Source organism: Pyrus communis, chromosome 8 (genome assembly GCF_963583255.1).
Source record: "Pyrus communis chromosome 8, drPyrComm1.1, whole genome shotgun sequence".
Taxonomy (NCBI): domain Eukaryota; kingdom Viridiplantae; phylum Streptophyta; class Magnoliopsida; order Rosales; family Rosaceae; genus Pyrus; species Pyrus communis.
In genome coordinates, this window is record NC_084810.1 from 27,389,366 (window position 1) to 27,448,002 (window position 58,637).

The window sequence follows — 58,637 nt, forward strand, 5'->3', positions numbered from 1 at the left end:
ATTTGTTAATTGTGTTCGTTTATCGTATATTGTACGATCAGAAATCATTTTAAATATTTTTATTTAAAATTAAATAAAAACAGTACCTAATAAAAACTGATTACATAATGTATGATGAACATACATGATACACGGATCCCAAAATCCTCATCAAAATAATCTAAAGAGGATCTTGTTAATGAGAGAATAACTTGCGTGCACCTTTGTTGTGATACCGTGACGTGAAAAACAAATAATGTTATGTCGTGTGTTCTCATGCGTAACATTGCCTTATTGTTTTAGAGTTGTAAGATAAATAGCAGTATCACAAAGTATAGAGATGCCGAAGTATATGATTTTTCAGTCTTATTTTATATTTGAAATATGTTATTCTGTAGACGGAACAAAGCTGAGTGGATGGTTTAGTTGGTTTGGTTTCACCATGCAATAGGATAAGTTTTTAATTAAGTTTGATTTAATTATCGAGAAAATAGGAAACGAATGAGTCGAACTGCTTCAGTTCAATTCTTGAGGTCTATATCATTCCTTATCAACGATCAAATCAAATCATTAACTGGTTTGGATGAACCTTGCATCATATCGGCACACATAGTGCCCCATATCAATCGATATGAACCACGAACAAAATTGTTAGAAAGCTCTATGCGGCAATAAACTCACAAGTCACAAAAGATTGGTACATCCAGCATTTGGACCCCATCTGATATTTCATAAAGACGGACCAACAATCACTGTTAATTAGTCCGATGACAATATCATCTCCTACTTGAACTTGGTCACATGCTAGCGCGACAAGTGTTATAAAAAGAGATCTTTATGTTACCAATGATATAACTACTCAGTTATATATCGATTTTATCAAATTTCTGATACACATTTAATTACATTCTTCAACAGAAAACCATATGCATAAACATGCAAAGTTGAGCACTATTGTTCGTGCTTGGTACCGACCCTAACTGCTTGGTATTTCAATTGAAAAGTGTTTTTTTATGGACTCGGTCAAATTGGACCAATAAAAACTAAAAATTTTGATGGTCCAAAAAGTTAAAGGTGGATGATGGATTTGATGGAAAGAGATCCCTTCCACCTCAGCTTCATGATCTATAAATTCGAGCATTTGAAATTTGATTTAACGGTTATAAATAAAGAATCTCTTCAAAAGTTATAATAAATTTAGTTGTTTGATCAAATTTTAAGGGTTCAAATTTATGGATCATGAAAATTAGGTGGAAGGGCCCGTAAATGACCTCTTTCCGAAATTGATCATCTAAGTGGTATAACCGTACCTGTAGAAAATCATCACCAATATATATAGGAAATCCAGGGGCAGCAACAAAAGAGAGAGAGATCATGATGATTCATTGGCTCAATGAACAACAACAAAGAAATGATGCCAAGGGGATTTTGTAACACCCCGTGTGGTTGCATCAGCCACCATACACGTGTACATACACTTACCAGTCCCCGCCCGTGAGCACCCACCAACCTGTTGGCGCGAATCACGAGCAACGGTAAAAAAACAGTAGAAAAGTAAAAAAGAATTGAGTGAGCAAGGAAAGAGAACCCGAAGGCAAGTGGTGGTGGAGTGGACTCAGTGGAGTCACCGGAGTGGGGTTAAAAAATCATAATTCGAGATTCAAATTGGTGCCAACTGGGACCCACTCACTGGGATCTCTGTCAGACTGTCAAAGGTGACATGGTAAAGTGTACGGTGTACGTATAAGGTAGGCGTATGGTATGGTATGGTACAGAGTAGTGTATATAGTACTGATAGTGGTATAGGGAGGGAGGTGGGTGTGGTCATGTGTGTCTGCGTCTGGCTGTGTCACCAGCACAGCACATGGGTTCATGTTGGGGGTGTGAATTATGAGAAAATACCTTGTTATGTGCTGGGGGAGTGGGCTCCTTGGTCCCCTGATTGGCGCATGTCAATGGTGTTTTCAAGCACATGTAGCTGCAGTATAGTTATTTTTAAGGAATATTAATAAAAGACATTCGGTGCTGTTCATTTTAACGAAAAATTATATTTTTACATTAAAAAATCAATTCTGATACTATTTATTTTACCCTTTATTTTATCTTTATTGTAAAGAATTGTGAAGTTTACAGCAAACCCTTTATTTTCAACTGTACTTGCTCGAATCAATGTAGCGAGATTTCACGCATCAGGGAGGTCTGGGTTTGGCTGCGAGATCGGTACCAGAGTCTGGAGTGCCAGGCACCGGAACCTTGATCAAGTCTTACGGTCAAGATCTTAGGTCGATTCTTGGGTTTGGCTTTCTAGGGTACCAGATTGGGTCGAGTCTCAAACGTTGAGGTCCATGCCTTATCTCGGGCACCATGGTTCCTTCAAGCTACTAGGACTCCAAGCTAACAAATAAACTTAAAACCCTTCCCGTGTTACAATCTCTTAACCGAAAAAAAAAAAAAAAAAAGAAAGGAAAAGAAAGATAATACATAAAGATTTTCTTTCCTTCCCCGTTTCAACTTTGAAATAATTGAAGAAAACAAATGCATGCATCACAACTTGCTCTTTCTATCCTTTTTGAAAATCCAAGCATGTGATTGACATAGTTTTTGGTGGTATTTCAAGATCAACAACTTTCCACCATCTTTTCCCGAGGATTCGTATCTGAAATGTACTGTTGCTTAAAATCCTCTTTGCTTTCAACTTTTCTTATCAATAAACTAAACTAAATTATGGAACGAGTAACTAATTCTAATCGAAAACGATAAATCTGTATGCTTTATTCCGTTAACTGTTAAGCTCATGACTACTAACCATATAAAAAGGCTTCAATCGAGAAAGGGGCATTTTCTTTTTCTTTCTTTTGGCTTTTGGCTGCGCGATTCGTAGCAAATTGCGGCATACACTTATCAATCTATTCAAAATTTCAAAGGCATGCCAACTTTTATTTTTGGGACAACAACTTTAAGCTTGTTTTATATTGAAAGTTTAAAAAGTTATATCCCGATTTAGTTTTGTATACTTAAAAAAGAAAAATAGTTACTTATGTTATTTTCTTAGTTCTTATAAAAGATATGAACTAAAAACCTAACATTTTATTTTGGATATCTAGGTACACATCGAGAATTATAGGTATATAAATCACGAACAGTCAATTTTGAAAAATTATGAACTTCAAAAATTTGAGAAAAGCTTTGGATTTTCAATTGAATAATATGATACGATGATAAAATACAACCCTAAATATTGTTTAAATAATCTTAGCAAACCCTAACTCCAAGTAGAAAACAAATTAAACAAATAACAAAATATAAAAAAGATCATAAAATATTAAAATCCGAATTGAACACATTAAATGATATAATTTGCTCGAGTCTTGTGGATCTCGTCATTTTCTTCGAATTCATATATTATGAGACAAAAAATAAGACGTCAAACGAAAGTAGCATTAATCTGGACATCATGAAAAGTCCAAAACATCTACTTTCGAGATATGATAGTAACAAATAATCTTTTAATTTGTGAATTGCCAATCTTCTAATCATTTTTCGTAATTAAATGACCATTCATTCTTTTAACTTTTTCGCATTTAAAATAACATTAATTTCGTGTTCCATCATCATCATTCATCTGGTAGATTGTAATTAGATGCAACGAAAAAGGAATATGCAATGTGTGAGGTGTCTTGTTGCAAACGGACGCCTTTATCGACGTCAAGGAGCCATGCATGCATAATTAATGGTTGGCTTCGCTGCTTCAGGACCGTAGAAAATTCAAATTATTAACATATAATAATAATAATTTAAAAGTAATTGAAAAACAAATACTGGAAAACAATATATATATATATATATATATATATTTTTCTTTTTCTGGTGGAAAACTGGCAAATAATGTGGGACTGGATGAGACACAAAAGTCCATGAACATGTGAACCATGGTTTGTCCTTGTATGCGAGTTGGTTGAAATTCTTTATTTTATTTTTATTAATAAGAGCATAGTTTAATTAGTAATAATGTGAAAAATACATCTGGTATTGAATTTGAGTGGCCCTTGAAACTTCAAGGATTTTTAATTGTTGATGGCATATGAATGCAGCACTTGAACATGCAATGATGCAAGAAGTGAGTTAAATTGTGAAACTAGGAGAGGAGAATGTGAAGGATTCTTAATTTGCTCTGACGGAATACAAATCTTTTTGGAAGATTTGTCTTCAAACCAGCATGCACCGACACACACACACATATGTATACGATGATGCTTATTGATTGTGATGAGCAAACCACCAAGTGATGAGAAAAAGAAAAAGAATACAAAAAACTAGAGTTGTTCATCAATCCTGGTAACTTCATATATTCTTTCTGATGTATTAATTCAATTCAAAGTTTTGTAATTATTTATAGATTACTAAAAGAAAACAATTGTTCCAACTTCAAATGCTGATATATATCAAATGCAAAATAATTTTAATTTTTTGTTTAATCCGATTCCTTCCCAAAACATGGATGAACGTCTCCTTCTTCATTTTAAATTAAGAAAAGGACATTAATTCTAATCCGTTCAAAACAAAAGACAATTAGAGAGTTGAGAAGAATTAATTAGAAAGTATAAACTAAACAAGACGACCATTATTTCATTTTCAGGCCAGCAAAATATCTCAAAATCCTCACCAACTGGAAAAGTTGGAAAGTTGGAAAGTTGGGAGGAGAAATAGAAAGGCCATCAATTCAGAAGTCACGGGTCTATCAGTTCAATACTCACTAGTCAAATACTCAAATGTGTAGAAACAAAGAAAAAGAAGATGTATATGTGTATATATATACATGCATAATTTGATAAGAGTCTCTTGAGATTGGGAGAGGGGGCCATAACTCTCATAAGCCATTGGATGATTGGGGTATACCAAGGCCTGGCTTTTCCTTTCCTTTTTCCACTTCATGATTCATGATTTTGTGCTATGAAAATGTAGCACTTGCTGACAATGCGCGCCAAACCTGCCTTAATAATAGACGGGAGAAAGAAAAATGGAAGGTCCAGACCCCACATGCATTGGAAACAAATACACCGGCATTGGTGAGTACGATGCCGATGCCGATCCCACCTATATTATTTCCTTTATTTCTTTTACCATAAAACTTGGCATTCTAAACTATTATATAATTTATATCACTTAGGATTACGATTTTCACTTGTAAATGAAAAGTTTTAAGATTGATTTTCACCAAATGTAAATTTTCACCAAATTATTATGATTAGCCAATTATGAGACTTATCTCATTCATCCACCCTTACTATAGACAATATATATAGTCTGTATTAAAATAAAGCTACTATAATCTATGGAACGAGGATCAAATTTCAAAATAAAGGGGTAAGCACATTGTTTTGGCTAATTAGCCTAGGAGGGTTAGCAACCTTTTTGAAACTTTTTCTCTTTCTATTTTCTCTTTTCTTTCTTATAATAGCCTTGTTACTTAATGATCGAAACCATAAGTTATCTAGGTCACTTTTTAAATAGCAACTTTGCAACAAAAGAACCAAACAAGATATCGTCAAAACTGTTTAGACTAATATTGTCATAATTTCAATGTTTAAGATAATTATTGAATAATAGTTAGATGAGCAAAAACTTTTGGATACATTTTAACTTTTTGTAGAGATGATTTTTAGATGACGACTTGGAAATAAACGGTTTAAATTGTCGTGCAGAATTGCAGAATGAGAATGAAAATAATATGATTTCCAAATAAGAATGTTGTTAGCATTCTTCTTTGACCTAAACCACCTCTCTCTTATTTCACTTTCTCGCTTTGTGTTTTTACCTCTGCTGCTAGAAGAATAGTAATAATCTACAACCATCACGATCCACCCAGACCCCCTAACGAATAATATGAATGGATTCTCGTCACCGCATCACACGTGATAAAGATGAACAGCCTCCTCTACCTAACGCCGCGGAGAAACTGGACAACATATTGCAATACAACTGCAATGTATCCATGTTTGACTTGTATATGCATGTCATGTGCCATATTTGACCACGAGAAGTGGAATTCAAAGTGGAGCAGAGACACGGCACATTGTTCCAGCCAACTTGGCTGTGCCCATATCTGCAAAATTCCAGAAGATTAGAAAACACGAACCGCATAAGGCAGTAATCACCAATCTTCAACCTAACATGCCGAGTTAATGCTTTCAAATCACTCGAAAAAACCAACTCCTAATAATAACCAACATGCATTTAGGATTTAGCAACTAATACTTTCCCTGCAGCGACCATCATCCCTACACTAACAGATTACCAAAACAGAGACCATGTACCAACTAATTCACAACCATTACTACCGGACCTTGAACCAGAAGCTGCCTAATTGAGACATCATATCGAAAATGTCTCAAACACCACACGAGACATCACACACTACTCTCTTTCTTTAGTGTTGCAGGTCTTTGTACATTTTCCTGTGCAGAATTCCAGTGTGGAAGTCCGCAATTCTTGACGGGAACACGATTAATAGAGCAAATAAGACTTGCAACATAGGGCATTCCTTGTCTCTCTAGTATCGTAAATCATTAGACTGGTGAGAACATTTCGTTAGTCTCACACTCTTAATTCCACCAACAATGTCAGAGACATAACCCTTCCATGAAGAATTCATCATGCTTAAGTTTCCATTTCTAAAAACCGGCGCCATGGTGATGTACTTGCCTAATAATTCTGAGCTTGAATCTACCCATTTTTCGGTCTCATTAGCTTATTAGTTAGCGCTCCAACTGAGTACATCATATTAAATCCAAATAATCAAATACAAATTACATCAAATGCAAGAACATGACTGCAGAAAGTGAGATGCTGTACGAGGTTGAGTGTTACTAATTATTAACTATATCATCCAATATTTTTGTACAATTTGTATATACAATATCACTAGCATATGATCCAGTATCGATGCTTCCACATATAATAAGACCCAAAGAAATCAGCAACTCAAAGAATCTAAGACTGTTTGAAGCTTTCATACAAAGAAAGAAAACAAACACAGGACTGGGATCTCAACTTAAATGTATTCAGAAAGTAGTTTTCCTTTCCTTCCACCAGCGACCAGAAATCTAACACGAAGTTAAGCCTGCTCTTCAATGATATCATGTCCCCTCCCAGGCAAACCTACAATGTATAGCAACGAAAGAGTTTATCGAAGAATCTATCTTCCATCCTGCATCTTCCTACAATAAGTGCTGAAATGCTTTAGCCAGTATCTGAAGAATTTAAAAGTTAGATTTCACAAAAGCAATCTGTGCATCAAATGCTCAACAAATCAGCAAATCCAACACTGAATAATTTGTGTATTATTCCTAACTTCCAACAAGCACACAGTTCTTCGAAAAAAAAGCATAACTCTGAAGGGGTTGCATGGACCCCATCAAGTTTGTGAAAATCTGGAACTTCTGTTTATAAATAAAAGCAAAAAAAAATTGAAAGTGTTTAAAAACTATGTTCTCAATTTAAAGTTACCGAGAAACATGAAAATGGGATATTTTTCCAAGGCCACTCAATTAAAAACCAAGGGTTTCTTAATTGAATTACAGACTACGTGGAAAACACTGCATGAAGAATATGGGTTGATGTCGCTTACATTGACAATTTGACATAGCAAGTCTATAATACGGCAATGTGCACAGAACATCATCTCCAAAATATTAGTAGGTTTCAACCTCCAAGAGGAAGGAGTCATTTTCTAGAAAAGGCCATGTTTGATGTTCAAGATCTTTTCTCTACGAGAGGTCTTTACAGCCCATCAAACGAGTGCCAACCTAAGAGCATACTTCATAACTCGACATTCAGTAAACACATGTTCCTATCCTCTAATTTTCAATTTAAAGTATGAAAGACTACCGCGAATGCTAACTTAGCAACTTGCTCCCAGGCGTTTCTTGGACTACTCAAAGTCTAGAGTGCATTAACCTGCTGAAGATCAGTACAGCAATGGTCTGAACTCCACATCATGCCAAATTTCCAATGGATTTCAACTATTTCCCTCAAATTGAAGGTGCTCAATAAATTCATTAAATGTGACTATTTGTTTATTATCTTAAACTCACCACACCTTCATCCCTCCTGCCTCAGACTCGACAAATGAATCTGTGCAACCCAAATCGTAGGAAATCAAGTTTGACTTAATGTTTAGTTCTTACTCCATACTTAATCGGTTAATCCACCTTCCTAAAAAAGAATATTATGATTCCAGCCAAACCAAAATAGAATAAACAACGATTAATATGAGCCGCTGGTGCAGCTTCTGTTGGATACTTCCTAACGATAAATTTTGAGAGCTATATTGGCCCTCTAGAAATTATATGCTGCACTCCTCTCTATACAAAATTTCCCTTGTACTTTTATAACATGAGGGCAGGAAGACCTTTAGGAGTGCCAATAATATCTCCCTAATTTTTTCACACCATCGTCCCAACTCTGTTTCATGATCATCATTCATCACTATCAACAATAAATTTTTCTTTGAAAGCATTACAATGTTACCAAAACATCAACCGTCATGCCTACAAATTTGATATATCTAAATTTTAGACTCGACACCCCTAATGCGTCATGCCTACAAATTTGAGTGCACTCACTTGATAGCCTCCGAGACCGGACCGCATATCAGACCTAGGAGTTTCCAACCTTGTATAACTAGTGAAACGAGTAACTAGCAAGACATACATTGCCATACATACATACATAACAAGTCAATGCCACAAGCACTAACAAAGTTTTATTTTTTCATGGCAATCAACTCTTAGAACACTTGATTCTCAACATTTGTTCGAAGAGCGAAGCGCTTTTGTCACAGTATGTATCTTCACACTATGTATCTAGCTTCTCGAGCCTCATGCTGATCACCCGTTAAATTCTAATAATCAGAAGAAAAAAGAGCAATCTTGAACAACCCAATTCATCAATGCAAAGAAATCACGCACTCAACCCATCATTCTACAAGAAGATTAAAAGTCAATGATCAAGCAAATCGGCACAAACCCAACATTCCAGAAACGAAAACAAAGCAATTGAGATAAAAGAAAACGCAAAAAGGATAGTAGAAAATTACCGTACAGGGGGCGCCGGCGAAGGAGAAGACAGTTGAAGAAGCAGAAGGAAATCAATCAGAGTGGGGATCGTAGTAATAGTCATCGTAATCGACGGTGGTGGATGAGTCATCGGAGTCGGAGTAAGAGTAGGAGTAGTAGGAGTCCAGCGGAGGGACGCAGAGGAAGGTCCAGAGGCAGAAAGCCAGGCGACCCAACTGCTGCAGAGGGAGGCAGAAGATGAGATCCAACAGCTGGTGGCTGCTCAAGCGCTCCGGTAAGCATGTCAAGTACTGCCACGTCTCGGCCGACAGGTGCGCCACCGACTCCACCATCAGGCAGTTGAACACCATTTTCGTGCCTCCTCTGTGGACTTGGCGTGCGTATGGTAACGGGCCTCTGTTCTGTTCTGTTCTGTTCGTTTCGTCTTATTTTTGTTGAAAGTTGGGCAATTGGGACTCAAAAATTGAATTCAGCAAAACAAATGACGGAGTTTGACTGAGTGGATCTCAATTTTGACCGCTCTGTCTTACTTTTACTGTTGAAGTCGTAGATATACTCAAGAAGTTATAGTTATATTTTGTTATTAACACGTTATCTATTAGCAGTTACTGAAAATCTGCTTTGACACGTTATCTATTGGCAGATGGCGTCCTTGATGTTTATAACATCAATCATTTAATCTTGTTGAATGTCAGATAATTCATAAATAGTGACAACGACCCGTCCTGCATTTTGCTCAACAAGTGTATGTAGAGCTGCTGTTTCCTAACCCTTCTTACCAAACTACTATTTTAGGAACCAACTGTTGCTGTCTTTAAACATTGCCAGAATACTGAAATCACAATAAAAGAAAAGTAAATTGAGTTGGGGGTAACTGTCTTGGAAATTCAAAGGCATGGCATGGTATCCTATGATCCGATCTCATCTACAAGAACCCAAGTTGCATTGATTTGGAGAGACTTACAAATAACTCTCTTTCATTTGTATTATGATGTATCGACTCGTTTTCTAAAAATTCTATAAATATCTCTGTATCCCCCTATTAGTAAGAACTTCAATGCAAAACAAAGATGACATTGCAATATTTTTTTAAGTCAATCTCATATTGCCCTATAATAAAATTAAAGGGTATGTTTATTCACATATCATTTTTTACTTTTCACATACCTTATTAATTTTCGACCATCGAATCTGATGAATTAAAGAAAATTAAATGAAGAAATTAATAAGAAGTGTGTGAGATACCCCAAGAATTAAAACACATCACATTATGTAATTGGCTTTCGACTATAACGCAGGACGGCACCAAAATTGGATCGCAACTTCAATGGGTCATCACATAAATATGGGCCAGATTTAGCCCATTCCACAAAGCCCCTCCGGCCATTGGAGTTGTTCTTGGTAAAAGTTGGAAAAAAAAAAAAAAAAAGTTGGAAGTAGTGAAGTGAGAAGTAGACACTTTGGCTGTGAAACCAAAAACAAGGGGATGGATGCGGTGAAGCTATGGAGCCTATCCTCGCAGCCACTGAAGCACCTCTTCCGCGTTGCTTCCACCACCACCACCACCACTCTCAGACGACCATTTTCTCATTCTTCTTCGTATTCTAGAGTTGTCCTCCGTTGTTGCTCTTCCACCTCCACCACCACCACCACTCCGGCCAACGCCGCCAGAGCTGGCGGCCGCGACCGGCGCGCATCGACATCTTCCTCCACCTCCGATAAAGACGCTGTTCGAGCCATTCGTTTGAAGAAGGTAAGTTCTATCCAATGAAGCTCTGACTGATACTCTGAAACTTTAATGGCAGAATTCTGGGACATGAAGGATTTCAAATTCTGGACTTCAAATTTGCTTCTCGCTTTGAATTTCCATATGGGTTTCGTAGGTAGAAGAACTGAGGGGTAAAGGTTTGGAGCCATATGCTTATGGGTGGGAAAGGACTCACTCTGCTAATCAGCTGCAAGATATATACAAGGATTTAGCGGACGGTGAAGAGGCAAAAGGCGAGAAGGATGCTGTGTCCATTGCAGGAAGAATCGTGGCTCGCAGAGCGTTTGGAAAGCTTGCATTTTTGACACTGAGGGACGATTCCGGCACAATTCAGGTTAGGAAAGCTTGCATTGTTATAATATTCATGTCTTAACATGTTTGCAAATATTGATTGGCTGTATCTCATTCCTCGTTTCTTTTGAAAAAACGCACTTTTAATTACCGTTTAAGTGAAACGAAACGAGCACTTCGATAAGCTGTGAGTGAAGTTATGGACATTTGGTTTCAGCTTTATTGTGAAAAGGAACGGCTTGCAGACGAACAATTTGATCAGCTAAAGGCACTTGTTGATATTGGTGATATAGTTGGTGCTAGTGGATCCATCAAACGGACAGAGAAAGGTAACTTATTTCATGTTTCTTGTTTATAAGTAGTTGCTATGCTTCACTGATAGGAGAAATGGCTTCCATAATAAAACGAACAAATATTCTACCTGAGTTATGGATTAGTTGCTAGGTAAAAGTAAAAACCTTTTACTATTTGCGAATTTCCATTGGTTAATTATGTTAAATCTACCAACAAGTTTCATGCTTGTCTATAAAGAAGTTATATTTGCTTCAAGGTCCTGCAAAGAAAGCTAACAAAAATTCTTGGTTAATTCCTCAGGGGAGCTTTCGATTTATGTGAATTCTTTTGCAATTCTTACAAAATCTCTACTCCCGCTGCCAGACAAGTATCATGGTCTAACAGATGTGGACAAGCGCTACCGTCAACGGTGAGTTGATATTTTCTTTTTGAGTATTACCTTTTTTATGTCTAGACATTATACAGAAATCTTTCTTTCCTCCTGTATTTGATAAATAGATGTGAAAATTTTGGTTTACTTACAGGTTTATAATTCTCTTTGTTTATTGTATCTTATTTTCCTATTAACATTTAGGTATGTAGATATGATTGCTAATCCTGAGGTAGCTGATGTATTCCGGAAAAGAGCAAAGGTAAATCATTCCTCTTCTCTCCTTACCAGAAAACAATTAAAACCTACTAGATTTTTTAGATGTTCCTTTGTATGTTTGATAATTTTAGAACTTATACTTCCGTTATTGAAAATAATTTAATTTTTTGTTTTACTGATTAGATTATATCGGAGATACGAAAGGCAGTGGAGTCTGGTGGTTTCGTTGAGGTTGAAACTCCAGTTCTGCAGGTTTGACAATTTCTCCCAGTCTCATATTTGTTTGGCGCTTTAGATGTTTGATTTGGTAGGCTCTGTTTCTGTGGTTATTTTAGATAGTATATGCTCATATCATACACGTATTCAATTAAAAGCCTGGCTGAAAGTTTTTCCTTGTAAATTGGAACTGAACAACTTGAAGTGGAGTTCATCTTGTGACCATAAAACTTTATATTTTAACAGTATTTTTTAGATGACAATTGACCGCTGGCTGTTTAGTCGTTGACTTATTTGTACAGTTAAGAGAGAAATTGCGACTGCACGTAGAGAAATAAATAATTAGTGCAAATCCAAAATGGTCACTGATTAACTTGTTTACATATTCATATCAGTTGGTGATGGTTATGCAAGAAATTGTTACCTGGAGTGATTTTTACAAGTTAAAGAAATACTATTCAATTCCTGGAATATATAATTTCTGATTATTTATATGAATTTATTTTAATATCATATACCTGGAACTTGGTTTTTAATTGATTTGATAAACTAGGGAGCAGCTGGTGGAGCGGAAGCTAGGCCATTTGTAACACACCATAATTCACTTGGAAGGGACCTGTATTTGAGAATAGCAACTGAGCTCCACTTAAAGAGAATGCTGGTGAGGACTTTGCTTTTGTTAAGAATGCGAATTATTACTGGTTCACAGAAACACTGTAAAAGCTTGGTTTAAGTTTCGTACAGTAGCAAATGATTCACAGCATATTTCATTTCTCTATACTTCTGGGCATATATTACACTTGGATTAAATATTGAAAAGGATCTTTCTATGGATGACAGGTTGGTGGGTTTGAAAAAGTGTATGAGATAGGTCGAATATTCAGGAATGAAGGCATTTCAACTCGTCATAATCCTGAATTTACCACAATAGAGGTAAATTAATTATTACTGTCTATTTCAACTCGTCTGAATATACTTTACCAAATTAGCATGGCTGGGTATAGGCTATTATGTATTTAACTTTCTTAGTTTAATCAAGTGAAGCTCTGATCATTATTGGTATTAGTCTAATCTTAGATGTATGAGGCATATTCAGACTATGAAAGCATGATGAACATGGCGGAGGAAATTGTTACACGATGTGCGCTTGCAGTTCATGGGACTCTCACTGTTGATTATCAGGTAAATGCGACTTCACCCAACTTGTGACGGGATTTCTCTGCAGTTCACATTTCTGTGAAAAGCAAGTTGGAAATTACGTGTGCTTGTTAGTTAATATATGATATTGAGTTGCTTTTAGTACGTTGTAACTGGTATCATATTCTATTCAGGGGGCTGAGATACATCTTGAGCGTCCTTGGAGGAGGGAAACCATGCACAATCTTGTAAAAGAATCCACTGGGATTGATTTTGGTGAGTTGGGCAATGATCTTAAAGTGGCTAAAGAAGTTACTTTGAAAACACTTGGAGTTGACCTTGATCACAAAGACAAAGTTTCTATTGAAGCATGCACATCTACGGGCCACCTTCTTAATGAGGTTGATTTCAATCTACAGTCCATAATTCTTGATCTTGGTTTTATATGTGGATAGACTTATTAGTTTGCTGAGTTATCAATCTGATGGGAGGCTGTTGGTATGAACAGAACAGATTTCAGTGATGAAAATCAGACACTCTTTTAAGTGTGGATTTATTATTGTTATTTGCTTGGTTATAGGTTGTCTCCTTTTTTTTCTGGTCCTAATAATTCAAATCTCCAGGTTTTTGAGATTGTTGTAGAATCAAAGCTTTTGCAACCCACATTTGTTTTAGACTATCCTATTGAGATATCTCCTCTGGCCAAGCCACACCGAAGGTATGATACGAACCATGTTGGTTTACATACTACTAGCAATTTGACATTTTTACATGTCACCTTACTCCTGAGTACTTCCAAATTAGAAATGCAGGGTTGACTGAGAGATTTGAGCTTTTCATCTGTGGTCGTGAGCTTGCTAATGCTTTCTCTGAACTGACTGATCCTATGGATCAGGTAATCATGAACCACTGATTGTCTATTTTCACTGCCAATTGTTGTATAGTTCACTAAGTTGGTTTCTATTACAAAGCATAGAGAATTTATGATTGGTGATAAATTTTGGCAGAGAGGACGGTTGGAAGAGCAAGTGAGGCAGCACAATGAGAAGAAAGCGGCAGGTAATTCCAAAACAGATGGTGCAGATGATAAAGGAAAGGAAAAGGATGACTCGTATGAGGTGACTGTTGATGATGATTTCATTACAGCTTTGGAATACGGGATGCCTCCAGCTTCAGGAATGGTACGGTCATTATCCTTCCTTCTGCATCTTTGTAATTTGGGAGAAAATCATAGGAAAACTAATGGGTAGAAGTTGTATATATTTTCAGGGACTTGGAATTGACAGGCTAGTCATGCTTTTAACAAACTCGGCGAGCATTAGAGATGTAATTGCTTTCCCGGTTCTTAAAGTTCATCAATAAGAAGGTCTGAGGCAGCAAGAGGCCCTAGGATGAGTTATAATATTTGAGTTCAAACTGCAACCGGCTTTATTTTTCATTCATCTATTTCAACCGATGCCCAGTTTAACGGGCAACGGATCGCTTGGTTTGTTACTTGTGGTTCCGCCATTTGATGCTGGAGTTTAGCAGAAGAAGATTAAGGGCTCGTTTGGTTGTGATTTTTAAATGATTGAAAACGTTTTTAGAGAAAATATTTTTGGATTCTAAAAGTGTTTTTACAGGATTTACTAGTATTTTTACTAAAGATTGTTTCCAAAAATATTTTCACCAAAAACGCTTTCAGTCATTTTAAAAGTACGTCCAAATGAGCTCGTACTTCTTGGAAAATTACTGATAACGAAGGTGTAGTTATTAACTTCGAAATATATTTTAGGTGGTCTTGTTTTGTTCAGATGATGTACGGATCCGACCATATGAGGGTGTGTCGGTACAATCTCTCTCTCTCTTTCTCTTAAAAAAAGAAAAGAAAAGGGCAGAGATTTCTTTCTTAATTAATTTATGAGAAAAAGAGAGCCAAATTCGTAAAAAAAGAATGACTAGCGAGCAGTGATATGAGAATACAACTACACGATACGAATAATTTCGATTTGAATCTGACGGCATGATTTCAAAGTTCAATCCTGGGCTGGTCTGATGTCCCCAAATATTAAATTCCATATATTATATTATGGGTTTGCATGCATGGACCATATGTCTACGAATTATTAATTTAATCATGTGCATGCATGTTACCAATATTCCTTCATTAATCAATCACATCTAACCACCAAAAAAAAAAAAGGGATTAAGGACGACATTCAAGTACATGTTTAAGTTATATCTAAGCATGCCCGATGACTAACGAATCTGAACCTATCAATTGTTCTTTTTCTTCTTTTATTTATTTATTAATAACGAAAAAAAATTACATCTAATGAGTGAAGATAAAGTTTTCTTTGCTATTGTAAACAATTCAAACATATCTAATATCATAATTAGTGATTATTCTTTCAAATATTATAAATAATTATATCTATATTGGATTTGTTGTTACCATTTTGTTATGTAACCCTGATATTATATATAAAGAAGAATTGATTGTAGCCTAGCCTTTTATTTGAGATTACGAGACTCGGGTGGTTGATTATTTGTATTCATAAAATTAACAATGGCAGGCATGAATCCTAACAACACACATAAATAAATAAATAAATACATTAATTTTCTATAGAACGATAAGCTTGCCTAATTAAAAAAATAAAATACAATTTGGCATGCCATTTCCACTTGAGAGCATATATTATAAGAGAGAATGATACAAAATATAAGACTAGTATTTGCCTGCCTGACTGATGGTTGGTACTTGCTAATTGGTAATCAAGGGAAAGAAAAGAAGCTTTTGGATTTGGATTTGGATTTGAGATAGGGTTGTCGTCATGGGTGCTTTCCTTTCCAGCTAATTAAAATTCCATTATTCAAAGCTTTCCCTTTCCCTTTCCTTCGTTTTTGTTCTTTCTTTCTTTCTTTCTAAACTTGTAGACTTTGCTCTCTCATTACCTTTTCTGTTTCTTCTCAACATTGTCCATGATGTTCATCATGTTCATGACGGAGGAGGTGGAAGTGAAACCCTGAAAGAACAGGGTATCATCGTAATTTCAGTCTCCATAGACATAATTGCTGCTTTCTTTCTGTTCCCTCCCTCTACTTTATAATTTATAAAAGGGCATCCCATTCCCACAAGCATAGGCAGTAGGCTGTAGGCAGTAGGCAATAAGCAAGCCTCATTTTTTATGCTTTACTTTTTAGGTTGGTTTGTTGAGAGTCTTCTCCTTCTGGTGGGAGGAGTTGGAATCCAACTGCACCGGCCTTCAGTTGTAACAGATAGTGCGCGTACGGACATTGCCAAATTCATACTTTGTCGCATTTTTTGAGAATTGAGATTGGAACTGCAAAATGAGATAATTTGGAACGCAGGCAGGCAGGCACATAGATAGATAGATAATATATATATATATATATATATATATATATATTTATATTTGATGAGGTTTGCGTCTTGCAAGATTCATTGTCCTCCCTTGATTTGCTTTTGCAAGCCTAATTCCCCTCACATATACACTCCTGGACCACTCGAATTACAGAATTCCCCAACTCCACCTCCACCTCCACCTTTGCCTAATTCAAAACTTGCATCAGTTCCTGAGACATCTGATCACTTGGCTGATGAAGAAATCATCAAGGGGGAAAAGTTATTAGGTAATGCGAATCCACAACCATCTACTGCTCAGCCTTGTCTCAAAAGTAGTCTCCGAAAACCCAATTCGGACTCCAGTGCTCCAAAACAGGAGGAGCTAAAGAAGACAGTGCAGTGGATAGACATTTTAGGGAAGCAGCTTGTTGACATCAGGGAATTTCAGTGCAGGTACGTGGTCTTTACTCTCTCTCTCTCTTTCTCTCTCTACCATGCTACTTCATTATTGTACTCAAATTATTTTGCGTTTAGTTTTTCTTTGGGTGGAATTCTTTGATTAATTCTCCAAGATTGACAGCTTCCAATTTCTGAAAATATGTAGAAAATCCTACATCAGAATTCAAAATTCAGAATTCACACAAGATGCTCGATCTTGATTTTCTTTCTGAATGTTAAGTAGGTCAGAAAACATCATAAACTACTGTATCTGAAAAGAGAGAAATTTCTACGAGTTCTGGTTGGAAAATTTGGATCGTTTCTCCTTTTTGGTCCAAGTGTAGCATTCATGTGAAAGTTGAAACCAAACATTTGCATTCAGTGATGTTTTATCTATAATACAACACAGTATGGATTACCACGCTCAATATGCAATGCGCAATTGTGCATGCCTCAGTTTCTACATCCCCTTGAAATACCGATTCTTTTCTGCTTTTCATCTTATTATGCTTACTAATGCCTTTCAAATTTGGTTTTGGTTTCTCACCTAATCACTGCGTGATTTGTGCTTCTTCAATAGTGAACTAGAAGATACAGACAATGAAAACGAGAACAGAAGAGGCTGTGTTTGCGTTATTTTATGAAACTTCTCGATCAGCGTCCGCTCTGCAAATTCCCAAGAAAATCACAGCAATTCCAGGAGGGAAAGAAAGGAAAATTCATGTTCTTCATGCGATGAGTCTAAAATTGAATGGCACTCAGGTGTTTGAAATTCAGTTTTAGTCCATTTCACGTTACCAAATTACAGCGTAGCTGCAGCTCTCACAGGACTGTTTTATGCACTCAAGATAGTCACTTTTCGTTTATGAGAACGTTAACAACATTGCATTCTTTTGATTATGAAACTTCTCACAAGTTCAGACACAGGATCGGCGACGGACCAATCATCCATTCATGCGCAGCCGTTACTTTGTAATCTCCGGGGCTACATAGATCCAGGGGCGAGGAACACCGTATTTATACTTGATAAAGTTGTTTTTTCATTTAGATGCTTAATGCTTCGGCGGAGGTGCCCTGAAAAATGATTAAGATGCAATAACATTTGTAAACACAAAAGCAATTGACACTCCTGTCATTAGATGAAATTTATGTATACGAAACTTTTTGTTACCCCTTTAAGTTTCTTTCTATCTTCAATTCTTGCAAATTACAAACAGAAGATTCTCATCGGAGAAAAAGATTGAAGTAAGCAAGAATACAGAAAAAATATCTTCCAAACTCATCCAAATCTAATGCCATGAACAAATTGATACTAGCGAAACTGATCTGTCTGAAGCACGAGATGGCTGATGGCTCAATCAATGCCTTCGTTGACTTGCCGTTAATCTCAAATGCAGACCAGCTCAAGTCCTTTTAACTTTTGAAGTAGCTCATTGCTCTATTTCTTGTCGAAAATGCCAAATATAGATTTTATGGCGTTGATGGCATTTTCGTTGATGAATGATTCGTCAAATCTTTTCAATAGAGGATCAAAAGCCTCAGCTTTTCTTACATTCTCCAGGTCAGGATCAGTCCGAATTCTCTGTTGACAGTAATAGTAATAAATTCCATAAGAAGCTCTATGAAATAAACCATGGTATTCTCAAATATAGGTACGTTACCTTGAAGTCTTCAAATCCAGCTTTCAGGGCATCCTCAAGTGCAGAGATCCCAGCTTGTATCTATATAAAGAATTACAATATAAACAAATCAGTTAGTTGATCACAACATTGATTACAAAAGAGAGAATCCTTCACAATTTATTTAACCTGACAACAACGTCAACTGTAGAAGGATAAATCAAAATCTAGTTAAAATGGCCAAACCTTTGAACGCCAAAACCAAGGGAAATGTTGAAACCGAAGCACAAATTAATCGTAATGATAGTATTCTTATTGGAAATACCTGATTAAGCTTAGAATAACAACAAGCAACATTGTAACTTGCCACTGAAGCTTCATCTAACTCAGGTTTTGATCCTAGCACAGATTCAAATTTCTCCAATGCTTCCTCATATTTCCCGCCCCTTTTTCAACCAATAAAAGGACAACGGAAAAGAATGTTGTAAGTGAGATCAACCTCCGGTTATCTGAAGTTTAGACTTCATCCGAGGTCATAATGAAGAAAAACCTTAAAGAATGGAAGCAAACTGAACCTTTTAACTTTCCTTATCAAAGAAAGATGAAGAAGGAGAGAACATGCAATAAATATAAGATCAAGCTGCATACTTATAAAGCTGGAGGCCTTGTCGAAGGTCACTTTCTCTCTGCGCCTTTTGTTCCTTTTTCCTCAGGTAGTTTTGCATCTGAAGTCATTTTACATACAAACATATAGAGACTACATTGGAGGCCATTTCTAGAAATATCTTCTTAAACAAGAAGAAACAATTCAGCATTATTTGTGTTCGCAACTGGAACAATGATTCACTTACTTGGATATCCCTCAATCTTCCGCTAATTACACCAGAATTCCTCTCAGCTCTGATAATCTCCTTTTCTGTTAATTCACCTGAAGTATCTAAATTGCCTGGAAAGAAACAAAATTTCCAAAAACCTCAGACAATGTTACAAAAGATTGATTTAAGAGGTAGGAGCTTTGGACTTGAATGAATTATGAGTATTTTAGTCGCGATAACAAGTACAAACAAGGCAGATAGAATGAGCTAACCGTATCTCTTCTGCATTCGCATGAGAAGTGGACCGATCCTCTGGCGAATGGTGTACATTGTCCTCCCATACTCGGCAGCAGGCCATATTTCATCCCCAAAAACTGCACTGCATGGATAGAACTCTTTGATCACATTGCCAACACAGGCACTCATCGGTAGTTTTTCGCATATCCATAAATAACTCATCAAAAGAGCAAAAAGAAAAATTTATGCACGTGCCAAACTACGATTGCTTTAAGAACAATATGTAAAAGTCATGATATTCCTTTAGGCTATAATACTTAACCTTCAAAATCATAAATACAATGTTACAAACAATTAGAAGGGACACTAACTAGAACGTATTATATGAGTTTAATCACAAATGGAACTGGAATGACACTAAATCGACAATTGATATCGTATAAAAACCACAGTTTATTGTCCCTTTATTGATATATTATTGTCCCTCGGATTCCATTTCAATTAAAAGCTTGTAACCAATTTCATTTGAGTGTATATATATTTCCGGATAAATTTTCAGAAATATGCAAAGAAAGAGTCATGCTGTTCAACAATCATACAAATAAAGCCACCGAAATTAGAAGGGGAAGAAAGGATTAGATAACAACCTTGTGGCAACAACTTTATCGCCAACGGTGAACTTGCCAGTTTTGTCAGCAAATCCACCGGGCGCAATGGCATCAATGTAAGTTCCGCCGTCTCGGCCCTTGGAGAATTTCAGCCCGTAAGGCTGCACCAGTTCCACCTCATACTCTTCATATGCTTCTGGTTTTCCTTTTTCCTCTCCTCCTCCTTCACTTCCACTCTCTGCTGGTTTCGACTCAGTTTCCGATGCTTTTACGACGAAAACAGACAGTCTTACCAAATGGGTGTTGATAAAACAGCTTGAAGTGCTCAGACCAGAGAAATTCTTGGTCGGAGAAAACATAAGTGGGTGGTACTTGTTCTGCTGCTTGGTCAAAGCACTTGTTGGTGGCAAAGGCGGTGAAGAACAGAGAGACAGGTGACTTGTTGAAGCCAAAGACATTGTCTTCTGTTTTTGTTTAAGCGGAAATTAAAGTAAAGGAGAAGAAGATGAAGATGTTGGAGTTGCTGAAGGGATGTGGGACGGAAATTCCATTTGTTTGGTCTCAAAGAAAAAGCTTTTGGATTACAGCGAGTCCAAGACTAGTGGCCCTAATAGGCTCGTCTTCAGTTCAAGGATGTCATGACACGTGTTACTTTTATGGGTGGTTGCCAAGAATTTTTTTTTTTTATTGTGACGGGAACACGAGTGGTACATCACGTGTTTTTATGTAAGTGATGGAAAATTTTATTTTTTAAGTTATTAACTTTTTAATACATATATTCTATCATTTGTATAATAATATATGGTGTAACTCGTGTACCGATCACATTGAAACAAAGCAGTAACACAGAACTCTAATGGTATGACTTCTGTTTTACTGCAGAAAATGTGCATCATGCAACTTTAATTGTGATACAATCATTGCAAACTTTCAATTAAAAAATAAAAATTATTATTAGCGTTCTAAAATTTTAATTTAACATTCTAAACATTTTATAATTAGAAAGAAAAATATATTTATATGGAGTGTAGAATGAGATTTTTGAAGTGCTAATAACAATTCCCAAAAAATAAAACTGTGAAACGCATATGTGAATTACAGTTTAGTGTCGTTGAGATTATATGTATATTACAACATAACTCCAAACATATTAATAAAAAATGATTCAAACCCTTGAATCCAATGAAACATTAACATGTCCTATAATTTCATAGGACAGCATCTTATTGTGTGAGTGTTGTAATAACGGCTCGAAAATTAGTAGCAAAAGGAAGACATACATTAGTATTAGAATAGCTATAGTTAACGAAAAATCATCGATTAATGGGATTTATTATATGTATTTAAAAATTCTTATTTTGCACTTTAAATTTTTTATATTTAAAAAAAAAAAAGTATTTATAAGAAGTGTAAAATAAAACTTTTATAGTACCATTAACAATTTTCTTATTAAATACTAAACAATAACACGGTGTTTCTGAACGAATACTAATAAACAACAAAAACACAGATGAAGCACGTTGGCAGTAATAATCTATAGGTGTAAGATACACATTGCTCCATCTTCCACTTCCAACCATGGTACAGTTTCCCCATAGCTCAAACAGCTCTACATCTTCATCTTCACATATTCCCTTTTATTCCTACGCAAAAACAAACGGGACAAAAACGAATCTGCTAATCTACAAGCATATCGATCTGGTGACATGCTGCGAGATTTGCCCTGACATTGTCAAAACCTGTTGAGGAAGAAAACACAAAGATTAAGACTCAATTTCCATCTACATCTGTTCAAAACTAAAACCATTAAGCCCTATATAAAGCTTTTCTTCACCTGCTTATTGCAGATTTACAGGAACTCTCTGAACGAATTAAAACCTACAACGTGGAAGAAAGAAAATCGTATAAGCTCGAATGCTGTGTCAGAGTGAAAATGGGTTAAGCTTGAATGCTATGTCAAAGAAGAAGATATTGTAGCAAAATACCAATAGTTTATTTCTTCAAAATGTTGCTAGAGAGGATTTTCTTCCCATAAGGACTGGTCCGAAGAACAGGCATGTGAGGTTTTATTGCATCCACCAACTTAGAATGAAGGATTCCCTGCTCAAACAGCAAAGAGAATTTCAGAAGGGCAAGCATAGAAGAACCTCATCGTTGCCCCGATGAAAAATAACTTGGAAAATTGATTTGATCACTTCACTTCTTATATTTTGTTGTTAAATGCAGATCTCTTAATTTAATTGTTCTTTCGTAAAGGAACACGAATTTCATTTAAACCACAAGATAGAATGTAAGATGGACTATAATACTTACCTTTGACTGACTAAGCGCTGCTTGGACAACATAATTTCCATAAGGGTCTTGCATGACTTGATCCAAGCGCGGATTTTCTATCAGCTCCTGGATAATGCGTATTCGCCGCTCTTCACATGCATATTTCAGGCTTTTCTCAACCACATTACTGCTATACTTCTGCACAGACAAATCCCCATAATTACCTTCCAACTGGTCAAGAATATCTAAAGTTGCCCACGGAAGCTGAAGTTCAAAGACAAATTGCACAACATAGTTCCTGCAAACAAAAAATGACGCAGATATCATGCCATGCTTTTAATGTATTAAATCAAGGACGTTGAAAAGAAAGGGGTGAAAATAGAGTACCCAAATGGATCTTGAGAAAGGATTAGTGCATTTGAAGTAATCTCGCAGATTAATCGGTTTCTTTGTTCAGCATCCGAATGGCTAAGGCATTTTTGTAGCACACAACAACCATGGCGGTCAGTTGCAAGATCTACACAGTTAGTAGTTGCAGCTACGAAAAGAAACTGCAAAAGAAATCATTGCCATCTTTCATTCCGTGATACATGATTTAATGAATTTACAAACTGATTCATGTAGTAAGGTAATCTGAATTAAACCAAGTGACAACAAATAAGAAGATATATAAATAAATTATCACGCTTGCAACATTGCACAGAGATAGTAAACATCTCCACATCAGCAACATCCATGTACTCATAAACTTCAAAAATCATTCAATGTACTATATGTTTTACCTCACGATATTCACGTGTTAAATACTGTAAGCAGCGCTGTGCAACATGATTTCCATTTGTGTTCTTTATCAACATCACTATCCCTGGCTTTAGCGATGAAACAACCATGGAAAACTGCTCTGGAGTTTTGAGGGTTTCAATGACCTTTTGAACAGCTCGAGTCCTGTGGTTGGGAAGAACCCCAATTTTATCATATCAAAATATAGAAAATATGCAGCAGAGAGATTATAACTCAAACACATGCACAAGCGAGCGAGTGCACACACCCACCCACCCACACACACAGATATATATATATATATATATATATATATAGAGAGAGAGAGAGAGAGAGAGAGAGAGAGGCCAAACCCATGCATATCACATGAAATCCTAACAAGTTCCCCTGGTTTTTTAGTGATTGAATGAAGAATTTGCATTTGCTGATCCTCATCACACACTTCAAGCAGCTTCTGGATGAGGTAATTCCCAAAAGGGTCTGTCATGAGCTCAACAATGTGATCAATGATCTCAAAGAAAATATTTTCGACATCTTTTGGGGTGCCTTCAGAAAACTTTCTTTGTAAGAAGCGGCAACCATGCTGGTCCTTAGCCATTAGATAAATTCTTCCAGTAATTTCATCCATGGAGTTATATTTCTGAGGCAATGTCTTCAGATCAGTATATTTCTGAGGTAGCACCTTCATATCTGTATTCTTAAGATGCATTAAACTAGGGAACATACCCCATGTGTTCAAACTATCCAATTGAAAGCATCCGGTATTTCGAGTAGATAAGGCATGCCGGAAATGACCATTCGAGACAACTTTGCCATTCTGGCTAATATGAGTAAGTGATTCATCTGTTCCAACAGAACCAAACCTCACAGCTTTTAGTGTGTTCATTCCCTGTGATCTTGTTAGAATCTTCTTAGGAAAACTCTGCTTTCCCACCTTGTCAAGAAATTGAACCCCGTTAAAATCTGTGTACGAAAGAGCAGGATTCGATTCGTGTGGACCCCTGGGAACCACATAATTGTTCCATATTCGTTCTTGATTAGATTGTTCAAGCCGATGAGAGATTGGCACCTCAAAATGGGGGTGCCTCGGGTTTGAACGCGTGAGCCTGCTTGCGATATTCCCATTCCCTTGAACCAGATGCTGAGCTTCCAACCGCTGATCATGAAGCTGCTGCAAGTATACATATTGCTGCTGCATCCTATGGTATTGCTCCTCTTCCATGTTTCTCCAGCTAATTTGATTCTGGTTTAACTGTTGCGAATGTAGGTAAGGAATATTAGATTGTGCATCAAGAAAGAATTGCTGCTGATGATCAGAAGTTAGAGGAAACTGCAGACCAGGAGCAGGCACATTAGAGAGGAACTGAAAACCTTCCACAGCATGAGCTAGAGGAACACCAGGAGATAAATTTTCAATAGGTTGTGAATAGGCAGCCTGCGGTTTCTTAAGCTCTTCAGAATTGAACTTTGACATGTTTGAACTTTCTTGGCCTGAGTTTGTCACATCAAACTCATAAAATCCACAAGGTATCTTATTTGGTGCTTGGAAAGAGGGAACAACCATGACTGGCGTATCCATGCTCGAAACCTGCATCTTTAAGCTGTTTGGGATTTGTCCATCCATTGAAAAGTAGTTCTGCAAGGATTTACAATTTTCGACATGACTCCCAGCTTCCATATTCACTGCGCCATTGAAGCTCAGTCCTGCGAGTGCAGACGTTAAGGATTGATCATCGGGCAGATTTGTTACCTCTCGTTGAACCCTTTTCACAGGTGATTTCTGAATTTTCTTTGCCGAGTTCTTCCCCTCATCCAACCTCCCATTGTTATGGAGTTTGTCACTCAATGGCCCCTTGCAGGAGTTCACACAGATAGGAGACAATGACGCGTTCTTTGTTCCAGATTCCTCAGAATGTGTGTTCCCAGAAGTAGCATTTGGTATCTCGCCCAGAAGCTTTTCAAATTCATCAAACTCTAGTTCAGTTCTTCCTTCTTCCATGTCGTATCCGCAGTCCGTTTAACAAATTCACTCTGCCAGACAGAGCAAGCACTAGCAGGCAAGCAAATTCCCAAGATAAACCCTTCAATCCAGCAAGAATTTATATATTACAGCTCAAAATAAACACAAATGACATTATTACAAAAATCAGTACGTACAAAACCAACACACTTAAAACTATCAACTTCAAGACATAATCCTACAATATTTATGCAAAATAACCCACATTTTACAAACACAAACCACACCAGAATTCCAATTTGAAATGACAAAACACTTCAATCTGATAAAATTCCTCCTACTAGAGAAATTGATCATTAAAATACACCAGTTTTATAACTTTTTATTTTATATTTTAATTGTTTTTTAAATAAGGACTACATTCCATTAGACAAAAAAAAAGTACCGATCAATCAAGGCCGTTATGTCAGCTCTCAGTCCAGAAACAGAGTCCACACAATGCATGAAAACGATGAGGATCATCACATATTTTCAACTAAAAAAATTAATTTAATAGAAAAAAATATTTTTCTCGACTCTTGCGTGCAAAACAGAGAAAATGGATGATCAATCCGATTGCTTTGAATTGTTCCCATCAAATAAAAAGGAGAAAGAAACATACCCGAATACCCGAATTCGATAGCTGATCGAATGTGGGTTTTAGCTGATCAAATGTGAGAAAACCCAGATGATCCTGATCATCAAGACGCCAAATTTATAATTCAGTATCACAAGAATATCGCAACTTCACAATCAATATATCAAAAATAGAAAAAGGCAGGAATATCAGGTGCGGGTTAACATAACAAAAGAACAATGCAGAAGAAAAGGAACCCAATAAAGAAATGCAAGCAAAAGAAGAAAGGGGAGAGAGAGAGACGTACGGGGGAGAAGTGAAAAAAAAAGGGCAATGAGGGTGGCAGTAGAGAATCGGAGTGAGAGAGAAAACAGAGGCATATACAGAGAGTGTTGGGCAGAGAATTGGAGAAGAGAAAGAGGGTGTTTTGGGGAAATTAAAAGCAATCGGGAGTGCAAAGGGAGTGACAGTGTGTGTTAATAAGTGTTGTTGGTCTTGGTGAGGTGAGAGAGGAATTGAGGAACGGAGAGGAGAGGAGTGAGAGAGAATGAGGCGGCGTCAAGGAGAAGGAGAGAAGTTTTCATTACTCTGAAAGAGAAAAAAAGGAGAAAGAGATGGCCATTTGGCAACACCACCCACTCCAATCCCCATATTTGCCATTTTCATGCATGAATTGGACGAAAAATAGAAAAATGGGAAATGTGGGAATGGAACGCTTCTTATTCTTGTTTGGTTTTCGGTATGTTATATCCCACGTTACCTGTTCTATGTATCATCTCATCTGCCCTCCTCTCTAGTCACTCTCACTCGCTTTGTTTTGTGTAATGTGCTGATTATATTGGCTTCCTTTTTCTTCTTCAATGAAAACAGACATTAAGACTTGACCGTCTTTTAATTCTAGCTTTTTAATGTCATTCTAGTACACTTGAAAGGAGACTTAAACTCGAGTTTAAGAGGACAAGCACATTGGTCTGATCAATTCACATATGTTGCTGCTATGTTGTTGCTTTGTTCAACGTTTACAATTATCTATTAAAAACTACAAAGTGAAACATAAAAGCAAAATAAAAAGCTCGTAGTTGTTGAAGTGGGCTATCCCACACCATTGCATCCACACTCCTAAGAGTAAGAGATTATGCGTGAGTGAAAACATATAGATATTGTATCTTTCTTTTGGTGTGTCAATCTGTTACCTAATTTTGTAGATTTCTCCAAATATTATACATTATGAATTGGCAATGGCATACCCTACATGCCTTTATTGCCTTAGCTTTTTGTTCAATTAAGGAAAAGGGAGCCCATCGCCACAAATACCAAGCAAGCTTTGGGTTCACATTACATTAGTGTATACACCTACTTGCTACTTCATTCATCTTTTTATCTAGCTTTCTGCTTGGAAATTATACACATGTGAAACCTTGAATATTTTTTTCTAAACGGGTAAAAATAAGGCTGTAAAAATTAAAATATTACTAACAATAGCATTGAAGCCGAAGAGAAGGGTGGCCATATCAAAATATTCGATTTGATACGTATACGTGGCCATATCAAAAGGATAGAACTTCGCTACTGAAAGATCAGCAGCTACTGCTTACGACCAATCATGACTGAACACATGTCCAACCGTGATTGGTCATAAGCAGCAGCTGCGGCTGATCTTTCAGCAACTAAGTCCAGTTCATATCAAAATATTCGATTGGATACGTGTACGTGGCCCCAAAAGCATGTAATTGAGAGAGAGATAGACTGATTGACTAACTAAAGTTTAGTTGGAACAGTGAGGTGGCGAGATGTTCGGATCGTCATTAACTGTTTTCTGTTGTAGCGGTAATTCATGTACGGATCACTTTTACATCCTCCCTTCCATAACGTCTTCCTTGTATAATTAATTACTCTTCATTTCTGTATTAAATCCTCACCATATATTTAAAACTTAAAAGATGTAGATTAGCGAGTAAAAAGTAGTTTGACCAAAAACAAGTCAGCAAACAAGTAAAAGTTATTAAGGGGTGTTTCGATAACTCGCACAAACATAGGATGGTTTGTTAAGCATTAAGTTCTGTTATTTTTAATTCTTTAGCTTTAACTTTGATATAGTAGTTACAATTGTTATGATTTGAATTCTGTAAATATTTTACTAACACCTACAACTTAATTCCGTCAAATTTTCAACAATATTAACGAGGGACATGCGTGTGAGCTTTTTTACATCTTAAAACAAGACCAAATCATTTATAACAAGAAGTTAATGTCTACCAAAAGCAAGAAGTACATTGAAACAACTTACGGAGATTAAAGTGAAACTGGACTGAAACTACAAAGACAAAATAATGCATGCTCTTCTTTTCCACATCCAATATTTATTGCTTTTCCATTTCCAAGCAACTGGAGTTACGTAGGGTTGGAGGAATACCATACCCATTCACTGCACTAGGTATTGTATATCTAGAGTCCATTATACCGCTCTAAACTTAATAACATGATAAATACACCAACCGAATCACCCAATACACCATTAAATGCATCTTATCAGTCACGAACCCCATTCAAATTATTTGGCCGACGCCTAACCATTCTCTTTTAACTCCGGTGAGCTTCTTTTCCTCTTTTTGACATATAATTCAATGTAAAAGTTTCAACAATAACTTGAGAAATTTTTCATTGTAACGGAAACACAAATAGTACATCACGTGTTTTAATAGAAGTGGTGGAAAATTTTATTTTTTAAGTTATTAACTCTTTAACACACATATCTCACCATTTATATAATATCATTTGGTGTACCAATCCGTGTACCGATCACACTAAAAATCCCTCCAATAACTCAAACAAAACTTAACTAACCGAGAATACAAACACTCTTGGCACGAAAATTTCTTCCGTTCAAATTATATTTGCAGTGATTGCTACACTGAACAGGTTTCAACATCTGCAGCACTCCGGTGAGCTATTCTCACCTGAATCTTTTATGCATACAAAAATTTCTTCCATTCAAATACTATCATTCTAAAAACTTGATGCCACCCTCTAGGGTCTAGGATTCTAGGTTGACCTTGTTTGCTCCGCTTCCTCACACCGTACTCACTCTCCGATCAACTTTAGTAACCGTAGCCTGTCACAACATGAGCAAGAAGTTGGCAATTTGCATTTTGACAAGACAAAAGTGGAATAGAGAGCACTAGATTATCTGCAAACCTGAGTTGTCCATGGGGTTGCCAGCGGGCACTGCTGGTTCTGGCTCTTTAATCTCAACAACTACACAGTCTGACATTAAGAAAGTTTTCGCAACAGAGGATGCATGCTCCAGGCAACATCTCACCACCTGAACAATAAAAGGAATCAAAATTTTGGTAAAATTATGTGCATGAGATTTCGATTTTATTCGTGGAAGTCCATGATTGCTCTAACGCAGATTCTGTACAGAAACCCACCTTGGTTGGATCAATGATTCCAGCAGCCATTAAATCTTCATAGTTTCCAGTGGCAGCATTGTATCCATACTTGGGATTGTCATTTGAAAGCACCTGAAAAAGGAGACTCCAATTTATTATAACAAACATAGCATTCAGAGAGTACGCGTATTCCATATTGAGCCAAATGAAACAATACCTTCTCACTGACAACACTTCCATTTACACCAGCATTCTTGGCAATTAATTTCAGAGGGTAACTAAGAGCTCTTCTAACAATATCTGCTCCAACCTGCAATTACCATTTGATTTGAGCCAATATTCAATAGAATTTCAGTCATAATGAGAACCTTCTTCTGAGTCATACCCCAAAAGATAGGGTGAGTTTAACAATCGACGATACGTTACCTTTTCTTCATCATTATCAAGAGTATCTTTGATTGCGTCAACCTTCGATGCTAACCTCAGAAGTGTGCATCCACCTCCAACAACAATACCTTCCTCAACAGCTGCCTGGACAATTACCAACGCTTTAAATTTTGATGGTGCTTTAATGCGCCAAAAATCAGATGAAAGAAAATAAGTATTTAATATGAAAATATTAGTTTGAGTTGCATTACCTTCGTTGCATTCAGAGCATCTTCGACCCTCAGTTTCTTTTCTTTCAGCTCTGTCTCAGTTTGTGCTCCAACCTTGGGAGAATTCAAGAAAAAGTTAATACAAATGAATTACAATTCGCATGCATCATAATCCAAATTGTCTACACGTGTACATAGAAACTTACCTGTATAACAGCAACACCACCAGATAGTTTTGCAATCCTTTCATTTAGCTTTTCTCTTTCATAGTCCTGCTCTGCCGCCTGCATTAATGTTTAACTTGTTAAGACTATAAGACTATAAAGAATGACAAACGTCCATAAGCATGTTCTAGAGAAGGAGAAAAGAGGGTTTCACCTCAATGAGGTTCTTAATTTGGGCAACTCGCTTGTTAACTGCTTCCTGGGTACTTCCATCACCAACAATTGTGGAGCTATCCTTTGTAAGAACCACTTTCGATGCATGGCCAAGGACCTCCTTTCCAGCATTCTCTAATGTGAGTCCTACCTCCTCTCTGATAACAGTTCCTATAAGCAAATTAATAGTATCTCAATATCACATTACAAACAGAAAATAATAAAGGAGACTCTTAGGTTACACCAGCCCTCTATTCAAACAGGAGGAAGAACTATACCATTAGCACACATGACACCTAGGCAAAGAGTTGAGACCAAAAAATGATAGACGTAAAAGTACCTCCAGTTAGAATAGCAATATCATCAAGGTACTGGCTCTTGCGATCACCAAACCCGGGAGCTTTAAGGGCAGCAATCTTAAGGGCTCCTCTTAGCTTGTTTACAACAAGAGTTGCAAGAGCTTCTTGTTCAATGTCTTCTGCAATGATTACAACTGGGTATCCTCCTCTAATAGCATCCTCCAAAATGTTAACAAGGTCCCTTGCATTTGTAATTTTTTTATCAACAAGAAGCAACTGCACACAACCCACTCTTGCATTAGGAGGCACAAATAACACATTGAAAATTAAGCTTTCATCACCCAGGGAAAGACGACAAGTTACCTTGCAGTTCTCATATTCAACTGCCATTTTCTCGCTGTCAGTGACAAAGTAAGGTGAGATATAACCACGATCGAATTGCATTCCTTCAACAACGTATAGGCTGTTCTCAGCGCTCTTTCCCTCTTCAAGGGTCACCACACCTTTCCTACCCACCTTGCTCAAAGCTTCGGCAATCATGTTTCCTACTTCATAGTTGTTTCCTGCACTAACAGCTGCCACATCTGCCAGTTCATTGTCTTCAACCTGCAATGAGTTGTAAACTTTTCTTGTTCTGAGGAGATTTAAGGAATATGAAGCAATGCAAAGAAACAAAGGAAATCATAATGCTAGCACCACATGGTCAATGGTTGAGACTGAAATAAATCAGAAAACAATTTACACTACCTCTTTGGAGATCAACTTAAGCTCATTTACTAGAGCTCTGGTGGTCTTTTCAATGCCACGTGTGATTAAAACCGGGTTTGCCCCAGCTGCAACCACCTGAACAATTGAACTCAATTAACAGAAGTTTTCACACAAACTCTCCCAACAAAATGCAATCAGAAAGACCATGGTACAAACCTTGACACCTTCAGCAATAAGACCTTGTGCAAGGACAACAGAAGTGGTTGTACCATCACCAGCTAGGTCATTAGTCTTGGCAGCTGCCTGTCTCACTAACTTAGCCCCAATGTTCTCAACAGGGTCCTCCAACTCAACCTTTAAAGGCCAAAAAGAACGAAGTTAAAAATCTCGAAATTGGAGTCCTCAAGTGACTCAAGAAAACTGTCCTAAACTCAAAATTGCAATCCCTTGGACAAAGTGAATACGTTTCATTTCAGAACTTTATTCAACGAAAAACGAACATCATTTAGCTCATATGCTTTGCCAAACTCACAACATGCTGCTCTCATCTCACACTACAACTTGAAATGCTAAAAGAAACATGGACGCTCAAAACGCAAAGGAATCTAAGTTCATGTGCTGAGAACCACAACATATAAAAGCAAAAATGAGAACACTTGAAAGCTTTAAACTTGTTCCCACCGAAAATGTGAAACAAGAAAGGATCATATACCTCTTTTGCAACGGTTACACCATCGTTAACAATTTTGGGGGAGCCATACTTGCTCTCTAGAACGACATTCCTTCCCTTTGGACCAAGTGTAACCCCAACAAGGTCGGCGAGCTTGTTGACACCAGTCTGTATAACAATAAGATAATAATTTTGAGCGCGTAAAGTTAGAGCATGTAAACAAAATAGCAGCCTTGCTCTTCAAAAGACTCACCTGTAGTTTCTTGATGGCAGAGCCATCCTTGTTGAAGTGCAATTCCTTGGCCATGGCACAGATCCTGGGAGACCGTGTCCTCCTGATAGCCACATTTTGCCTCCTAGAGACAGAGAATGAAGAGAATGAAGCACGAGACGACAAGTTGTCGAATTTCCTGTCAATGACACGGCCGCTAGGAGCAGCCAAGGAACCAACTGAAGTCATGGCTGCAAATGTGGATGCCATCTACCCTTGTCAAATTCAGTAACATCAGAAACACGACAAGTCAGTAAAATACTTATAGCCACGTAAAAGCGCATAATCCGAACAACAATATACAAAATGAGATAAAATTGAGCGTTAATCCCAACAATATACGAGCCACAGATAAGGGCAGCTGAACACATTATCCAATTTGTTTATTGAAAAAAAAAAAACAATTCATCTATATTCAATTAATGGGAAAATACCAATTTCATGTCTTTTCATTTGAATTCAAATGGATGATTAAAATCAAGGTGAACTGAATTCAAAGGGAACAAAGAACAAATCCAATACAAAACAAGCTGCAAGGAAAACGAAACACAGAATCCAAAAGGGCTTCAATTGATAAGGAAAGCGCACAACACAGCGGACGGCCAGCCGCCTCTCAAAAGCACCAGAAAACAGTAAATATTGAGTAACAGGGCTTCAAGAGCGAGAGAGAGAGAGAGAGAGAGAGAGAGAGAGAGAGTGAAGAGAGGTGTCACCTTAGAGCCAAGCAACGGAGTGGAAGACTAGAGAGGAGCTTCTTCTGGGTTTTGGTGGGTTTGGATAAGAAACGCCCGAGGGAGAGAGAGAGAGAGCACAAGGAAAGGAAGTGAGCTTGAGTGAAATCTTAAAAAAGTGGCGACTGCGAGCGAGCAAGGCGTTAGGTTTAGCCTTGTAGGGATTCAATAATATTATAGGGACCCACTGCCCACCCTTGACTTAAGCTCTTGAAATTTCCAGACCCAAACTCCATCTGGACCGTCGGTTGCCCTTTCGTTTGTCCTTCTTCCGAACACTCTAGAACTTGGAGACTCCGACTACGCAGCAAGCATGAATGACGTTTTGGGATATTGGGCTCAAATAATTCAAAGATTGGGCTTTTTGTTTATCTCAAGAATCAAGACGTTGTATGCTTTTCCGTGGTCTCCTAAGACTATCTCCCGATGAGATGTAAAATATGTTAAATAAGATTAAAAGATATTCAAGTGTTTTTCAATAGATATGTCATATATGATATGATGTCACATCCCGGCTCGGGACGGAACACTTCCCGGGCCCGCTCCACCACCGTAGCACGATATTGTCCGCTTTAGGCTTACCATTCCCTCACGGTTTTGTTTTTGGGAATTCACGAGCAACTTCTCAGTGGGTCACCTATTATGAGATTGCTCTAACCCCCTTCTCGCTTAACTTCTGAATTCCTACGGAACCCGAAGCTAGTGAACTCCCAAAAGGCCTCGTGCTAGGTAGGGATGAGAATATACATATAAGGATCACTCCCCTGGGCAATGTAGGATGTCACTTGTGGCATGTGAGTCATTTGACAGTAAACAAAGAATGAGTTAAATATATTTAATTTAATTTTTTAATGCATGGCTCCCGTTAACAAAGAATAGAATACAAACTAAAACTAATTTTGATTATTTTTTAATAGTAAGGCCCAATAAAATAATAAAATAAATATTTAACACATCCATTAGAAAAGAAGAAGAAGATTTTGATACATCAACCATCAAATAAAATTTTAACGTATTATATTTGACATATCATTTGGATATAGTCTAAAAATCTAAACCAAATGGCTCACTTTTTCTTCGTTCTTTTGTCAACTGGAATGGGTGACTCGACTGTAATTGTATGGCAATGAACAGGGTTCCGAACCATTTTTTTTCTAGGGTATTCATTAAAGATCAAAAAGGCCAATTAAGTTTAAATTGTTTAGTAACTATGTTATTCAGTTAAACACGGAAATTTTAACAACGTTGATCAAAACGATCAAACAAGTTTTAATAGGGTTGATTTTTTTCTGACTCAATCTTTGAAAATGAGTGAACTAGAAAATAAGTGGTTTAAAGTTCCAATATTTGAAGATGAGTGAATTAGATATAGTGATGTCACTCCGGTGACATATCATCACTCTTCTGCCTCTGCGGTCTGCACTTGTTTCATTTTATATATCGTTTATATATTCTGTGTTCTTGTCAAATGAATATTGCATTGTCAACAAGAGAATATGTGCTTTGAGATTGACATTTACGCAAAATTACAATAATCCAATTACAAATTATCATCACATAAACCATATCTTTTCTCAGACGCACACAAATGAAGCTAACAAACCAAACAACGCATGCATGTCAGTTACACTGGGTCTTCTTTTCTTTTAGTTTCAGCTTCCGGAAACTGGATGATCTCGGTTACAGTTTTTTTGTCAGAAACTTCCTCCGGAACCTGCAGAGGCTCCAAAGAGTCAACAATATCTCGCATTAGAGGCCTTGCTTTTGGGTTTCGGTTCAAGCAATGATACACTAGCATGGCTGCCCTTTGAACTCCTTTAACAGGATAATCTCCTTCTAGTCTCGGATCAACGATGTTCAGCACCTTCTTCTTCTCTTTCAGCATTGGGAGAGCCCAGTCAGTAAGGTTTTGCTCTCGGGCTGGCCGTGACTTGTCTAAAGATTTCCTACCGGTCAGAAGTTCGAGAAGAACAACACCAAAGCTATAAACATCACTTCTAGGAGTTAGATGGCCTGCACGTATGGAGATAGATATAGTAAATGATCTTTAGTTCCCAATATGAGTTCAACTGTCGATTTTTAACAATGCAATCCTAATTTTGGATGTTATGGGGAACAAAATGAAATTACTTCATCTCCATTTGGTTTACAAAGACCTTGCCAATTGCCAAAAGGTGCGTCTAAATTTGTAACAGAACTTACCTGTCAAGATGTACTCAGGTGCGGCATATCCATATGTCCCCATTATGCGTGTAGAAACATGAGATTTGTCCCCCACCGGTCCATCTTTTGCAAGGCCAAAGTCAGAGAGCTTTGCATTATAGTCCTGTTTTGAGGCATGCAAAGAAGGTGCGATTGTAATCTGATTGAAATTACTCAGAAGATCAATGATACGTATGCTGCAGTAACTGAAATCAGCTCATTCGATCAACCCATGATTTTTTTAATGACCCCTAGAGAATATCATCCATACTTGGATTGAATCCGGAAATGGAGACTAGACAGTGCAACTGATATGGTAATTGGTACATGTCCCAAGTGATGTAATTTGTTCTCTTTGAAAAAAAAAAAAATCAAGTATACTAACCAGATCCAACAGAATATTAGATGTCTTAAAATCACGATAGATGACAGGTTTCTCGGCCTCATGGAGAAAGGCAAGTCCTTTAGCAGCACCAAATGCAATCTTCATCCTTATGGACCAAGGCAGAGGAAGCAGCACTCCTATAAAAAGGGAAATACGCATGTGAGATACAGTCTTATATTATTCCACAAAACTCACCAAATAACGAATAACAGCATGACTTGTCAATTGCCATAGGTTTCACAAAATTATACGGTTCACCCCAAAACAAGTCTCTTTATGTCCCTTTGGCATTTATCTTCCATTTTGATGTGAAAATGACATTTGACAGAAGTTCTAGACATCATTTTTTGCCACTTTCATGGCCATCATAGGCGCAAAGGGTCGTCCAGATGGGCCAGATGCAAGAAGCATTAATAAAGCAAAAATGGAATTTTCTCAAGTCTTTGTGCCTGGTCAATCATATTTCTGTTCCTCTGTTATATTTTGTCTTCCTGTTCTCTCTGTAATTCTCTAAGCATTTCCAGATTAATCAGAGAAATATTTTTTGGAAATTAATATAGAAAAAGAGAGAGAGAAAATACTTATGTACTTACTGGAAAATAAATTGTTTTCCACACTACCCCGAGCCATATACTCATATATCAGCACCCGTTGTTCATCCTCACAACAATATCCGATAAGCTTTACCAAATTTGGATGAGAAAGCTGCCCCAAAAATATGACTTCGGCCTAGAAATGCACAAATCAACCTCTTAATGAAACTGATCTTTCTTTTAATCTTCTTAGTGAGTTAAAATACAGAACACCAAGCTTACCAGCCATTCTCTGTGTCCTTGATAACTGTTATCACCGTCATGAACTTTAACAGCTACCGGAAGGGGGTCAATCCCCTCTCTTAAATCCTCAGTAATGAACCCTTTATACACACTTCCAAATCCTCCCCCACCCAACATGCGATCTTGCCTGAAGTTTGCAGTGATTATCTTTAGTTCACTGAATGTGAATGCAATCAAAGGATTTGCAGCTGAATCACGACGTAGGATCTCAACTTCTTCAGGATTTGATGGTAACTTACTATCATCTTCCCTATGTTTCACTGAGGGGCTCTGCTCTTTTGGGGACTCTGAAAAGAAAATTGAGAGCATAACATGACACCTCTGAACCATCCAAATCCAATCACAACTAACTTGAAGTGCATCATATAGAAAGAACTAAGAAAAACAATTAAAATAAAAATCCCTAGCATGCCAGAGTAGAGTATGCACCATCAACTTTTTGAAGGTAACATGCAATTCTTTTTTACATACCAAAGTTAATATTTTATGGCAAAATGTGTAATCTTTTAGTCTCCTGTGCAAGTTTAGTTCTAGATACAAATGTATACAAGAGGGATAAGATAAATCTTCGATTGTCTTCGTATGGACCAGGAGGAAGCTGAAGATTAATGGTCCCACAAAGTAAAGACTCGAGCATATAACTCCAAGTAGAAGGAAGGGAAAAAATTGAACTTTGAACAAGAAAGGATATGCTTTTGAAAACTCGCTAGAGTGAACAGAAATACTAGTAAGAATCAAGAAAAGAAACAAGGCACCGGCAATGTAGAATATCCACTTTCGTACGGGAAAGGAAATCTAATAATCTATTACCTTTTCAACCGGCCATATGGAAAAGGTGAAAAAGTAGATCCTCTTCATTTGTTTTTTCCTCTAAACGTAAAGGATTACATAAAGAATCCAACAAAAATAGTATAACCTACTTCAATATCAGCAAAAACTAATGAAAAATTAGAGAATCAGCTCAATTTGTCGATTTCGGTCTTTTGGTATAACTCAGTCCAAACAAGTAAAAGAAATGATCTTTTTGCATATGGTTATGTGAATCATCCTAAAAATGCAATCTTGATTTTCCATTTTCACAAGAGAGTCTATATCAATTTGATTAACGAATTCTTCTTGAAATTTCTGTTGCATGAGGAGGAGCCAGCACATAATTTAATTTATTAATTATACATGAGGATCCAAAACAGAGCATGATCTTTTGAATTTTGAACCAAGGTAAGGTTCAACTCTAATCTCTCACTAACCTAATCAGAAAAACAAAACAGAAAGAAAAAGAGGAAAAAGAAGCAAGATTTACGATGGGGACTAACCTGACTTGGCATTGGAAGAGACTCTGTAAACAGAAGGTTCCCACCTGTACCAGCAATTCCCCATTATTTCCAAAACCAGAAGAAGAAAAAAAACCAAAAAAACCCCACTTCCTCCTCACCAACCACCCATCACCATTTCACAAGGATGAATTGGATTCAGACCCCCAATTGAAAAGCAAATGAAATTCCAAAAGCAGAGCCAAAAGAGTAAGGAGAGAACTTAAGTGGGGAAATTGTTTTCTTCTTGTGAGTTTGAAATTGTTGAAGAATGAGGAGGAGAAAGAGTGAGAGAGAATTCTTCTTCTTGGTGGTAAGGTAATGATGGGGTAGAGAGGAGAGGGATTGAGGTGGGTGCTGGTTCTTGGCCATGGCAGAAATGGGCCCACATTAGTAGAGAAGGGGTTTTTTTTTTTTTTTTTCGGATTCAAAAATATATTGTGCTTCCTTGTTAGTGCGCACTGCGCAGATATGGTGGATTTCAATTCCACCAATCTTTCTTTTTCCATCATTCTCCATTTCCAACACATTCTCTCTCTTTTCTTTCTTCCTTTCGTCCACATGCCTGTTTTTTTTTTGACCCTTTCCCACTCTCTATCAGTACACAATAGGCAATAGCAGGAAGGTTTGTAGTCAGCTGCTGCTACCTAACTTTCATTTTTCTACGGACAAATTGAATTCATAATCCATCAAAAGGCCAATTCAACTTAGGAGAGGCTACGTCAACAAGACAACCAGCATCAATAAAGTAAGGTTCTCTAGCCACGAAAGGCTAATAAATAACCGCCATAAGATAAAAATACGTTCGCATTTAGTTATTACAATTCATTTTTATCAAAATAAGTTGTATTAAAAAGATTCTCAGAGAGACTCTGGACACTGGTATTAATACAATTACCACATATATGTGGGTGGGTAATGTATGTATGAAGATATTAATATATAGGGCAATCCACTCTTGGAGCATTATATTGGATAATGAACTTGTTCCATGAGCATGAGCATAAAATCAAGTTGAACCCATTTCATTTGGCTTTTAACTATAACTTGCTCAAAAAGGTGATAAGTACATAGTAGTTTTGCTTTTCTAGCTGCACCTACAATGATAATGTAAATTAATACACAGGACACAAATCTTGTAGTCAAATTTATACACTTTCTCCTTGCTATTCATGGCAACTATTTCTTTCCCCCTATTCTCAGTAAAAGATTGATTTTATTAATTTATTTCTCCACTAATCTTGGCTCGCAAGATTTTGAAACGGTGTGATTGTGATAGACTGTTTAAAAGATACAAACAAGATGAGCATTTATAGTGATTTTGTTAAAATTATTCTAATTCAAAATGATGAGAACAAACATCATCACTAAAAGATTCTTGATTCACACTCGTTGAAAAATACAAACAACAAAAGCATTTATATATGTATATCTCTTTCTGTTTCTCTTGCTAATAATCTATTACTATTCTATTTTATTTTACAAGACCTAGGAAATAGGTGTAACAAACTCACACCAGATTTTCACTACAAAAACCATTTGCATCTCGTCACTTGTCATTTGGACGGCACATGAAAATATATCATGATATTTTTATAATATTTGAAATATTTTTATGTCTCTCAATGTGTCTGCATAATACTTATACTACTTTCCTTTTAATGAAGGCAACTGGGAAAAGAAGAAAAGGTGTAACATCCCACGTCGTCCAGGGAAGTGATCCTTAAATATATATTCTCATCCCTATCTAGCACGAGGCCTTTTGGGAGCTCACTGGCTTCGGGTTTCGTAGGAACTCAGAAGTTAAGCGAGTAGCGCGCGAGAGCACTTCCAGGATAGGTGACCCATCGGGAAGTTCTCGCGTGAGTTCCCAAAAACAAAACCGTGAGGGTGTGCTAGGGGCCCAAGGCGGACAATATCGTGCTACGGTGGAGTCAAACCCGGGAAGTGGTCCCGCCCGGGCCGGGATGTGACAATATGGTATCAGAGCCTAACCCTGGCCATGGTGTGCCGACGAGGACGTCAGGCCCCTAAGGGGGTGGATTGTAACATCCCACATTGCCCAGGGGAGTGATCCTTAAATATATATTCTCATCCCTACCTAGCACGAGGCTTTTTGGGAGCTCACTGGCTTCGGGTTTCGTAGGAACTCCGAAGTTAGGCGAGTAGCGCACGAGAGCACTCCCAGGATGGATGACCCATCGGGAAGTTCTCGTGTGAGTTCTCAAAAACAAAACCGTGAGGGTGTGCTAGGGGCCCAAAGCGGACAATATCGTGCTACGGTGGAGTCGGGTCTGGGAAGTGGTCTCGCCCGGGCCGAGATGTGACAAAAGGTCAATTCCTCCAGAAAATTGGAGTTGTTAATTTGTTAATCACTCAACACTACACATACTTAGCAACAAAATGGGAAATGTAGGATGAATTTAATTTTGGTCAACCTCCCACCCTTATGACTCTAATTGACTTGACTGAGCATGACAGAGATTCTACTAGTTGTCTTCTTTAAGAAGAAATGTTTGATTAGACCGCCTGGCAATATATTTTGTCCGATTAATCTCACAAAAACGAAAAACTCTGTATGTTAATCTCTTCTAAAACGTGACATGCCCAAAATTCTTCCATTTTCAACATTATATAGTGCATGCCATTTTTCAAGCAGAGAGCCAGTGAATGGTGGGGTCCAATCCAACCTCTACATAATAGTCTTTAGTCTATATGGTGCACATAATGTTGTCCAATTTCGGACTAGCTAGAAACCCCTGGAGATGAGATGAGATAAGATGGGATGATGACCACAAATTGACATGGAAGGAAAGGAATGGAATGGAAGAAAGCAAAGCTCACCACCTCTCTCTCTCTCTCTCTCTCTCTCTCTCTCTCTCTCTCTCTCTCTCATGCTAGCTGAGCTCCACCACTACCACGCGTGGCCTCCAATATCAATGTCTTTGTCTCTTCACAATAGTCCTTAATTAATAGAAATATCTAATAACAAATTAAGCATACAAGTTTTATGGTACATTATTTTTTGGTTGATTTGATTAGCGTACCCATGGTTATATAGTGAAAAACAATGCAAGTTTCTTTGGCTTAGCACCAGGAACCGCCAGGGGAGGAGCGCCAAGAGCACATCTAGCGGTGTACAAAGTATGTTGGGGTTGGGGAAAGGACTACGATGGCAGGTGCCCTGAAGCAGACATTCTTGCAGATGATGCTTTGCACGATGGAGTTCACGTGATATCAGCGTCGTTTGGATCAAAGCCGCCATTTTTGCCACTGTTTGTATCATTAGCTGCAATTGGTTCATTTCATGCAATGCAGTTGGGCGTTAGTGTGGTGTTCTCTGCAGGTAATGAAGGGCCCGACCCCTCACAGGTCACAAACGTTGCTCCTTGGGGAATTTGTGTAGCTGCTTCCTCCGTTGATCGAATGTCTCCAACCCGAATAATCCTATACAATAAGCTCTTTGTTAATACATATAAATCATGGGTTATACATGGCATTACATGTTAATTATGATACAGTGATGAAAAGGTCAAATTTTAATTACTTTGTTTCAGGTGATACTCTAATTTAATTAACAGTGGGTCACGACCCTAATCATTTCGTGAATATATATTTCAGCACCTTAATTAGCTGAGTCATTCATAAATCTCCATTTTGCATAGGGAGAAAGCTTTATTACCACACCTACTAAGGAAAAATTAGCAGATGCAACCATATATTTAGTTAATGAGTGACCTCTCTCTCTCTCTCTCTCATAATTTTCCATCTGATCTATTAATCACTTGTTAATTATGTAATGTATTAAATTAAAATGCAGGTTTTGCAGGCCAGGGAATTGGATAAAATCAAAGTTTGCGGTTCGAAGAGTAATTCTATGCTTCTCAAACATAGGACCATTGAGGCAAAGGCAGCTGCCAAGAAAGCGAACGCATCGGGTTTGATCTTTGTGGCATCTTTGACAAGGCAGGTTGCCGTCGACATCATCCCCTCAGTCCATGTCAACCCTTAGCAGGGGACTAAAATCAAGCACTACCTTGCTCAATCTTCCACGTAAGTCGCTCTCTAGCGCAGTTAACTGCATTTTTTAAAAATATAGATATGTTCTCGATATTATTGATATCATCGGTACTTCAAACTAGTTGTTGGTAATGTTGTCGACAAATTTGGCTGCACTTAAATTCGTGACATGTGTTAATATTGTGTACTATACCACAATACCACACACGAAACCTGTTGTGCGAAGAGAAGCAAGTAAAAGTATTATCGGTAATTCTCCAGCTCCTAGAGTTGCAAACTTTTCTTCAAGAGGACCAAGCTCACTTGCACCTTATATTCTCAAGGTATCAATCTGCATCACCCTGCATGTATATATACCATAAGATGTACTTCTATACAGCCGATCATACGTATGTGCATTATACAGTAACAGAACATGATCCACATTCCCACCATGGCACATTACAAACGGCCACCTTAACACTTGATGATAAACGTTCTGTGAGCTGGAATTTTCCGTCGGGAACATTAATGTCATGACCTCATGTGTCCGGAGTCGTTGCCCTTATCAAATCTGCACATCCGAATTGGTCTCCCGCAGTCAGTAGGTCTGCTCTCATCACCACAGGTACGTGTTCAGAGCATCTTGTGTTGGTGATTTTAGTCTTGCATAAAGTGTTTAAAAAATGGTTTTGAGATGGATGCTCACATTTTGTTAGTACTTACATAAAAAAACAGCCATTGATCATAATTCATGTTCAATTGTCACTGCAAACACGAGGGACACATCCTTTGACATTGGTGCCGGCCACATTGATTGACCTCATCAAACGGATGGATCCAGGCCTCGTTTACGACATGAAAACAAGCGAAAACGTTCTATTCCTCCGCAACATTGGCTACACCGGTGACCAAATCAATCAGATTTTCTTTGCTCTCCCGGAAGTGACACGAGCTGTCCACAAGTACGAACTTCAAATTTTCAACATAAACTACCCCTCCATCACAGTTACCAATTTCCAATCTCCAATTCACCGTGACGATCAAAAAAAGCGTCCGCAACGTGGGGAAAACTAAGAATGCGATTTATTTTTGTACCTTTTTGGAAACTGATGGAGTAGAGGTAGAAATATGGCCTGTAGTTTTGATATTTTCATAGTTAAACCTAGAAAATACATATTATGGAATAGATTGGTTCGATGGCTTCCACAAGGTCAGGAATCTCTTGGTTGTATCTGTCAACACCATCTACTGTGACTCTCATGAATATTTGCATCACTCGTATAATCACTATTTAAGCTCATTTTAAATGTCGTTTGACACTTTAAAAAGTTATTTTATGGTTAAAGTGCATGATGACTTTTCATCAATATCAGCTCACTAAATTTTAAACACATGTTCTATCACACATATGTTCTACCATTACTGTTTTTGTTTTATGTTTTTCAATTCTTGGGGATAAATTTCTTTGTAACTTTTCTATCAATATGGGCAATAAAGTAATTAAAAAAATGTCCTAAGTTATGTTTGATGAGTTACTTTGTCTTTTTTGTTCAAATATGAGTTTGTCAAACATGACGTTTGGGCCATAATACGGAGAAAACTTTTGTCAAACCGGCTTTATACGCCCTTAGAGAGGATCGGGAAAGACCATGGATAGAATTAGAAAAGAATACACTTCCCGAAAGCCCTCTATTTGTGTGTGTGGTCGTACAACCACATGATCTGACAAACAAACTTGAGAATTTTCCTCAATTTTACTTAGAATTGAACTGAATAAGTTATATTTTATGGGTGAACTTGGCCAAATCGCACCCACCCCACCTTTATTGAGGAGAATCAAGGTTATATTACATGAAGCAAAAAATATCCTTGAAATTGACCCTCATCATTAAGATGGTCCTTAAATATTAAAATCAATTAATATAGTCCCTGAAAATAAGTGTTGCAAATCAATGTGGTCATTTCGTCACAATTCTGTTAAGTGTTGATGTGGCACATAAATAGGCTCCATAAGTCATCTTTTCTCACAAATGGTCCTTAAAATTGACTTGCGACATCAAAATGGTCTCTGAAATTGACCCGCGATATCAAAATGATCACTGATATTGAAAAGTGATCAATATAGTCCCGCAAGTAAATGTCTCAAATCAACGTAGTTATTCTGTCACAATTCTGTCAAAAATTATGTTATATGCTGATGTGACACATAAATGGGTCACAAAAGTCTAATTAAATTAAAAAAAATTACAAATATGCTTAATAATTTAATAGTTAATTAAAAAATTGTCAAAACCCAAATACATAGTCATGCAATCACCTCCAATCCCAGTCCATATTTCTCTACCTCCTTCGCTCTCTATTATCTAAAAAAAAAAAAAAAAATTAAATACACCCATCTTACACTTCGATACCCTTTATCAAATTGAACTTGGATCGAGATCACCTTTGGTGATGGCTTGGCCCGTTGGAAACGACTACTGAGACATCATCATTAACATTTAGGCAATTAGCATTCTCACAACCTTAATCTTGGAGAGCTTGTTCAGAGCTTCCATGGTGGTCTGGTGATGCAAAGAACGACGAAGTCTGCCTTGAGATAATGAGGTTATAACTGAGGTGCGTCTATTGTTGGTTTAAAACTATTTCCACAACCCCTCTTAGGCTTTGGTTAAGCCTTGTGCATTTGAGAATTTATGGAAGGGATCTCTCTTTAGAGTAGGCCCTACTATAACAAAAAAAAAAAAAAATTCATTGTGCAAAAAGGTATTTATACAAAATTTTAATTAATTATTAAACGAACAACAACACATAACAAATTTTTTTACATAATTGTGGCGAAATGATCATATTGATTTGCAACACCTATTTTGAATGACTCCATTGATTGATTTTCAATTTTATAGACCATATTTATGGTGTGTGTCAATTTCAAGGACCATCTTGATGATGTGAGTCAATTTCAGTGATAAAAACCTGTAAATCTTGTGAAGCCCATTTGTATGCCACATTAGTACTTAACAAAAATTTTAACAAAATTGCGACGGAATAATCATATTGATTTGCGACACCTATTTTCAGGGACAACATTGATTGATTTTTAATTTCAAAGATAATTTTGATGGTGTGAATCAATTTTAAGAATTATTTGTGATAAAAACCCAATTATAATTTAGCTTATAGTAGTTTCACAACCCATGGATGAATGGTCGTTGGTAAACTCATGAAAAATCAAAAGGTAGTCGTTGATGTCTAGGGGAGGGAGGGACTAATTATCTTTTGAGTTATACATCTTTGTAAAATTCGGTTGCCCACAGTGTAAACCCCATAATGCCCACAACACCCCCCATGTAAAATGGTAGGGTTTTGCCACATGCCCGAGTGCGATGGGGCATCATGTCCTTTTGTAATTAGGGTTTTCAAACTCCTCCCGAGAGGGATACATTCACTCAGATTAAAATCACCGGGCCAATCAATTTCACGTTGACCCTGAAAGACTAAAAACGACATAGGGGAGTCCTATGAATAAAGGCCACGTGGAAATTTGGTCCAATAGGAGTGGCCCGATGTGCTCACAACGTGACCCGCGGGTGATTGAATGCGAGGGTTGAAGAGGAGCCGTGGTTCTATTTGAATCACCGCTTTTGGATGAAAAAATCCCTCTTTCCAAAAACCCAAACCCTTGGCGGCTGTGAGACCCGTTGTTCCCTGCTCTCTCTCTCTCTCTCTCTCTCTAAGCATCGAGATTTCTCTCTCCGATTGCTAAAACCCCAATCACCTCTCTCTGGGATTTAGGGTTTTTGGCAATACTTAGGACAGGGAAGGAGAAGTAGAAGATCTAGCTATCAATTGACGGCCATGGCCACCGTTGCTCCTCCTGTGGAACGTATCCTAATCTAAAACTTTAGACGTTAGCCATCTGGGTATTGTTTGTCTTCGATTTTTCTTATTCTAATTGGATCTTTTCTTTAGTGATTAGTTTTCGGTGAAACTAGATCTTCTCTACCTTTGTTGCTATTATGGCTTACATTAAATTTGTAGATCGCTGTGAGTTTCTTCTATGGCGTTTGTTTAGTTTTTGGGATTGTGGCGCTTTGTGTTGGTTTTATGGATTTCTATGCTTGATTTGTGGTTTTGTAGACCGTGTCTGAAATTTATGGCTGTATGTGCGACAATTCAAGTTCTTGGTATGGGTTTGCTTAATTTTTTGAATTTGGTGTTGTTTGATTAAGTAAAGATTAACGTGTGCTTGGTTGAATTGAAGTTTCATATCAGGTGATTTTTGTAAATTGTTTGTAACTTGTAGATGGAGTGAATGAATTGACTGTTCCATATAAAATTCAAACTATTTTCACTGCTCCAGAAGGACCAGAACCTAGATTTTTTTTGTTGATTGTGTATGGCTATTACAAATTTACAATACACACAGGAAAAAAAGCACTGTACATTAGACATCTCGATTGATTTACAAAATTGTTTATATCCTTCACCGTTTGCGTTCTTTAGAAGCAGCAGATTTGCTACAGAAGATGTCATTAGACTCTCAAACCAAGACTCTGGAAATTCCTGAGCCTACCAAGAAGGTACCGTACTTTGCAATGTGATGATTGAATGTGAATTCAAGATAGGATAATTATTTGCTAAACATAAATGGAACATGAAAATTCAGCCATGAGGATTGGATCATGAAAAAGTATTAACAAACTGCATTTGAAACATTTATTCATTTAGGTTATATGTGGTTCTGAAGGCTGATTTCTTTTCCATGCAGCCTTCTGTTAACCAATCCGGGTCTATTGATTCTGGCAATGCTGCAAATGGACAGATCCCAGAAGATCGCTCTGTTACCCCATTGTTACCTGATTTCGCGGATCCATCTATGTGCTATCTCCCGAACAGTTATCCGTCTACTGCCTATTACTATGGAGGTCAAACTTATGCCTGAACTCTCTGCTTGGTGGATTGTTAGATTCTTCATGAAAATTAATGTGTACTTTTTGATAGGAAATTCATGTGTATGATATGGATGGTTTTGTGAATTTCTTTTAGGCTATGATGGGACTGGCAGCGAGTGGGATGACTACTCGAGATATGTAAATCCTGAGGGAGTAGAGATGACTTCTGTAAGTTCTTTTTCCCTTTTGTGTAATGTTTCATGGTGATCGTGTTTGATTTGGATCTAACTTGAGTAAATTCGTTCTCTTAAACTTATAAATTTGTTATCTCCTTGTGTTTTTTTAGGGTGTTTATGGGGACAATGGGTCTCTGATATACCACCATGGTTATGGGTATGCACCGTATGCCCCATATTCTCCTGCTGGCTCCCCTGTTCCAACTATGGGAAATGATGGTCAGTTATATGGACCTCAGCAGTACCAATACCCTCCCTATTTCCAGCCTCTGACTCCAACCAGTGGACCGTACACTCCCAACCCTGCGGCCCCACAAACTGATGTCGCCACCTCTGTAGCTGCTGACCAAAAGCCACTGTCTGTGGAAACAGCTAATGGAATTTCTAATGGCATTGCAAACGGTGGAGGTGTGAAAGGAAATAATGTTTCAGCTCCCTCGTCAACATATCAAAACTCGTCTTTCAACTCTAATGGTTCATATGGGAGGGGTGCTTTGCCAGGACGTGTTCCTACTCCTGGATACCAGGACCCAAGATTTGGTTTTGATGGGTTGCGTTCTCCTCGTCCATGGTTAGATGCCCCACTTTTTTCGGACGGGCAACCTAGACCAGTGACAAGTACAATTACTTCATCAATCTCCAATGGCAATACTAATTTGTCTTCAAGGAATCAGAATTACCGTCCAAATTCTCATTACATGGTATGTTGGTCACATGCTTATATATTTAATATATTTTTTTTATAATCTTTGCTTTGTAGTCTTACTTTTGGAGATTACCATATTCCACCAGTGGAAATGTCATCCGAGTTGTATGGCATGACTGTTCAATTATGGCCTTGGCCGCATATCAAATGCTAATAGATGTTCTGTGGAGGCTGAATCTGAATATTTACTTTAAATGTTCTACTGAGATGTGTTCACCCTTACAAACTTCATTTATTTGATCCCACAGGGTTTGCACCACCCAAGGCCATTGTCAGGAATGGGTACAGCTCAAGGGTTTATAAATAGGATGTACCCAAGCAAGCTGTATGGTCAGTATGGAAACACAGTTAGATCTGGTATGGGCTTTGGGTATCATGCTTATGATTCACGAACCAATGGACGCACATGGCTTGCTGTTGACAACAAGTATAAGCCCAGGGGAAGAAATGGTGGCTATTATGGATATGGTAATGAGAACATGGATGGATTAAATGAACTAAACAGGGGGCCTCGGGCGAAGAGCTCCAAGAATCAAAAGGGATTTGCCTCTAATGCATTAGCAATCAAGGGGCAGGTACCAACGAATCCTAGTAATGATGAGGAAAACGAAAAAACCAGTGTCCCAGATCGAGAACAATACAACAAAGCAGATTTTCCCGAGGATTATACCGATGCCAAATTCTTCATCATTAAGTCATACAGTGAGGATGATGTTCATAAGAGCATTAAATATAATGTTTGGGCCAGTACGCCAAATGGCAACAAGAAGCTTCATGCTGCTTACCAGGAGGCTCAGGAGAAATCTGGTGGCTGCCGGGTTTTTCTTCTCTTTTCGGTAAGCATCATCCATTGCTGTTAGGACTTGTGAGGTTGTAGTTTAAAAGTTTTATTCGGTTTGAAGTAATTTACTTGTTTTCTTTTTAGGTCAATACCAGTGGACAGTTTGTTGGCCTTGCCGAGATGTTGGGCCCTGTTGATTTTAACAAGAACTTGGAGTACTGGCAGCAAGACAAGTGGAATGGCTGTTTCCCTGTCAAGTGGCATATCGTTAAAGATGTTCCCAACAGTTTGCTGAAGCACATTACTCTTGAAAATAATGAGAATAAGCCTGTGACCAACAGTAGGGACACTCAGGAGGTAAGTTCACAGCTTAGTGTTTCTTTTTTGCCTTGACCTTCTTTATTCTTCCCTTGTGAATATTCATCTTATGGGTTTGTGTAGGTCAAATTGGAGCCAGGGCTTAAAATAATTAAAATCTTCAAGGAACATATAAGCAAAACTTGCATTCTGGATGACTTTGGGTTCTATGAGGCCCGCCAGAAGACAATTCAGGAGAAGAAGGCTAAGCAACAGCAGTTTCAGAAACAGGTAAATACTTTGCCTTCCTGTTAATTTTGCTGCTCCTTTTATTTTCTTATTTGTTTTCTTCTTATATTGCCGTTTAGAGATGAATGTTAACAAGTCCAAATACTTAACATTTGACCATTTGAAAATACCAAAAAAAAAAGGTATGGGAAGGAAAAAACAATGATGAGAAGGAGGTGGAAAATGGGCAACTGAAGACTCAAAATTCATTGGAGGTTTCCGCTGAGTTGACCAAGGAATCTGTTCCGGCGGTGAATGGAAGTGAGGAGCCGAAAGTTGCAGAAAACGGATCAATTGCATCTGGAGATGCCCCAAAGGGTGCTAAGCCAGTTGTGTCAGAGAAGAGGGTTGTAGTGAATGGGGTTGCGAATGGTTGCTAGCTTCTGCCTTGCGTAACGGTGGTCCATGCTCTTGCAGTGTTCTTGAAAGGTTTGCGTTGAAGTGTGCTGGTGTTAATGAATATGTTGGAGAAAACCAGTATCCAATGCTGCCTACCTACTTGTGTGGACCGCCGTCCTGATTATAGTGACTTGCCCTGCTAGAGTAGTCAATAGTTCATTGAGGAATGGCAAGTCAATAATGTCTTGGAGTTTCTTGTATCTTGTTCTTGGGCAGGCTAGGGATCCGAGTAATTGTAGTAGTGCCACCCCCAGAGTTTTTCATTTGGGTTGTCAATTTACAGGTGTTTTGCAGAAGCTCTAACATGTTTTGGGTTGCCTAGGATTTTGGGTTCAGGCTTGCTTATACCTTTAGTACTTTCTCCTTGTTTTACCTTTGCCTTTTACTTGTTTGGTTATTTCCGGTCTTGTAAATCTAGATCATAACCTCCTCCATTTGGGGAGCAAGTTTTTGCGTTTGTAATTGTAAGTGAGCTAGAAGAAGCAAGGTGGGAAAATATTGCAATATAGTCAGTTTAAAATTTTATTTTGCTTCGTATTTTCTTCATGTATGCCGTGTCGTGTGTTTGTTGTGCTTGTTGATTTATTTTGTTGAGAATTTTAGTGCCAAGAATAAAATCAGAGGAGATGCCTCGACTCGTTGCAAAAGTTTGTATGGTATATATATTTTCCTTATTTTTCGTTTTATTCTTTGTAACTTATGATCGAAAACAGGATAAGCTCCACTGGCCCCTCTGTCACGGTCTAGCAAAGTTAAATCAGCCCCTGTAGCCCAGTGAAAACAAAGCCTAAGAAAATATCCTGATTCACATAGTTCGTATCGATATTGGTAGCATTCAGTAAATGAAACTGTTATTGATATTTTAAAAATCATATTTTGTACTATTCACAAGTGTTTATTTTTTTAAATATAAAAAGATTGGAGTAGAAAATGAGAATTTTAAAACGTTAATAATAATTATTTAATTTTTATGAGAATTTTGAGTATGAAGATTGTTCTTTCTATAGCAAAATTAAGGAATAATTTGTTGGAGTAGGACTCAAATATACGTTATTATTGGAACTTCTCTTAGGTCTTATAACGTACTAAATTAGAGTGTGATAGATAAGAAAGGTTATTGCGCCATAGATTTAGAGGAGGTTCGAATTATATAATAGACACGGTGCGATAATTAATATAGTAACGAAGATTCAAGTCATAAAATTTGAGATTTTAAAATAGGTTATCTAATTGAATTATTGTTGTATCAAGCTAAATACCAATCCAAACTCGTTTCATCGTACACATCGATACAAAATATCTCACGTGCCATGTGTGTGAAACCAATTAGCTAAAGCAATGTATTTGCACTGAGTTCAAACTCCCGCCTTATAAATATCTTTACCCCTCATAATACCTGTGTTGCAATTTGTTGATAAAATATGTAAGGACATTCATATGATATAAATGCCGCCCTAAAGCCAATTTTGAATGACTAGGTGCGCTAGACCAAGACTTTTATAGACGACTCGTCTCTCTCTCTACCCAAAAACCCCTAAAACCCTTTCGCGTTTTAAGCAAGCAGCAGCAGCTGAGGCCGCTCTCTCAAGTGTCACTCTTTGTCATGGCGACCACCGTTTCCCCACCTGCGGATCGTATCCTTACACTTTCACCGCTTCTTCGTCTATTGGGCTTCTTTTTGTTTTCGTATTTTGGAATGTTAGCTCTGTTGTACATATATTTATGTACGGGGCTAGATCAGTAGATCTGTCGCTTGCTTCTTCTTTGAGTGCTATTAGGGGTTTCTGTCTGACGTAAAAGCTGGTGATTCTCAACGTTTTGATTTGGGATTTTGTATTTATTTATTTGTTTTTTTAAATTCTGCTTTTATTTTGATTTGAATTGTATTTTGGGCTTGTTTGCATCTACTGTTGTATTTTGTATTTCCTTGACTTTCTGGGTCTTCTTCAGAAGCTGCAGACTTGCTGAAGAATTTGGCCTTGGAATCTCAGACCCAGGGTCCTGATGATATCCCTGACCCTGCCACTGCCAGGAAGGTAATTCTCGTCTCTGCTCTTATGCTTTATTGCCCTTACTCAAAAAAATTATGAACTTCTTGTTTGTTTTAACAAGTGAATAAACTGTATCGGAAAATGACGGGTGAATTTGTGTTTCGAGCTTGATTATCAATTTCATGATTTTCAGCCCGTTGACGTGACTTCTAAGAGCAAGTCTTATGATCGGTCTACGGCCCCATTGCGAAAGAATTTTATGGATCCATCTGCGTGCTATCTACCTAATGGTTACACATCTTCTGCCTATTACTATGGAGGTAATGCTTAGGTGCTGTCTTCCTTTATCACATCTGTTATTGGATTTTATTATATAAGTGCTCAGCTAAGAGTTTTGAATTCCATCGTCGTGTTGAAAATCCCTTGTGCAATGAAGGGTTTTATGGTTTGCATGTTATTGATGATTCTGTTGTTGATGGTCTGGGTTTTGTAGGCTATGATGGGACTGGAAATGAGTGGGGCGGGATTCCAAGTTATGTTAATCCAAATGGAAACGATGTGAATTCTGTGAGTTTTACAGTCTGTTTGGTCAAAGTGTCTGTACCTATCAGAGTTTTGTATTTCTGTTTACATCTTCTTACACCTCTTCGGTGAATTTTAAGGGTGATATTCTCTGAGAAACTCTTTTATATCCTGCCATCATATCATATAATGCTTGTTGCATATTTCAGGCTGTCTATGGGGATAATGGTTCTTTTATGTATCATCATGGTTATGGTTATGCACCCTACAGCACATATTCAACATCGGGGTCTCCGGTTTCAACTGTGGGAAGTGATGGTCAGCTATATGGACCTCAGCAGTACCAATATCCTCCCTATTTTAAGCAGCTGAAACCTAACAGTGGCTCACACACCCCTAATTCAGCTGTTCCTTCCCAGGGGGCTGTCTCTACCGCAAAGGATGCTGGCCACAAGCCCTCACTTGTAGGAACAGCTAATGGGAATCCCGTTGGTGTTCTGGCCAGTGTGTGTAAGAAGGGAAATAGTCCTTCCGATTTCTCAAAACCACCATATAAAAACCCATCACTGAATCTAAGGGGTTCCTGCAATGGGTACTATGATGCAATGTGTGGTTTTGATGGGTTGGTAACTCCTACCCCATGGATTGAACGGCCAATGTATTCAAATGGACTGGGTAAACCAATGACTGGAAACGCAGTCAACAGAACTCCATCTTCCAAGAATCAGACTTCCCGATCAAACTCTCAATTCATGGTATGCTAGCTCTATCACTGTTTACATTTCGTACTATTTTCTTAGGGCTAATCAATCTTCTGTTCACATATTTGTACCTAGTATATGTGTGATATTAAACACATTTACCTGTGATCTGGTTGGTTGAGCAGCAAGGTAACTGTAATCTTCAGATTTTTCCCATTTGAATTCTGTTGGGAAACCAACTAGGTAGAAATAGTAGCTATTCTCTTTGGAGTTTACCTCTCTAGAAAATTGATTGATCCGGTTGCAGCGCTCCTTTTTCATTACTAGTTATGCTATAGGTCATATTTCATTTATCGTGTAGTGATTTTTATTTGATGGAATGATCTGACTTTTATAGATTGTTCTTGGGGATGGCCTCTTAAGGATTTCTGTTACATGACTTTGTAGGATTTGTACCACACGAGGATGGGATACGGTATGGATACAGCTAACGGACTTGTGAATGGGATGTATGCCAATGAATTGTATGGTCATTATTGGAACCCAATTAGACTCGGTATGGGATTTGGATCCAATGGTTTTGGTATGCATAGAAATGGAAGTGGGTGGACAGCTCTTCAAAACAAGTATAAAACCAGGGGGCGAGACAGTTCCTTCCGCTTTGGTAACCAAGACATAGAAGGCTTGGATGAGTTGAACAAGGGACCTAGAGTTAAAAGTTTAAAAAATCAAAAGGGAAATTCACCTGTTGCTGTAGCAGTTAAGGGGAACAATATGCTGTTGAATAAAGTTGACGATGAGAAGGATGCAGCTAGCATAATGGCAGAGCAGGAGCAGTACATCGGAACAGATATCTGTAATCATTATGCTGATGCTAAGTTCTTCATTATTAAGTCATATAGTGAGGATGATGTTCATAAGAGTGTAAAGTATAATGTTTGGGCCAGCACACCAAATGGAAACAATAAACTTCATGCAGCATACCAAGAGGCTCAGGGGGAGTCAGGTGGCTGCCCCGTGTTTCTGTTTTTCTCGGTGAGCATCATTATCCACTGCTTTAGTCCATTATTTCATTTGTTGCTTTCCTTGGCTTAGCTTCTTCTTCTTGTTATTTCTCTAGGTGAATGCCAGTGGCCAATTTGTTGGCCTAGCGGAGATGGTGGGGCCGGTAGATTTTAACAAGAATTTGGAACATTGGCAACAAGACAAGTGGACTGGCTATTTTCCAGTTAAGTGGCACATTGTAAAGGATGTACCCAACAGTTTGCTAAAGCACATTACCCTAGAGAACAATGAAAACAAACCTGTCACTAACAGCAGGGACACTCAAGAGGTATGTCCACTTATTTTCTTCATCTTGTTATTCCTCTATCTTGTCCGGTGATAAGCTTAATGTGTTTATGCAGGTCAAGCCAGAGCAGGGGCTTAAAATGATCAAGATGTTCAAGGATCATTCCAGTAAAACAAGCCTTTTGGATGATTTTGAGTTCTATGAAGCTCGCCAGAAGACAATTCAGGAAAATAAAGCAAAACAGCAGATCCGGAAACAGGCAAGATTTTTGCCCTTCATCCAGTAATTCTTATTTTAGAAGTGTAGTGGTTTTATCCTTTCTTTGCAGGACCTCTATGCAATGCAACTGTTTCATATGCATTAAGCTGTTTTTCTTTTCTTACTGCTACATTTGTAATTGCCATTAATTAAGCCAGTTGGATTCAGAAGAATTTATTGTATTCTCTGCTGATTATCTGAATGAAGGTATTGGATGGGAAGCCAAGTGATGGAAGAAATAATGGGGCAAATGAGGCGCTCAAATCCTTGGATTCATTTGGAACTAACTTAGATTTGATTAAGGAACCGACACCAAGTGCTGAGACCAGTGAGGAACTGAAGTTGTCGGAGAATGGATCGGTTGCTGAAACAGGAGGAAATCTGAAGGCTCCAGAACTAGCTGTGACCGAGATGATTGCAACAAAATAGGTTGTAAATGGTTGCTAGTTTGTGCAATGCACCACAGTGGCTTGATCCATTTAAGGTTTTATTAGTAGGAGTTTCTTGAGTGGATTTACTGCTTTCAGTTAAGTATATTAGTCAAGAGTATGAGTAGGTGTCGTTTAGAGATTTCCAGGCCCCATGTCATTGTGCATTGTTCATGTGGGTCGGTTTGTTTGAACAATAGTTGCTCCCATCGCCCTCCTCTTTGTCTGCGAGAATCTCTCCCCCTGGCAGTAGCTTAAACTTTACAAGTGTAAGGAAAATATGTTTTATAATGCTTTTTGTAGAAATTCACAAAAAGGGATTGGAAAACCGTGGGAGCTCACATGTTTCTTTATTTTTATTTTTAGGGTAAGGTACAAAAAACTACCTCAACTATTGGGGTCATGACAGTTTCATACCTTATTTTTTTAAATTGACAATGTCATACCGCATCTTACGAATTTGTGACAATGTCATACCTCCGTCAATTTTTCTGTTAGTTTTTCTGTTAAGTGCTGACGTGGCAAAAGATGGGGACCACTTTCTATTAAAAAATTATTAAAAACTAAAAAAAAATTAAATATTTTTTAAATATTAAAATAATAAATAAAAGTAAAAAAAAAAAAAAACCCAAAAGAAGGAAGAAGAAGAAGAAGCAGAAGGAGGAAGAAGGAGAAGAACAAAAAAAATTGAAATTGGTGCGGTTTCCATTTTTTTTTTTTGGGTTGCAGTTTCCTTTTTTTTTTTTTCAAATTTTTCCTCCTCTTCAAATTTTTTTTTTGGGTTTTCAAATATTTTTTTTTTCCTCCTCTTCTTCCTCCTCCTTCTTCTTCTTCTTCTTCTTCTTCGGTTCTTCCTCCTTCTCCTGGGGGGGGGGGGCAGGGGCAGGTGGGGTTGGGTTTTCAAAATTTTTATTTTTTATTTTTTTTTATTTTTATTTTTTTTGTGTTAAAGATTAAGTAGATGAAGATGGGGAGAGAGAGAGGGGAAGGGAAGGGACAACTAAGGTTTTATTTTTTATTTTTTTAACTTTTATTTATTATTTTAATATTTAAAAATATTTAAAAAATTAGTTTTTAATAATATTTTAATAATTTTTAATAGAAAGTGGTCCCCATCTCTTGCCACGTCAGCACTTAACAGAAAAACTAACAGAAAATTTAATGGAGGTATGACATTGTCACAAATTCGTAAGATGCGGTATAACATTGTCAATTTTAAAGGATGAGGTATGAAACTGTCATGACCCCAATACTTGAAGTAGTTTTTTGTACTTTACCCTTATTTTTATTTTTATGGTAGCTCACTTATTTTCTGGAAATTTTAGAATGTCCGTCAAGAATTTTAAATGGGTAATGCTAGGGATGAGGATTCTCTCTAGATCTTTTTTCTCCCAGGGATTTTTATATTCTAGTCATTCATCGTATATCATGCGGTCAATTTTCGTTAGGTACTATTTGTGTTTAATTTTATAGGAAAACTAATGAAAAAGGCTTAAAAACTTTGAGTTTTAATGATAAGGACAAAATAAAGGGTAAAGTCAATAGTATCAGGATTTATTTTTTAGTGTAAAAATGTGGTTTTTTTGTTAAAGTGAACAGTACCGTGAGCTTTTCGTTAAAACTCCTTAATTTTATATTTAAAATTCAAAATGTTTTTTTGGTCGCACTATATACAATGAATAGTTAGGATGTGAGGATCTCTAGGATCCTCACAATTTGGATCCAAATGGGATCCAAATCCTAATCCTAGGGATACCATCTACGTAAATCATATGAAAGGGTAATGCTATCCTTTATTAGGTCACAAAACCAAGGTTCTAAAAGACGTTAAGCGCTAGTCGGACGGTGGGTTGGGACCTAATGCCTTGGTGGACTAAGCGGATATAAGTAGATTTATTATATTTCGTGTAAATAAGTAACAATTTATACTTAAAATATATATAATTTTAAGAAGTATTGGAACATAATGAAAACATGGGGAACAAGCAAATAATGTGTGTTCATTTATATATTCAACAAGTCTCTTACAATTTATTGAAAAAAAAATAAAATACAAAATGCAGTTATCTATTTTCTGTCTAAGTGAGTCGCAACCTGGGCGGGTGTCAATGCGGGTTTGGGTGGGCTAGGCGGTCTAGGCGAGCACCTCAGCAGGTTTATATGCCCTTTCTTAATTTTGAAATGCCTAGACATTAACCGGGCAGTGGCTAGCCTCCTAAGCGGCGCTAGGTGGAGATTTTTAGAACAGTGCCCAAAACTATTTTTCATTGATCTTAAAAGTTGAAAATAGAAAAAATAATGAAAGCTAATAGCGGGGCACTTGCAAGTGGCCCTTTACAGTAGTGGTGGAAATGTATTGAGCCCTTGCATGACAGCGTGGGTTCAAACCCTGTCAGTGACTAATCTAACAAAATCTATCGTTTGATAATAAAAAAAATAGTGGGCCCCCAAAAAGATTTGCAAGTGTCCGAAATCTTAAGAATGTCCTAAATAACAAAAATATTGCAAGACCTTTGGATGTTATCATACCGTTTATTTGGTCACTGAACTATTTTTTATTGATTTTTAAAGTTGAAAAAATAGAAAAATAATATAAACTAACAACGAGGCCCCCAAAGATATTTGTAGGTTTCGAATATCTTAAATTAATTTTAGAAAACATGTGGGGCGACTAGAATGACTCAAATTTTGATTATAATGGAATCTTGTAAAAGTTCTCAAAATCGATTGGAAAACGTGGGTTACTCACAATTTTTGTGAAAAAATTGAAAATTTTAATTTTAAGAAACATTTTGCGTGGGAATTAACAAAAATGTTGCAAGACATTTGGATGTAATTTTATACTTTATTAGGTCCCCAAACTATTTTTCATTGATCTTTAAAGTTGAAAATAGAAAAAATAATGAAAGCTAATAGCGGGGCCCCGGCAAGTGGCCATTTACTGCAATGGTGGAAATGTGTTAAGCATTTGCATGACGGCATGGATTTAAACCCTGTCAGTAGCTAATCTAACAAAATCTATCATTTAACAAAAAAATAGCGGAGTCGCCCAAAAAGATTTGTAAGTGTCCGAAATCATAAGAATGTCCTAAAAAATGAAAATGTTGCAAGAACTTTGAATATTATCCTACTGTTTGTTAGGTCACTGAACTATTTTTGACACACCCCGACCAAAATCAAGGCATACTGGCCGTCAACAAAACCATGAGGGTGTGGTAGGGCCCAAAGCGGACAATATCGTGCTATGGTGAAGTTGAGCCCGAGATGTGGTGGGGCCTGGGCCGGAATGTGACAATTTTTTATTGAATTTTAAAGTTGAAAAAATAGAAAAATAATATAAACTAACAGCTAGGTCACAAAAGAGATTTGTAGGTGTCAAAAATCATTGGAATATCTTAAATTAATTTTAGAGAATATGTGGGGCGACTAAAATGACTCAAATTTTGACTACAATGAATCTTGTAAAAGTTTTCAAAATCGATTGGAAAACATGGGTTCTACTCACATCTTTTGTAAAAAAATTGAAAATTTTAATTTTAGGAAATATTTTGTGTGGGAAATAACAAAAATGTTGCTAGACCTTTGGATGTAATTTTATCCTTTATCAAGTCCCAAAACTATTTTTCATTGATCTTTAAAGTTGAAAATAGAAAAAATAATGAAAGCTAATAGCGGGACCCCCAAAAGGAATTATAGGTGTCTGAAATCTTCAAAATGTCCTAAATTAATTTTAGGTAACATGTGGTGCTAGTAGAATGACTCTAAGGCTTATAAAGAATGTTGTAAATGTTCTCCAAATCGATTGGAAAATTGTGGGTTATAACTCACAGTTTTTGTGGAAAAATTAAAATTTTAGCTTTAGGAAATAGTTTGCGTTGGAGTTAAGGACAATATTGTAAGACCTTTGAACGTGATCCTAATGTTTATTTGGTCCCGAAACTATTTTTTTTTGTTTTTTTTTTAAGTTCAAAATAGAAAAATATCTTTAAATTTATGTTATAAATCGTTGATTTCAAGTGTT

At 37.3% G+C, this 58,637-nt stretch overlaps 8 protein-coding genes and 1 long non-coding RNA gene across 21 annotated transcripts; 4 read left to right on the top strand and 5 right to left on the bottom strand.

Annotated features, from left to right (window-relative positions):
- Positions 1 to 6,823: 6,823 nt before the first annotated feature.
- Positions 6,824 to 9,609, bottom strand: LOC137742634 (uncharacterized). 5 transcript variants are annotated; one of them, XM_068482553.1, is made up of 2 exons: positions 9,077 to 9,609; positions 6,824 to 7,192 (listed from the first exon to the last, which is right to left on the bottom strand). In XM_068482553.1, the coding sequence occupies exon 1, from the start codon at positions 9,404 to 9,406 to the stop codon at positions 9,128 to 9,130; it is 279 nt and encodes a 92-aa protein (XP_068338654.1). In that variant the 5' UTR covers positions 9,407 to 9,609; the 3' UTR covers positions 6,824 to 7,192; positions 9,077 to 9,127. The 5 variants fall into 5 exon arrangements, with proteins under 5 accessions (XP_068338654.1, XP_068338653.1, XP_068338652.1 ...); XM_068482552.1 differs by having other exon boundaries at positions 6,824 to 7,229; XM_068482551.1 differs by having other exon boundaries at positions 6,824 to 7,137; positions 9,077 to 9,607.
- An 872-nt stretch (positions 9,610 to 10,481) lies between these two features.
- LOC137742607 (lysine--tRNA ligase, chloroplastic/mitochondrial-like) lies at positions 10,482 to 14,961 on the top strand. 2 transcript variants are annotated; one of them, XM_068482516.1, is made up of 14 exons: positions 10,485 to 10,809; positions 10,940 to 11,158; positions 11,333 to 11,444; positions 11,710 to 11,818; positions 11,984 to 12,041; positions 12,182 to 12,250; positions 12,768 to 12,875; positions 13,055 to 13,147; positions 13,292 to 13,396; positions 13,546 to 13,752; positions 13,975 to 14,069; positions 14,156 to 14,246; positions 14,359 to 14,532; positions 14,621 to 14,961. In XM_068482516.1, exons 1-14 carry the CDS (start codon positions 10,543 to 10,545, stop codon positions 14,711 to 14,713), a joined length of 1,800 nt encoding a protein of 599 aa, XP_068338617.1. In that variant the 5' UTR covers positions 10,485 to 10,542; the 3' UTR covers positions 14,714 to 14,961. The 2 variants fall into 2 exon arrangements, 1 of the variants encoding a protein (XP_068338617.1); XR_011069421.1 differs by lacking the exon at positions 14,621 to 14,961 and having other exon boundaries at positions 10,482 to 10,809; positions 14,164 to 14,246; positions 14,359 to 14,415.
- A 1,077-nt stretch (positions 14,962 to 16,038) lies between these two features.
- On the top strand, positions 16,039 to 18,310 carry LOC137743552 (uncharacterized). The gene is made up of 2 exons (XR_011069506.1): positions 16,039 to 17,153; positions 17,719 to 18,310. It is a non-coding gene; the product is annotated as an uncharacterized lncRNA (long non-coding RNA).
- A 68-nt stretch (positions 18,311 to 18,378) lies between these two features.
- On the bottom strand, positions 18,379 to 21,007 carry LOC137743551 (protein MET1, chloroplastic-like). The gene is made up of 7 exons (XM_068483468.1): positions 20,457 to 21,007; positions 19,845 to 19,951; positions 19,609 to 19,703; positions 19,406 to 19,482; positions 19,083 to 19,203; positions 18,800 to 18,859; positions 18,379 to 18,720 (listed from the first exon to the last, which is right to left on the bottom strand). Exons 1-7 carry the CDS (start codon positions 20,873 to 20,875, stop codon positions 18,577 to 18,579), a joined length of 1,023 nt encoding a protein of 340 aa, XP_068339569.1. The 5' UTR covers positions 20,876 to 21,007; the 3' UTR covers positions 18,379 to 18,576.
- An 825-nt stretch (positions 21,008 to 21,832) lies between these two features.
- Positions 21,833 to 26,746, bottom strand: LOC137743394 (pumilio homolog 12-like). Of its 3 annotated transcripts, none has more exons than XM_068483278.1 (9): positions 26,355 to 26,746; positions 26,101 to 26,164; positions 23,825 to 25,552; positions 23,474 to 23,636; positions 23,079 to 23,242; positions 22,731 to 22,989; positions 22,403 to 22,517; positions 22,252 to 22,295; positions 21,833 to 22,156 (listed from the first exon to the last, which is right to left on the bottom strand). In XM_068483278.1, the coding sequence occupies exons 3-7, from the start codon at positions 25,468 to 25,470 to the stop codon at positions 22,410 to 22,412; spliced, it is 2,340 nt and encodes a 779-aa protein (XP_068339379.1). In that variant the 5' UTR covers positions 25,471 to 25,552; positions 26,101 to 26,164; positions 26,355 to 26,746; the 3' UTR covers positions 21,833 to 22,156; positions 22,252 to 22,295; positions 22,403 to 22,409. The 3 variants fall into 3 exon arrangements, with proteins under 3 accessions (XP_068339379.1, XP_068339378.1, XP_068339377.1); XM_068483277.1 differs by having other exon boundaries at positions 26,093 to 26,164; XM_068483276.1 differs by lacking the exon at positions 26,355 to 26,746 and having other exon boundaries at positions 26,093 to 26,339.
- Positions 26,747 to 28,908: 2,162 nt separating this feature from the next.
- Positions 28,909 to 33,212, bottom strand: LOC137743331 (chaperonin 60 subunit beta 2, chloroplastic). Of its 2 annotated transcripts, none has more exons than XM_068483203.1 (15): positions 33,074 to 33,212; positions 32,343 to 32,570; positions 32,132 to 32,257; positions 31,636 to 31,773; positions 31,459 to 31,554; positions 31,075 to 31,317; positions 30,753 to 30,987; positions 30,414 to 30,583; positions 30,242 to 30,319; positions 30,078 to 30,149; positions 29,866 to 29,970; positions 29,657 to 29,749; positions 29,479 to 29,571; positions 29,243 to 29,369; positions 28,909 to 29,159 (listed from the first exon to the last, which is right to left on the bottom strand). In XM_068483203.1, the coding sequence occupies exons 2-15, from the start codon at positions 32,568 to 32,570 to the stop codon at positions 29,146 to 29,148; spliced, it is 1,818 nt and encodes a 605-aa protein (XP_068339304.1). In that variant the 5' UTR covers positions 33,074 to 33,212; the 3' UTR covers positions 28,909 to 29,145. The 2 variants fall into 2 exon arrangements, with proteins under 2 accessions (XP_068339304.1, XP_068339305.1); XM_068483204.1 differs by having other exon boundaries at positions 32,343 to 32,575; positions 33,074 to 33,210.
- Positions 33,213 to 34,577: 1,365 nt separating this feature from the next.
- LOC137742622 (probable serine/threonine-protein kinase PBL16) lies at positions 34,578 to 38,393 on the bottom strand. The gene is made up of 6 exons (XM_068482532.1): positions 37,828 to 38,393; positions 36,494 to 36,801; positions 36,272 to 36,407; positions 35,679 to 35,815; positions 35,294 to 35,417; positions 34,578 to 35,104 (listed from the first exon to the last, which is right to left on the bottom strand). The coding sequence occupies exons 1-6, from the start codon at positions 37,889 to 37,891 to the stop codon at positions 34,716 to 34,718; spliced, it is 1,158 nt and encodes a 385-aa protein (XP_068338633.1). The 5' UTR covers positions 37,892 to 38,393; the 3' UTR covers positions 34,578 to 34,715.
- A 7,087-nt stretch (positions 38,394 to 45,480) lies between these two features.
- Positions 45,481 to 49,958, top strand: LOC137741693 (YTH domain-containing protein ECT4-like). 4 transcript variants are annotated; one of them, XM_068481397.1, is made up of 9 exons: positions 45,481 to 45,709; positions 46,330 to 46,406; positions 46,595 to 46,751; positions 46,873 to 46,946; positions 47,065 to 47,655; positions 47,909 to 48,496; positions 48,586 to 48,798; positions 48,883 to 49,029; positions 49,170 to 49,958. In XM_068481397.1, exons 1-9 carry the CDS (start codon positions 45,682 to 45,684, stop codon positions 49,404 to 49,406), a joined length of 2,112 nt encoding a protein of 703 aa, XP_068337498.1. In that variant the 5' UTR covers positions 45,481 to 45,681; the 3' UTR covers positions 49,407 to 49,958. The 4 variants fall into 4 exon arrangements, with proteins under 4 accessions (XP_068337498.1, XP_068337500.1, XP_068337499.1 ...); XM_068481399.1 differs by having other exon boundaries at positions 46,649 to 46,751; XM_068481398.1 differs by having other exon boundaries at positions 46,333 to 46,406.
- An 890-nt stretch (positions 49,959 to 50,848) lies between these two features.
- On the top strand, positions 50,849 to 54,944 carry LOC137742130 (YTH domain-containing protein ECT2-like). 2 transcript variants are annotated; one of them, XM_068481890.1, is made up of 9 exons: positions 50,849 to 51,059; positions 51,379 to 51,461; positions 51,610 to 51,736; positions 51,910 to 51,983; positions 52,148 to 52,693; positions 53,087 to 53,674; positions 53,760 to 53,972; positions 54,046 to 54,189; positions 54,396 to 54,944. In XM_068481890.1, exons 1-9 carry the CDS (start codon positions 51,029 to 51,031, stop codon positions 54,615 to 54,617), a joined length of 2,028 nt encoding a protein of 675 aa, XP_068337991.1. In that variant the 5' UTR covers positions 50,849 to 51,028; the 3' UTR covers positions 54,618 to 54,944. The 2 variants fall into 2 exon arrangements, with proteins under 2 accessions (XP_068337991.1, XP_068337990.1); XM_068481889.1 differs by having other exon boundaries at positions 50,850 to 51,059; positions 51,376 to 51,461.
- Positions 54,945 to 58,637: the final 3,693 nt, after the last annotated feature.

What these genes read in the sequence shown, in the direction of transcription:
- LOC137742634 (XM_068482553.1), bottom strand. Translation starts at nt 9,406, where the DNA reads ATGGTGTTCAACTGCCTGATGGTGGAGTCGGTGGCGCACCTGTCGGCC.
- LOC137742607 (XM_068482516.1), top strand. Translation starts at nt 10,543, where the DNA reads ATGGATGCGGTGAAGCTATGGAGCCTATCCTCGCAGCCACTGAAGCAC. An exon ending in GACAAGCGCTACCGTCAACG is followed by an intron (nt 11,819 to 11,983) that starts GTGAGTTGATAT and finishes ATTAACATTTAG; the next exon opens with GTATGTAGATATGATTGCTA. An exon ending in CGGGCCACCTTCTTAATGAG is followed by an intron (nt 13,753 to 13,974) that starts GTTGATTTCAAT and finishes TCAAATCTCCAG; the next exon opens with GTTTTTGAGATTGTTGTAGA.
- LOC137743551 (XM_068483468.1), bottom strand. Translation starts at nt 20,875, where the DNA reads ATGTCTTTGGCTTCAACAAGTCACCTGTCTCTCTGTTCTTCACCGCCT. An exon ending in CAAGGCCTCCAGCTTTATAA is followed by an intron (nt 19,204 to 19,405) that starts GTATGCAGCTTG and finishes TGGTTGAAAAAG; the next exon opens with GGGCGGGAAATATGAGGAAG. An exon ending in CTGGATTTGAAGACTTCAAG is followed by an intron (nt 18,721 to 18,799) that starts GTAACGTACCTA and finishes TACTGTCAACAG; the next exon opens with AGAATTCGGACTGATCCTGA.
- LOC137743394 (XM_068483278.1), bottom strand. Translation starts at nt 25,470, where the DNA reads ATGGAAGAAGGAAGAACTGAACTAGAGTTTGATGAATTTGAAAAGCTT. An exon ending in TAACACGTGAATATCGTGAG is followed by an intron (nt 23,243 to 23,473) that starts GTAAAACATATA and finishes TTTCTTTTGCAG; the next exon opens with TTTCTTTTCGTAGCTGCAAC. An exon ending in CAGCGCTTAGTCAGTCAAAG is followed by an intron (nt 22,518 to 22,730) that starts GTAAGTATTATA and finishes CTGTTTGAGCAG; the next exon opens with GGAATCCTTCATTCTAAGTT.
- LOC137743331 (XM_068483203.1), bottom strand. Translation starts at nt 32,570, where the DNA reads ATGGCATCCACATTTGCAGCCATGACTTCAGTTGGTTCCTTGGCTGCT. An exon ending in TATTGCTATTCTAACTGGAG is followed by an intron (nt 30,584 to 30,752) that starts GTACTTTTACGT and finishes ATTTGCTTATAG; the next exon opens with GAACTGTTATCAGAGAGGAG. An exon ending in ATGCTCTGAATGCAACGAAG is followed by an intron (nt 29,971 to 30,077) that starts GTAATGCAACTC and finishes GTAATTGTCCAG; the next exon opens with GCAGCTGTTGAGGAAGGTAT.
- LOC137742622 (XM_068482532.1), bottom strand. Translation starts at nt 37,891, where the DNA reads ATGGGGAATTGCTGGTACAGGTGGGAACCTTCTGTTTACAGAGTCTCT. An exon ending in CTAATATTCTGTTGGATCTG is followed by an intron (nt 35,418 to 35,678) that starts GTTAGTATACTT and finishes GCCTCAAAACAG; the next exon opens with GACTATAATGCAAAGCTCTC. An exon ending in ACCTGAGTACATCTTGACAG is followed by an intron (nt 35,105 to 35,293) that starts GTAAGTTCTGTT and finishes CCATACGTGCAG; the next exon opens with GCCATCTAACTCCTAGAAGT.
- LOC137741693 (XM_068481397.1), top strand. Translation starts at nt 45,682, where the DNA reads ATGGCCACCGTTGCTCCTCCTGTGGAAC. An exon ending in TTCCTGAGCCTACCAAGAAG is followed by an intron (nt 46,407 to 46,594) that starts GTACCGTACTTT and finishes TTTTCCATGCAG; the next exon opens with CCTTCTGTTAACCAATCCGG. An exon ending in AACAGCAGTTTCAGAAACAG is followed by an intron (nt 49,030 to 49,169) that starts GTAAATACTTTG and finishes CAAAAAAAAAAG; the next exon opens with GTATGGGAAGGAAAAAACAA.
- LOC137742130 (XM_068481889.1), top strand. Translation starts at nt 51,029, where the DNA reads ATGGCGACCACCGTTTCCCCACCTGCGGATC. An exon ending in CGTTTCCCCACCTGCGGATC is followed by an intron (nt 51,060 to 51,375) that starts GTATCCTTACAC and finishes GGTCTTCTTCAG; the next exon opens with AAGCTGCAGACTTGCTGAAG. An exon ending in CCGTGTTTCTGTTTTTCTCG is followed by an intron (nt 53,675 to 53,759) that starts GTGAGCATCATT and finishes TTATTTCTCTAG; the next exon opens with GTGAATGCCAGTGGCCAATT.